This window comes from Gossypium raimondii, chromosome 7 (genome assembly GCF_025698545.1).
Source record: "Gossypium raimondii isolate GPD5lz chromosome 7, ASM2569854v1, whole genome shotgun sequence".
In the NCBI taxonomy this organism is placed as follows: Eukaryota; Viridiplantae; Streptophyta; class Magnoliopsida; order Malvales; family Malvaceae; genus Gossypium; species Gossypium raimondii.
In genome coordinates, this window is record NC_068571.1 from 33,212,698 (window position 1) to 33,284,786 (window position 72,089).

At 31.9% G+C, this 72,089-nt stretch overlaps 1 protein-coding gene across 3 annotated transcripts; it reads right to left on the minus strand.

Annotated features, from left to right (window-relative positions):
• Positions 1–24,395: 24,395 nt before the first annotated feature.
• Positions 24,396–55,153, minus strand: LOC105795133 (pleiotropic drug resistance protein 3-like). Of its 3 annotated transcripts, XM_052633120.1 has the most exons (23): positions 54,619–55,152; positions 54,338–54,464; positions 54,143–54,228; positions 53,967–54,051; positions 53,718–53,877; positions 53,549–53,625; positions 53,418–53,471; positions 53,179–53,269; positions 51,829–52,130; positions 51,461–51,742; positions 51,019–51,332; positions 50,773–50,933; positions 50,577–50,680; positions 42,524–42,677; positions 42,198–42,400; positions 41,790–42,113; positions 26,588–26,878; positions 26,316–26,399; positions 26,097–26,230; positions 25,733–25,960; positions 25,256–25,427; positions 24,924–25,178; positions 24,396–24,764 (listed from the first exon to the last, which is right to left on the minus strand). In XM_052633120.1, exons 1-23 carry the CDS (start codon positions 54,984–54,986, stop codon positions 24,498–24,500), a joined length of 4,323 nt encoding a protein of 1,440 aa, XP_052489080.1. In that variant the 5' UTR covers positions 54,987–55,152; the 3' UTR covers positions 24,396–24,497. The 3 variants fall into 3 exon arrangements, with proteins under 3 accessions (XP_052489080.1, XP_052489081.1, XP_052489082.1); XM_052633121.1 differs by lacking the exon at positions 26,588–26,878 and having other exon boundaries at positions 54,619–55,153; XM_052633122.1 differs by lacking the exons at positions 41,790–42,113; positions 42,198–42,400; positions 42,524–42,677 and having other exon boundaries at positions 54,619–55,153.
• Between the last annotated feature and the right edge of the window lie 16,936 nt (positions 55,154–72,089).

The window sequence follows — 72,089 nt, forward strand, 5'->3', positions numbered from 1 at the left end:
GAATTAAAAAAAACCAGGGGACTAGATTGGGTTTCGGCACAAAATAAAAAGGACTTGGCGTGTAAATATCCCCTCCGAGACCAAAACGCGCGGGTCTGGCCACGCGCGGGTCTGGCCACGCTCGGGTTGGGTCATCGGGTATAGGCCAATACGGTGCCGTTTTAAACCATTGAAACAAGGTTTAAACGACACCATTTCAATAATCAGTATAAGATTAAAAAAAACAAACCCTAAACACCCTATCCCCCTTTTAGCAACCAGAAAGAAAAAAAAAAAGAAAAAGACTGAAGGCCACCCCTCAGAGCGCCGTTCTGGCGATTCGTCACCTTCGAAGACCTCCGGTCATTGCTTCAACTTCGATGACTGCGGAGAGAGCAAAAATCGAGCCTCCAGGTACGCTCACTCTCTCCAATCTCTCTTTTTTTTATTAAGAATCAAACATCCAAAAGACAAAGGAAAGAAAAAGAAAATAAAAAACAGAACAAAAACCGAAGCAAAAGTTGAATCACCTTTCGTATCTTTTGAAATTTCTCTGATGATTTTCTTATTTCAATATGCGTGTCCTTTTTTTTTTTTACAAATTGAAAAATGACTTTTATATAGTCGAATCGAAAAGAAAAATAAATCAAAATACATCATTTTTCTCTACCATCCTTTTATATTTTCTGTTTTTTACTCCCTTTTGTTTTTTCTTCTCTTGGTTTTCCTGTTTGTTTGTGTGTCCTTCTTGCAGGTATGGCGTACGGGGACCTACGTGGAGGTACGGAGGTGGCTGTACGGAGGCACGCGTGGCGGTGCATGGCGACGCGCGTGGGTGAAGGCAGCACTTGTGGCTAATGCAATGCTGGATACTGTTAGGGTTTTCTGTTTCCACATTAGTTGAGCTAGGTTAATTGGGTTTTGGTTTGGGTTAGGTTAAGTTGGTATTTAGGATCTGTTTGGGTTATTGGGCTATCTGTAAATGGACTTAGCTTGTATTTTGGGTTTGCTGGATTGATGGACTTTTAATAACTTTATTTTTGTTTTATTTTTTTATTTATTATTTTTTTATATTTTGTTTATTTATTTGATTTGGGCCGGGCAAAATTAGGGTATTACAACAATATTTCAATTATAAAAAAATAATTAACATATTTTAATTATTATAAATTTAAATAATATTACTTTTCAATGTAAATAAAACTAACATTAAACAAATCATTTGTAAGGTAACTTTCGAAATTAGTCAAGGGAGGAATCATTGGAGTTGAAGAACTCAAAGCTACAATTAAAGGTAGTTTGAATAGACGGTGTGTTTACTTACAATTAATGTAAAAACAACAATAACGATAAAATTAAATACTATAACATAAACCAAAAAATAAACTAAACACGGCAACTCATCACCCATTCAAATAATATATAATTACTATATTTTTGAAAGTTGATCGATTAGTCAAAACAATCTCAGCTACGCTGCAAAGACTGTCGATGTGGCCCTTTCCATTGCATGGGCTTAAATTCTCTGATTTTTTATTGATTGATTAATTTGGAAGGAAAAAAGGCTTTTTACTTCTAGCAGCTTTGCTGCTTCTTTGGGTAATAAAATACAATATTCAAATTAATTAACCAAATGATTGCCATTACACCTGATCCATGACAACATGCTCACATGAATATTGTTGTCTTTGTTAGAATAAAAAGAAAATTTATATTTTTAATATTGTACGTCTGACAATATGAGAGTCCAGATTTGTTTTTGTTAACTTTTTATGTGCACCATAAATATTATTTAAAATTTAGTGTAGATTATTTGTCTGGAACATTATAGTGTATGAAAAACAGCAGCGCTTAATTTGTTGATGTCAATTACACACACAATGCAAATAAACTTGAAGTAATTTGCGGGTTTAAACGCGATTAGAAGTGCTTGACGAAGTAGTAATACTAATGTTTGTGTTGGGTCATCCTGTTGGCCCACTTACGCTGCACATGTCGAATCCTGAGGCTGACAAGACTTGGCCTGCAGCTCGAAGACTCAGCCACAAGACCACCTGCGGACTTCTTGACCTCCCACAAATCTCTTTCACCTTGTCGGTGGAATTCAAAGTTAATACAAGTTGGCTTCTTAATTGGTCTGGTAGGTTTGATATGTTTTACTTCCTATTCGGTTCATAAACCATACCCGACTGCTTTCTTTTTAGAAAGCGATGGTGCCTAACTACCGCATGCCAATTTTGTAAATGTCAAGGAGTTTGCCCTAAATTGGGATAACTACCGCATGCCTTCTGCCTTTTTCCGGAGCAATACAAAAAATAGATATTTATTGAAATAATATGAGTTTTTTTTTATCAAAATAATATTAGAGATGCATGAAAGTCTCAAATAAATATAGTGGCTGACGAGTTGAGGTTGAAACTGATGTATTTAGTGTGTCGGAAATGGACAGGGTACTTCAAAAATCTAAATTGGTAACCGACATACTGATTTGGGTTTTCAATGGCTTGTCATGTAGGTGCAGATGTAATAGAGATTCCCTGCTGCCTAAAAAGCCTAACACAACAGCCACCATGCCAATTTGAGCTTTCTAGGTAGTAGGAAATCTCTCCTCCCTACTCCCTACTCCCTACTCCCTACTCCCTACTCCCTACTGTCCGACATGATTAAAGGTTGAAAATTTCAAACTTACTACACACAAGGGTGTTTAAACCCCCATTCTTTTTAAAAGAATTTGCTTCAAAGTGAAAAAAAAATGATAGTTGTGGGCACAAAAAAAAAGTTAAAAAGAAAAAAAAATACAGGGAGTTAACAATGTTGAAAAAAAAATCTATTTATTTAGATATTAAATTTGTTAGAAGATAGTTCTGTTTAGAGGAGGATTAATATTTCAAGTGCCCAAAACTAGTTATTAATTATTTCATAAAGTATAATAATAATTATTATTATGATAGATTTAAATTTTATATGTTTTTTAAGTAAAAATTAATTTACATAGAAAATATAGGAAATTGTAAATGATATAAATGTTTTTTTAGCAAAAATGAAATTATTTAACTAAAAGAATGGAAAATCATAAATGTTATTTTGGCCTTTTTCCCAAATAAAAAAATTAATATACCTAAATAATTGAAAAATTGTAAATGTTATACATAATTAGCGAGTTATCATTGTATTAATTGGTGGAAGTAGTTTTTTCTCAAGATCGGAGTTAGAAGAGTTGAGCTCGAGAAAAAGAGGTAAAAACTTTATAATGTAATTATATTATGGATTTACGAAAAAAATAACATTATGTGAATTTGTTTGTGACATGAGATAGTAGGGTTTAGAAATTATGAAATATGATTAGTTTGAAATGGTTAAATGATTTAGGTTTAGGGTATATATTGTAATAAATAGTGTCTTATAAATGTTTTGTGTAGAGGAAAATGGCCAAGATTATCCAAACTGCGACAATGATAAAAACTGAACAAAAACGAGAGGTTGTTAACATTTTGGTAAAAAAAATTATACGATGGACCTAAACAACGACTACGCTGGTGCAAACATAATTGCTATGAACCTCATTATGCAAGAGTTAATTTGGTGGTGTTATACTAGTCTTAGGTTGGATAGACTGTGGTTGATGGTATCATCCAACAAGAAAAATAGAACCAAATGGTATGAGATATTAATCAAAGAATTGTGAAGGGCATTGCAAACGACAAAGAGAACTTCTCAGCTGACTATGGGAAACCATATTCGTAGGAGAAATCCAAATCCTCCTTATTTTCCATGGATAAGGAATTTGGATATAGGTGGATTTTCAAGTGACTTTATTGACTTTATTCCTAAGCTTTATAAGAGGTTAAACCAAAGAAGGATGGTGATGCATAGGGTTATGGGTTTATATAATTAGGGTTTAAAGAATTAGGATTTATGTTTGAAATGTATTATCTTGTATCAAAAAATTTGACTCTGTTATTGTACGAAGTTAGTGTTTCTATAATATGATAAGAAGATTATATTGAATTTTTGATATCATGTTTCTTTTTTTAATTATATTATATTATAAAAAAAACCCATTTGTTAATTCAACCAAACTTGAAATATAAAGGGGTTAAGGTTTAGGGTCTGTAACAACTATATTAATTTAAATTGTAGTTATATTAGAGATGAACAATCAACTCGCAACATTCATCAACTATGATGGGAAAATTACGGATTTTGATGTTGGTGTCAATTTTAATCAGACCATCATGTAGGCGTAATATTTTCAAATTTTGTACACTCAATGAAATAAAAACATAGATTGGACAGAAAATAGCTCATTGTTATTGAATAGTTATTGCGAAACTGTATTATAGAAAATAGCTCGCAACGTTTGTCTACTATGACGAGCAAATTATGGATTCCGATGTTGGTGCTATTTTTGAATCCGTCCGATCCTTGATAATGCAGTTGTGTGGCTAAGCACATCTCCCAATATAATTGTGCTAGTACAACAGATCCCCTGTTATATCTTTCTGTATCAGATAAGTTCTGTAGTAAAATTAGATAATGTCAGCTGACCTAATTGCCAAATTTATCTAGCATCAATATGGTTCCAATTGTTGGAAAAAATCCAGTTCGAAAAAGTTTTTCTTGCACAGCGAAAAAAATAAAAATTTTAAAAATCGAGCTAATTTTTAATATTTATAGCAATAATTTTTTTTCCTAAAATAGTACCTATAACACCTCGCTACTCGACCCAATCGCCGGATCCGAGTTACAAGGTGCCACATTTCTTTTCGAAGTAACTACGATCAACAAACCAATAAACATTCAAATATAACTAAAACATGTGTATAAAATGATACATAATCATTTTCGGGTCTTATACGAGCTTATGAAAGCTCTTTTTCCAACTCGAGATTGAAATTGGATTGAATTGTAAAGAATGCAAAGTTTTTTGTTGATGTCACGACTTTAGGGTTTCCTCTTTGCGGCATGACTCTTTGGATTGGCTCGTCGTGACCTTAAAGCAACATCGTCACCACTAGAATCCTTCTTTATTCTTTGTCGCGACATTGAGAGTACGTCGTCGCAACGTGGCTCACTATTTTTACAAGAATCAACTTAGTACAAGTTTGAGAGACCTGAAATCATATATATACATATTCCATACAACCATATCAACTACATACCAAAGCATTCAAGCTAAATTATGCATAATTGGTACTTCCAAATACCATCAAACTACCAATTACTAATATCAACTAATCAATCTACCTTATACCATTCATATATCCAAAACCAACCAAAGTTCATTCAAGATCATAACCATAAATCTTAAGGCTTAAAAACTAACTAGATGAACACATCCAAACACAAATTCAAAGCATTAGCATAAGATTATATCATATACAACTTGACCATTTGAGATATTTAGCCAAAAAAACCCTAGGTACATGCCACAAAATTGAAACGTATGAATTATACAAACTTTGATGAGTAAAAAATGTCGGTCTGGATACTGGCATCAATTCTCGAGGCTTCAAGAGGTACCTAAACCTACGCGGTACATTTATAATTTAAAACATAAACATAAAATCTAACATTAAGAATGAGCTTTAGCACAAATCATGCATCTATGTACTCAAAATTTAATCAAAACATATATCAAATGACCAATTATAGTACATTATCTATCTATCTATATATAAGCATACTAACATGTCATTAACCAACCTATTCAAAAATATTCATATATGTTCAATTCTAACTTGACCACTAATTATCAATCATACAATACATTTAAGAATTAAACACAAACATTTATATAACCATGCCATTTAATTCAATTTTGGAGTCTACCAACTCATCCATATTCGTTCCGGCGCCCAGGCCTCATTTCGACTAATTTGCAAGTTGGATTACTAACTTTTTCAAAATACAAGCCATATTCAATTATACCATTGATTTCATTACATTACTAATTCCATTTTCAACATTATAATCATACTTATAATTTATAACCCCTATTAACCTGACTCGAACTCAAACAGGCACTCAGATTGTCCCACCAACACACCAAACTAGCATCTAAATGCATTATCATATTAGTCAAAATAAAAGAAACTGGCACATAAAGTGCATAATGGGGCATGAAGCGCATCCTAGCAAACAAAGCGTATCCTGGTGAACAAAGCGCATTCTAGTGCGTAAGCCCATAAACCCATACATAATCTAATCCTATGACATGCCAATTATATTCGACACAACTCGAACAACTAATAGGGTACCAATGTTCAATTTCATTTCATCATCAAATACATATATTTCATATTATATAACATATTTCATTCCAATTTCAATATATTATGTCATAATTCAAGTATTTCATGCCATTTTCTATTTTATTCATTTTAATCTCCTATCTTGATAATCCATACCAAACTCAATCAAAACATATCATACTACATATACTCACATTGAAACTCCTATATATAGAAAATATGAAAATTCAATTGACAAAAATGACCTTAAATTATAAATGTACAAACCAAGATTTCGCGTGTCACTCACCAACGATTTTTGTTTTTCCTTTCCCTCTCGATGATTCGTTGCTGTCATTAGCTACAAATAATTATAAAACATATAGCACTATCAAATTCCAATCAAATCAGAATCAAACATCAAATTTCGCATATTTTGTAAATTATTTAATTTAGTCCTTAAAATTGAGACGAGCATAACTTCTAATTTAGAGCCTCGGATTAGAATCCGATTTCACCAAAAATCATTAGGGACCCTCTATTTTCTATCCTTACCAACAATTCATGAATTTGTTTTTCAATTTAGTCCCCAATGTTTGAAACTAACAATTAAGCTTTACAATTTAGTCTTTTTCATATACTGAGCTTAATTTCTAACAATTTAACACCTAAACCATTCAATTCTCAAACATAGAAACTTTCTAAAACTTTAAAATTTTTACAAATTGATACATGGGCTAGCTAAATCAAACTCTCATGATTCAATTTCCATGAAAAGTAATAAAAATTGGCTAAGGACTTACTTGGAATTGGGGCCAAAAGCTTCAAACGTAGAAAAAATGGTGTTTTCCTTTTTTGTTTCTCCTTTGGTCAGTTGAGGAAGATGTAACTCTCATCTCTTTTTCCACCAATTCCATATTATAATTATTAATCATGGTTTCTTAATAATTAAACTTTTATTATCTTAATCTAATCACTACATGCTTTACCGCCCATTAGCATATACTTAAAATGGTTTATTAGCCATTTTCACCCTTTGGATAATTACAATTCAAGTCTCCAAGCCTTATTCTAATTAAATTTCTATAGTAATTGGGCTTTTACAATTTAGTTCCTGAGCCTTAATTACTCACAAATTCGGTTAAATCACTAAACCAAATTTCAATTCATCAATATGATAACCCCATAAATATTTCTATTAAATATTTACGGACTAGATTTACAGAAATGGGATCTCGAAATCGCCTTTTCTGACAACACTAGAAACATGTGCTTTGAGCGAGACGTATCCTGGACATTCTCGATTTTCAACTGAACAACCTTCTCCACTACTCTCGTACCACGAACTAACTCAAGTGTGGGCTCAAACAATTTCGAATCAAACACAGAATCAAAAATAATTTTCTTACTTTCAGTAGGAAAGTAAATCTCTCTCTCGTATAAAAACCGGTAGAATTGTTAATCCAAAAAAATAGAATTTATACTTAGAAATAAATTTTGACTTATTTTTGGTAGAGCAACAATATCTCAAAATTGTGTGTTTTTAGCCGTACTAATGCCTTCTATTTATAGGAAGAGACAGTGAAACCCAATTTGAATTAGTAAAATACAAATAATATTTATTTAATAGAAAAACAATCCCTTAGTTTAATTAGGATAGATAAGGGCGAATAACCCTAGTTATTTTACTAGGGTTGTTTCCCCTCATACTTGTTATAAGGGTTTTTGGGCCTCTCTTGTATCAGATCCAATTATATGTGCTTTCTAGCCTTTTAATCCAACATTTTATAATTTAATCCAACCAATACATATTTTTCTATTTCCCAAAATAAATATTATTTATTAAATTAATTTTAAATAATTAATTTTAAATTAAATAATTGTCTCAACCCAATTCTAATTTCGTTAAAATCATGACAACTTTACCGTAAAAGAATATATGAGATGATATATTTAATTTCTACATTCAACGGATTCACAATGACCAATTAATTTAATTCTATTTTCAAACTTCAATTAATTAAATAATAATTCAAAAATCAAATTAATTCTCAAGTCATTTCCATACTTAGTGAGAAACCACATCCATTTCTAAATGTAGAAGTCCAATTGCTATTGAGTTTTAATTAAGGAAAGACTTGAATACTTGAATAGCAATTATCAAAGGGAAAAATGGTTTAATAACCATTTTTAAGTAAGAGTTAGTGGATGATGATGACATTTTCTTTAAATTAAAATAATAGATTGATTAACATAATTAAGCTTGATTAAGTTAAATTAAATTAGATTAATTAAACCTAATCAAAGTATAAATATAAGAGAAATGAGAAAAGATGACAACCACCATTACCTTCCTCACTTCATTGTCCCTTTGAAGAAGAAAATAACTATGATTGAGTTTTAGCATTTGACCATTAATAAGGTTAGAAAACCAAGCTCTTTTCTTGTAATTTTATAGATTTTTTAATCATGAGAGTTTGATTGAGTTATCCCATGTAACGACACTGAAAATTAATGGTATAAAAATTATGGTTTTGGGACCCTATTTTTATAAATCGAGGTTGTAAATATTTTTATTTAATATTTTGGAGTTATTTTATAAGTGATTAATTAATGTCCAGGACTAAATTATAAAACTTCAATCATTATAGATTTTAATTAGGAAATGAATTGAGGCATAATTAACAATTAATCCAAGGTCAAAATGGAAATTAAACCATTTGAATGCATAGTGGACGGTAGATGGGATATTTTCACTATAATTTGGTTATAAATTAAAAGAAAAATAAATAAATAATAATGTAAAGTAAATTAAAACAAAGTGGAATGAAATAGAAGATTGCATCTTCCCCTTTCATCGAAATTGGTTATTATTTTTGAAACCTTAGAAAAATCAGCCAAGATTCATTTCTTATGCATGTATGTTTTTCAAGTTCGTTTCTCGTAAATTTTATATTTTTGAAATTGTTGCAGCTTAATCTATCTAGCACAGAGACTATTTTGAAATACTGTCAAAGATTTGAAAACTTTCCATTGATATTCTTGAAGCTTTTTAGTTGTTCATCGTTTAGTTTGAAGTTTGATGGTGAATTTGGATTAATTTGTAAAATGATTTTGTATTGTTTTGAGTTTAGGGATTAAAATGATTAAATGTTGAAATTTGCTTGGTTTTCTTATAAAATTTTAGAATTAGAAAGATGTCTAGGGATAAGTAAGAATTTTGCAATATGGGTTAGGGATTAATTGTGAAAGTAAATTTGTTTTGATTTTAGGGCTAAATTAAATAAAATGCAAAAATTTAAGGTAATTGTGAAAAATGTTAATAAGAAGTCATATGCATAAGATGAATTGTTATAAAGTATTTTGGACTGATAATTGAAATAAAAATTACTATATAGGTCAAGAACCGATAAAAAATCGTGGAAAAGAGAAAATTGTTGACTAGTCCCTGATATTTCTATTTCTGCAGTTTGGCCTTAGTAAGTTCATATGATTTAGTTTAGTATAATTTGAAATTCTATATTGATTTGTGAGTTGTGATTTGTTGAATATACATGTATAATTGAATTGTCACTAATTGATACAAGGTGGGAAAGTGATTGAATTGTAAAGTGATATACGATTATATGTATCGAGCCTGGATGAACATAGTATAGGATACAATTGGCATGCCAATAGGTTATTTTGTGTGCTGTACGAGATTTACTTGTGATGAGATGATGATTCATGACTTGTTATTGTACATTGAATATACCAGAGTCTAACATTTGTTACAGATTATCGAGTTATATTTATAGTGATTTTGGTATGTTTCTAGGGGTGGATGTAAAGCCTACGAGCTTGGAACTTGGTGCCCAGGCATATTTTTGGAGGGAAGTTAGCCTACGGGCAAGGCACTTGGTGCCCAAGCATGTTCTTGGTTGGAATGGCTCGGCTGAGCATTCTAGCGTGTTTTGGGTGGATAACCGCTTTTCCGTATCTGTTCATGTAGCTCATCGGACTGAATTTCAATGTTTAAATGACATGATGTTAATATGTACTTGATATTTGGTTATAATGCATTTTTGATGACTTGCATATGTTTACATGATTTCTGGTATTATATCGTGACTTGATAATGAATGATATTGTACAAATGAGATGATTAAATGACTCGTGTATATAGAACTCACCTATTGAATGGTTGTGGTTGACAGGGTTAATGTTAGTTAATGATTTTTTTAATTATTAAACTAAGTTTACATAGTAAGTTATATCGTTTTAACCTATGAACTTACTAAGCTCTTTGAAGCTTACTCGTGTTGTTTTTCTTGTTGAAGATCAGATCAAGTTGAAGATCACACTATCCAACTATCTTTTGGTAGACTTTGAAAACATTTATTTTGGGATATGTGGCATGTAATAGGAGTATCTTGTATTTGTTTATATGTTTTCTTTATAAGTGGCACATTTTGTGCTTGTATATAAGTTAAGTGTTTGTGGTAAATGATATGGTAGATCATAGCTTGGTTTAGAGATTTCAATGTGATATTTGCTTGATATGTGATGGAATATGTATATGATGGAATGGAATGCATATAGATGAATTAATTGTGATAGGTAATGTTTGAATAGGAAATACTTTGGTTAGAGTTGTTTTGGATGCTATGAATTGGTATATATGTATGGTTTTCTTTTAATAGCTAATATATGGTGCATATGCTTCGAAAAGGAGTGCTAATTGGTTATTGAATTATAGCATATTGTCACCTTCTATGGCCTTATTTAAATAAGTTTAAACTTGGTAGAAATTGAAGTTGAATGTTAGACTTGAATGTTATTTGTGATGGTGTTGTATGACATATTGGTTAGAATTAGCTAAATGGTATGTTTTGGTATGTTTTTGATGTGATTTGGACAGGTTGAATGATTGACTAATGGCAAACTTGTGGTCTAAGTAAGCATGAAATGATATGACTTGCATTTGAAGGTACATTTAAGTTCACACGGTCTGCCACATGGTTTGACACACGGTCATGTGCTTCACATGGGCATGTGGCATGGTCATGTGCTTTGTAACACCCCTAACCCATCTTTGCTGCTGGATTAGGGTTACAAAGTATTACCAAGGAAAACAAAACATTTAACTTCACAACAGAACAATTATACAAATTAAATGCTAACATATAATAATTGAATCTAATCAGGGCAAAAATAAACTTATGGGCCTTAAATCGAGTCTATGGGGCCCTAAAAATAGTTTGGGAACAATCTGTGATCAAATCGAAACAAATTAGAAAATTCTGGAAAAACTTGAAAACTTTTGAAACAGGGGTCAGACAGCTGTGTGACATAACCCAGTCCGTGTGAACATTGGAAGTCTAGACACATGGCCGTGTCCCAGCTCGTGTGTCCACCCGTGTGGGTATTTGAAATAGGACCACACAGCCGTGTCGCAGGCCGTGTGCCAAACCGTGTGTATTCGATGTTGGATCACACTGCCATGTCACTAGGTTATGTAACTCTCTGTGACTGCGTGGACCAACCTGCACCTAAAAATCAATAACACACACGACCATGTGAGTAGGCTGTGTGATAGCCCATGCCCCAGGCCGTGTGCACCAAATATGCCTTCCAAAACAAACCCAAAACAATGTCATTTCATAGGTATCAAGACACAACAAAAAACGACCATTTTCATGCCTTCAAACTCAATCAAACAAACATGTAACATACCAAAAATCCAACCTAGGTGTCTAACCAATATGCCCACATTGACACCACAAATCAAATCAATCCCATACACAAAGTTTACATGACATTAATTTTAAGGCATACTAAAATCTCCATCTCAACACATCCATTTACCAAATATCTAGCTAATTACAAAAGGCATTTAGGTAATGACCAAAAGCATTTCAAGTCTCAAACATAACCCAAATATACCAAACATAGACATAAAACCAAAAAGCTTACTCAAACTAACTTATAAACAACAACATCATAAACAAATTAACTTAAAGGCTCCTAGTACATGCCACTTATAACCCGACAACAAAATAACTAAATCTTCTACCGAGATGAAGAATGGATAGTGTGAATATACTTCAACTAGATTCCAACTGGTAGAGTTTTCCGATGACCTACAAGACGAAGTAAACAACTACATAAGTAAATAGTGCATAGTAAGCTCGTATAATCTTAAACTTTAACTTACCAAAAAGAATGTAAGTTAACCATTTAACAAGATAATTCAATATCTCGATTGTAAGTTCATTAACCACCTATACATATCACAAATCTCACACGGTTAGTGAGTTCATATATAATACATGTAACTTTATTGTGTTGTCAAATATATACCCAAAAACACATTTGGTACATAACTCACCATCACATATTCACTTAACACTTAATATCTTTAGTTCAAATATTCATTTCAATTATCCTTTTCACATATTTATATTCCAACAAATACTTCATATAAACACTTCATATAACCGTTCATATATCTATTTCTATATAAACATTTTGTATAGCCATTTCATAAAACCATTTATCACATAATCATTATGTATAAATTCATTCATTAGAATATATATATATATATATATTACTATTCTATACAACACAAACCTCATAAGGTTAGTACATGTAACAATGAAATATACAATTTCCAACATATCTTAGATCTTGTAATAATAAATATGCCATGTACACATTTCATTTATCTAGTAACAAATAAGCATCACTTTTCCGTTTAAAGTGTTCATACCTTAATATTCAAACTCACATATATAAACCATATAACTTTTATACTTAATTATAAAACATACAAAGCGTGAAACTAACAATTCTTGCTAATATACCATTGTTTCAACTTTTCAAAACATTTAGACCTAGATAATTCATATCATTAAAATACCACATGATAAATCATCATAAACCAAGTCATCGTTATAATAACATCTCATTTTCGATAATCGAAAGGATAACACTCATTCGAGACAACTTTTGAAATCTAATCGACTCATGATGCTACTCATACAAGCTTTAGAGTATCCATAACACATAGTACCTACTAAATAAACACTGGCTCAAAGCCTGCTAAATAAGTACCAGCTCATAGCCTGCTAAGTAATCACCAGCTCAAAGCCTACTAAATAAACACTTGTTCAAGGCCTGCTATTTAGGTATATCACGTACTCACTATATTCATTTATTATTTATTTTCTAATCATTCACTAGATAAATAACAACATTAAATCTAATTATAAAAAAGTATGTAATAAGTAAAACTCATTATATACATAAGAATAGTAGTACGAACTTACCTCGACTACAACGGTTGTAAAAGTAAAGTTGATGATTAATGCAAAACCTTAGCTTTTCCTTGATTCAAATCCAGTTGATTCTTTTCTTGATCTAGATAATAATTTTGATTCAATTAAATAATTCAAATAACTTAGATAATTAATTTAAATCTATAACCCACATCAATTGTAAATTTACAAAATTACCCTAATATTTTAACATTTATTCAATTTAGTCCTCAATCTCGAAATATACAAATTAACCACAATTAGAAAAAATTCATGTTAGAAAAATTTTATGGAGATTCTAAGCAACCCATATTTTCCATCATTTCACAATATTTACCTTAGCTTTTATCATTTTCACAAATAAATCCTTAAACATTAAAATCATCAAAAATCACTTAACAAAATACCTATATTTAACTACCAACTTTAATAATTTATCAATTAAATTTACAAAACTTTCAATTCATTCATGGCAAGTCCCTAAAATTTTAACAATTTTACGAATTGATCCCCATATTAGCTAAATTAATCTAATATGATAAGAACATAAAAATTATTAAAAACAGACCTAAAAAACAAAAGCATGCAAAGGTAGAAGTTTGGTCGAATCTCCCTGACTCAACAATGGTGTCTTTCGGCTAGAGGAAAAAGAACATAAAAATATAATTTGTTTTGCTTTTGTTTTTATTATAACTTAAGTTAAACTTTTTTTTTCTTTTTTTATTAACTAATAAAACATATATTTTAACATAATAAAACAACATCAACCGTAACTACCTCTTCAATATGGCATATTTGCCACATAAACCCCTGTACCTATCTTAAATTGATCAATTACTTAATAGAAACTAGCTTTGACAACTTTTATGATTTAGTCATTTTAATTAATTAACTAACTAAACATTAAAATTTCTTAACTAAATTTTAATATGACCTAATAACACCACATAAATATTTAATTAAATATTTATGGGCTCGATTTATAGAAATAAGGTCCCGATACCTCATTTTCTAAAATCACTTGACTTTAGCGAGATACCATTTGAACCTAAACCTAATTATTCTTTCAATTAACACAAATCATTAAATCAAATTTCAACGTAATTCTACATTTTACTCGTAAATATTAAATAATAATATTTACAGACTCACTCGTCAGATTTGTGGTCCTGAAGCTAGTATTTCTGACATCACTGGAAAACGGGCCGTTACATGCTCAATTTGATTTAGGTGTCAATTGGTACACATGACAACAATTTGTTACACGGTCTAGAGACACAGTCGTGTGCCTCCACCTACACGGTCTTAGTCCTCTCATGCGGTTGAATAACATGGCCATGTCCCATAGCACCACATGACATTTGCTTGTCACGCGACCTAGCTACACGGCCGTGTGACCCGTGTTTTTTGTTTTTACCATACTTATCTATTTTGTTTCAAATTACTCCCTTCTTATTTCTAAACTGATTTTAAATTTTTGTAGGTTCGATTTATGCCCTATTTTTGTATGAATGATATTATTATTAAATGATTATTTACAAATGACTATTTTAAGTGAATATTGAATTGAAATTGCATATTCTTGACTTGTTAATTGCCGTAGCATCTCGTAACCCTAATACGATGACAGAGACGGGCGAGGGTGTTACATAAGTTGGCATGGGTTGGTGATTTGAAGAAATTGAGATGAACTTGTGTTTTGTGATGTTGCCATTATAGGTCCAAAAACTTACCTTATTATGTGAAAGATAGGTTCAAACCGAAAGGAATCATTGTATTCTACCTACAAAGTCGTGACACCACCTCATGGATGTCATGACATCATCTTCTAAAGTCATGAAATCGTTCCATGGTTGTCGTAACACCAACTTTTAATGTCCCAACATCCCTTATTTGAGGTCATGATGCTAATTCATTGTCTTCAATGTCGCGACGTCAACTTGGTAAAGTTTGGAAACTTTACATTTTGGTTCTTAAGTTGTGTCACCAACCTACTATTTTGAAAGTTGCGACACCACACCTCTGATGTCGCGACGCCAGCACAATATATTTTGAAACTTTAATTTTAGTCCTCAAATGGTCTTGGGTTATCAAAATAGCTTTCGTAAGCTCATGTAAACCCTGATTTAGATTATATGTTATGATATAATGATGTAATGATCAAGTTAATGTATATAAAGTATTAAATTTTTAGAAACTAAATTTTATTTGAATGTAATTGCTCCGACAACGAGTGTGGTATCTTGTAGCTCGAACCCGATGGCTAGGCCGGAAAGGGTGTTACATAACTCATTTCCCTAACTTCATCATATCTATCCAATTCTGTTCATTTGATTCAACAAGCAATTCAATTTTGCTTTCAACGAGCAAACAAAAGGACTGATTGGACATATGTGATTAGGACTCAAATGATTATAATTAAGGTCCAACATTTTACTTATTAATTATAAACTCATTTAGTCACGAAGTCATTCTACTATAGTATCGTGATTGAGCTCTCCCTAATAACATACCATTACGAAAGCTAATCGGTCAGTTCTCATCCAATAACCTTGTTATAAGTGTGTTACCATCGTAGGGCATCCTTAAATTCATTCCCCCAATATGATTCTATTTATCTCATGGTAACCATTACACCTTCCTTCATGAAAAGTCAATTAATATCAAATAGTAATTAAGTCATTCATCATAAAGACAAATGACTTGCGGTCACATCTACTTTTCATCTATCATGTAATGCTAATGAGAGGATATCATTTACGCATGTCTTGGGCTATAAATTCCACTATTGTGAATGATGTTACATACTGTAGAAGTCGTATACCCAATGCACCAGCTTTCAGTTCCTTATCTATTTGAACTCAGGCTTTTACTTACATTAAAGTATACGAGTCACGCATACATAGTCATCATCCACTCAGGATTAAGGGATGCTACATTATGAACGTCAAAAGTGAATAAATCCATAAAATGATTCAGGATATATTCTACTTAAGTTTTGTTCGATGTACTTTCAATTCAATCAGTCACATCTATGTCTCTATCTTCTGGGAGTCATCTACTTTGATACTCAAGACAAAACATCTCCCCAATTGGACTAGATAAACGGTATATTAGTCTTTCAATTGATTTGCTCATTTTTTTATTAGACTAAGGAAATGTTTAGGTTCATCTACTAATACAAGTTGTCTTTCCATATTACGATCCGACCATGCAATACTGCTAATATTTGTTTCCATTTTGCCTTGCATGCAAAAATCATTGAGGACAATATACAAATGGTATTAATGTAATTCATAAATTATTTTATTGAACCAACATGTTCAAAAAAATTACAAATATACAAATGAATATACTACATTTAGGGCACCAAATCCAACACCAATGAGCTTCAATATTAATGCTCGTGTGGCATATTTTTTTGACACCACTGACTTTTGAGTCGTTAGAATTAGATATGTGAGACAACCTTAACAATGCCATACTTAAGGCCTGTTTCGCACAAACCAAAAAATTTAAAAATAAAATTTTCAAACCCTAAACATGCATATTATAATACCAAAGTCAATAACATGCTACACACAATAATTACTTAAATATTTAAAATCAATATTTACTTAAAATACACATTTTCTATATCCCAATTATTTATTTAACATACTATTAACTTTAAAAGTTAAATATGAAAGTTTATATACCAAAAAATTACTGCAATATTTACTCACATTTTCACTGGTTGGCGGTTGCTATATACCTACAATAAATTTATAATAATACTTATTTTATAAAACATTTAAACATTTTACAATGATTTAAAAATCAAATTAGAAGTTGAATCGTTTTGATTTTTACCTTAATTAGTTGAATTATAAAATATATACAACTTTTTTTTGGACTTTTGATGATTGTATGCTTTTAAGTGTATTTTAAAAGTTTATTGATATTCAAAAGATCTTGGTTCCCAAACGACTACTTTAATAATACATTTAATGCAAATAAAAAGAATTGTGAGAGATGAAAAGATGTGAAATAGAAAGGCTGAAGGATGAAAAAGCAATCATCATTTCTATTAGTTCCCGTATCTACATTTTTAAGTTTCTTCTCCTCTCCGGTTCTCTACTTCTCTTTGGGTTTTCTATTTTCCTTCACCTTCACAGATTTGAAGGAAGTAGATGGTGGCAGAGCTGAATCTAGCAGATTCGATGACAGGAGGGCTGACGACTGACGGTTGAGGGAGGCAGCAGGTTGGCCGAGACTCACGGGTTTTGGGTGGTTTAAGTGTGCGTGTTGTGTGTGTACTATGTAGTGCAGGGGATAGGGCAGTAGCATTTTCAAGTTTCAGTTTTTGTTTTTCATTTACTTATTTGGGCCAATTTTTTTAAAATTGGGCTTTGGATTACATTGGGCTGACTTAGCCCATTTTTCGGCTTTGACCAGCCTGAAATAGCCCAGTTTTCTAAACACCGATCTGACTGATTTTTTACCGGTTTTTTCAATTCCCAGGTCGCTGTCCAATACCCCTTTTTTTTCGGTTTAACTAATTTTATAGGTGTATTCGAACCAATTTCCAGTCCGGTTTGTGATCCAACAGATCGGCCTTTCTGGTTCTGAAATCATTGCATTTTAAACATGTTCTCACATTTTTCACTAATCTCTAAACCAATAAATTTTTAACAATATTTATTTCATTTAAACACTAATTATTATACACCTATAATAATCATATTTATAAATAACATACAATTTATTCACATTTTGCAATAAAAATAAACATATAATTTAATAATAAATTTAATGCAAATAAAAAGAATTGTGAGAGATGAAAAGGAAAAATGGAATTTTTTAATGGATTTAGGGTTTGTAAAAGTGGTTTAAGTTTGGGGTTTTGGTTATTTCGTGGGAGAGTGGTTTTGATTTATTTTTCAATTTTTTGGTGGTGGTGTATTTGGGGGGTCTGGAAAAGTGGGGAAGAGATTTTGGGAGTATAGAGGTCGGGTTAGAAAATGATAGAGATGTGGTGTGGGGTTAAAGAAGCTGGGAATGGGAGGTATTTGTAGGGGTTAGGGTGGAACGTCATTTATGGGGACGGGGGGAGGTTGGCGTTAATGAGGCACCTATCTTTACGATTTGTCAAAAATCGTACGTCTCAATTTTCCCAAATTGACATGTAGGTTCTCGATTTAAACATTTTTCTTGTATTGATTTCAACCCCAAATTGTAAGTCGTCATGACGATTTGGGATTTTTATGCAACTCATCTTATCTGGATGAAAGAATCTCATATTATTCTAGTAAATAATCTATTTTTTTATTATTATGAAAAGAAAAAGCCATACCTTCACCCTTTTATTAAATACAAGCTTGCCATAGATTGAGTCAAACTTATATATATATATGGTGTTAGCATGCTTTAAATTTTGTTTCAATTTAATTGATCTTAAATATGTTGAATTTTGTTCAAATCTATTTATATTTATAAATAATTAACTCAATCATATTTTAGATTTGTCTATATTATTTTTAAAAAAATTATGTTATTTATATTTTGATAATTGATAACTTTTTTTATACTTTTCCTTTATTAAAATTTTAACTATAAACAACTTCACATTTTTTGTCATGTTTAAGTTATATTATCATATAGGCTTAATGCATCATTTAGTCTATAAAATATACTATTTTTTTCCACTTTGGTTCTTAAAGTAATTTTTTTTGTGTGTTGTTTATCAATTTTGTTGAGGTAAGCGTTTTGATGTGGCCGTCGAAGTACCAACGAAAGTGGCCACTACGACTATCACTGCGACAGATTGTTACTGACCCTATTTGAAGCTAACAATTTTTGAAATAATTTTTGGGTTTTGAATGATGTTGATATTGTAGAAATATGTAAGTTCAACTATAAAGACCAATCCATTTGAAGCAACTTATCTTGAAGATTGGATTGAATCTGGTCAAGTAATTGGATCCTTAAATTAGGATAAAATTGAAGACATATCTCCAACCAACCCATTTTATATTGGTATTTATTATTATATTGTATTTGCTATTTTTTAGCTATTGTTTAATAGGAGATTGGATTGTAATTGATCTCTAGTATGTTAGCAAGTCTTGAACCCCCTATACATTTGAGAGACTTGTATAGGTTTTTGTAATTGAGTATTGAGAGCACTTGTCTATTCATTGTGGAACGTATTTTGTGAGTGTATTTGAGCACTTGTCTGTTCATCGTGGAATGTATTTTGTGAGTGTATTTTAGTGAACAAATTTTGTTTGTTGTTTAGGTTCTCAAGGGAGAACTTAGAGGTAAGTGATCTAGGTCTTTAGATACAAAAGTTAGGTTGTTATACCTGGGTGTGATAAAACTTAAAGAACTTGTATCAAGATTAAAGATAGTGGATTTACTCATTGAGTTAAGCTTAGCAGATGTAGGAAAATCAAACTACATAAACAATCTTGTGTGTTCTATTTTTGTGGTTTTGTTAATTGTAGTGTCATTTGAAGTGGCTACTACATTCATCACTTCCACTCAAGCTCTCTATTTTAACTTAGTAATTAACAACTATCTGTTTCACCAAGTTTAATCCTTTTAATATTAAAAAAATCCGACTGAGGCTTCTAGTCACTTTTTCTCTGCTACGTGTTAGATAATGATATCATTATAATGCCTCAAAATTTTCGAACTGTTTCAGGACCTGTTACAGTGATGTTTTGAGAAAATTCAAACATGATACGAATAAAGATAAATATTTTAAAGGAATTATAGTGATTTGTGGTCAGAAATCAATAAAGAAGATTTGGATGTGAAAATGTGGAAAAAGGACTAAATTGGAAAAGTGAGAAAAGTATGAGGATTAAAATGTAAATAGGTCAATTAGAGAAATTATGGATTGATAATGGTGTGTTGATATTAAGATAACATGGAGTGTGTATTTGTATCAGAAAAATTATTTTTAAACTAAATTGAATAAAATGAAAAATACAAGGACCAAATTGCAAATTTTCTATTTATGGCCTAGATTGGTTTTGGATGCAATGTGGGCATAGTTGAATAGTATTATGGGCCTTTATGGTGTTAGGTGAAGTTTTAATGTGTTAAGTGTCATATTTGGTATTAATTAATAAAGTGACTAGAGAAAAGGACTAAAAGTGTAAATTCTCCATTAAAGAATATATTGGGACTTTTCAAGAGTATTATAATGAGAATTTTAGAATTTATTTTATATGTGTAAATATTAGAATTTTGATGGCCATAGATTTTGGGAATTGTTAATTCATGAAAAATGAGAGCCTTTCATTTAAATTATGGGTTGACTTTGATTAGATTTTTATGGTAATAAAAGAAAGAAAAGATGAAAAGTTTTCATCTTTTCCTCCCCTTGTAGCAGCCTTCTCCTTGAAGAAGAAAAAAGTTTCTCTTCTCACTTCTTAATTCTCTTTCTCAAGTCTTACAAAAAATCTTTACTTTCCAATTTATTTTCTAGCAAAAATCTTGTAGAGAACTTATTTCTAAACTTGGTTCCACCATCATCTTCATCATTGGAAATAAGAGATTTCATAAGCTAGTGAGAGAAAGCTTGATTTAGTGTGAGAAAGTGAAGAACAAAGGTAAGAAAATGCATTTTGACATCTCTAATATGACTATTTAATGTTACACGTTATGATTTCTACATTAACATGAGCATTATGTGTGTCGTGTTTATGAAGAAAAGAAAGCGTTGTTAAGTGGGTGGTGGAGCTTTGAGCAAGAGAAGTCTTAGACTTGTAAAGAAGAGAAAATTGGTGACTTTTCTCTTTCAAAATAAGGTAAGTACTCAAGGAACTATCTTTACCTTGTATGTATTAATATTGATAATCTTTATAATTTAAATGTTTAGATGCTAAAATGGGATCAAGTATTAATATTCAAAAGTGAATGAAATATGATAAATAAATAAATAAATAAATAAATAAATAAATAAATAAATAAATAAATAGAGACTAGTATAAACAAGTCGTGGTCTTGGGCTTAAAAGGTGAAAATTAAGTTGTAATGTGCTATGCTAAGTATTGAGAAAAAACTTGACTTGAACTATGATAAATATAAATTTCAATGAAGTTGATAAATTTGTGAAGAAAAGGAAAGTTATGGTCTAAAATGGGCTAATAAGTCATTTGTGAGCAAACATGAAAAAAAGGTATTACAAAAATTGAATAGTATAATGATAAGAATTTGGAAAATGGGATATTTTATGAAATATAAATGTAATCGAGAATTGAAATAAGGAAATAAAAATAGCTTTATAAGCTTTTATGAATGTGTATCATGAGATGTTGAACATATGTGAAATTATGTGTAAAAGGCACAATTATTAATATTGAGATTCATCTATAATCATAATAGTAAGAAAGTATTAACTTTAGAATTTAAATGAAAAGGTTACCTATTAAGTTCTTATCTATGAACATGATATGTGAAATCTACATTAGAAGTATCAAGTGGCAATATGCATGCATAAGTACTGTAATGAAAGTGTGAAATTGTATGAAATGGTATATGTGGGATTATGATTGTGTTATAAATGAAATTGAATTATTACTTAAACTTAGCCCTTGTAAACTTAGGGAAGTGGTTAGGATACAATAGACATGCCAATAGGGTTAGATATGTTAAGATCTAGTGCCCTAAGTGTAGTGTATTCGTCGATTTATACTTGTAATTTTTCAAACAAATTGGTTTAAATAAAATTCCATTATACATTAATATCGTTTGTATCTGTCCTCAATGGTTATCGCACGCAAAGCAAAATGTAAGCAAATATTGGCTTATTGGTTATCTAATGTTTAACTAATATTAAGTTGCATTATGTGGTCGGATCATAATGCAAGAAAATAACTTATATTAGTAGATAATCTAAACAATTCCATAATCTAATCGTAATTGAGTAAATTGATTGAAAGATTATTATGCCATCTATCAAGTCCAACTGGGGAGATACCTTGTCTTGGGCATTAAAACGGATGACTCTCAGGAGATAGAGACATGGATGAGACTGATTGGACTAAAAATACATATGACATGACCTAAGTAGAATAGATCCTAGATCTAATTATGGATTTATTCACTTGTGACATTCATCATGTGACTTACCTCAATCCTAAGTAAGTGATTGATTATGTGTGTGTGACTTGCATACGATGAAGGGAACTACTAGTAATTGTTGTTTCCATCGTCAAAAAGTTATGTTGATATTCTAAAATGCATTCTTTTAATTCAATCAAATTATGTCTGTCGTAGTCCATTTTTTTCTAACTGCTAGCTGGAAAGTGATCACCATGAGTGCAATTTCTTGATTCATATTTGTTAGGAATTTATTACCTATTTGCATGCTCTTGTGATAAACAATCAATAACAATCCCCTTGAAGCTTTAAAAAATATTTGAATAAGAGTTTTTAGCTCTTAAACCTAAATTGTTAAGTTAGAATGTAGTTGTATTCTTCTCTCGAGGAAGGGGGAATGGGTTAAGTTTCTTTTGAAAAATAACCACATATATTTTCCATTCAGGTTGGAATTTATGCTTGGAAGATTTCTTGAGGTAGCATAGGCTCTCAACCTAAAGATTACAGATGTTATATGACCACTACTCATACATCCACTTGGTACAGAAGAAAAGTAATAAGATATCACCTTCTGGGCATGTCGTAGCCAATGCCCTCTCTAATTGCAACAGAAGTTAGAAGAAAAATAACAAGTCAACCTCGAGCATTGAGATTGGTCAGGTTCATTTCTTGAAGTAACACTACAAGCTTTGTGATTAGAACTTAGCTTATAGCTATGCAACGACTAGTAGGTCATTGGTTTAATGGCCTAGAATGCTCTTGATATCAATAGTTGTAATATGTGTATGTGTTGCTTTACTATTTAAGAGGCAAACTCTGAATACTAGATATGTCCTCAAAATAACAGGGGTCACGGTCACAAAGTTCTATACATGTTTTGACCCTCTAGGTGAGAATTGTTAGATTACAAAGCAAGTTGAAGTCTAGTAACTCTCCCTAAGTATCGTTTAATAGGTGGTTATAATTGCAATCCGTTTATACTAGCCTATAAGTTGAGATTCGGTGGTATAACTTAAATGTTTGGACAGAGTTTGAGACAGAGTAATATGGTGGATATATATATGCATGTATCTATATTTATTGTATGCCTCAATCATCAATGTAATCCTTTTACATGATACATATTAGTATAGGTGTAGAATAGGTTTTGTCTAAGTCTGAGGTCCTTGACTTTGACTTGGTAGCAATAGGAGAGGTGCCCATTATAACCATTATTTTATCTTTATCATTATGATAAAGTTGTCTTGCAAAGGTTGCAACACGGAGGAATTTTTGTTGGGATGATTATGCATACTTTTTTTCTTCAAATTCTAGGTATGATTTAAATTAAATTTAAACCAAAAAAATAACCATAAGTATTGTGTTAGAGTTTGTGTGAACTGAATCCCGTCACTTGTTGAAGAATTAAATACAATGGCAAAATAAGGGGATCTGTGAGGGCGAGAGGTCGAGGGCCATACCGCACAAGTTGAATCCATATAGAACTACACTTATACTATTTGACTTTGATTAGAACATGGTTTTTCAAACCTTAAATAGATGTAGTCGAAACTCTTCTTGTACCATTCAATTTTCAACATTAGTGAGTTTCTTCTTTTTTGCCCGTGATTTTTTTCCTGAAAGAATTTCCATGTAAAATCTATGTGTTCTTATTTTTATTTTCTTATTGCTTTGCAATCATTCTACCATCATTATTGAAGTTTATTATAACATATTGTCTTTAATATAAAAATTATTTTGAGAAGAACGAAAACCCATCTTGAAGGAGAAAAAGAAAGAAACAGGATAATGTTTAATGGCTTAAAATAAGGATTTTGCTAAGTTGCGGTGAAAATCTTGATGAGTTAATTATTATACATAATAAAATTTATTTTAACCTAGTTACGATTCACCTCCTTTGAAAGTTAAGCTTAGCCGTAAAAAATGTAAAAATAGAGGCAAAGAAAATTGGGTAAGCAAGTAGTAAAATAGCTGTAAGAAGCATATCCTCATGCTTGAATCCATAATGGCTTTTTAAGAAGGCGGTGATAGTTTTACGCTTTCCAAATGCTATGATTTCTCGATTTATATCTCCATATTGGGACGTGATGAGACCTCTTAATGTCCAAGAAGTTGGAATGATCCAATAAAACCAAACCCACCATTTTGGCAACATCTGCAAGAGTCAAATGTATCATATATCAAAAGTAGACCTCTCAATTTTCAGTCTTTACTATTTTGGATTCTTATTTTCTTATTAAAGTAGACAATATATGAGATTTTATATAAAGAAAAGAATTGTAATTTTAGTTAGCAAGATACGCAGTAAGCTTACAGGTTGTGGTATGAGAAATCCAGAGAACAAATTCACCACCGTGATACAAAAACTTCCACATATTGAGGCCATTTGGTAAGTTGAAGACAAAGAAGCAATAGCCATGCCCATGTATTTGTAGTTGAGCAATGTACAAAAAATGTCATAGAAATACCAAGATACTTTGTAAGCTGATTCATACAAGTTGACTGCTGGATATGAAATGATCAAGAACAAAGTTGCTTCAAGGAAGATATATGGTATTTCAATTATAACCTGAAATTTCAAATGGGAAAGTTTATTATTCACATGTTAAGAATGCAAAGAAGTATGATGTGAGGGTAGCTCTGGACCTGTGCTAATGAATGTGCTTTGGATGGGTACATTCCAGCAAACCTTTCCCGGTACATGATAGTCCGTTGACTAGTTACGATTGGAAGAATTGAAAGCAAGTTGCTTGCTCCAATAGAAATCGTGAAAACATATACTGATCCCATTATGTTGAACAAATCCTGGTCTTTATCTCTACATGAAAGATGATCATGATTTCAACATAATTCCACACATTTAAACTTAAAAGTAATAAGTGAGCTTTTAGGCAAACTAACTTTATTTATTCTTATTTTAAACCAATTCAATGGTTAAATAAATGATAAGAACCATGGTAAAAGTGCTTTTGGTTGTAAGAATTCAAAGATAGAAAATATTGATGATTTTGTAAGGGTGAAAAAATATATTTTTGAATGTCTTTTTTGGGGAGTTTAAGTGTTTTACTAGGAAGAGATATATAAATACGATAAGGGAAAGAAAAATTTAAGGAAGAATCTTACACTTTTTGCCCTTTATTCCAAAGAAGCGCTCCATATAACAAAGATGATACCATGGCTAAAATCAAGCGCCCCAAGTTATATGTGGGGTTTCTCCAATAAGACAAATGTTGTTTCCAGAGGCATGTTTTGAATTGTTCCCATCTATTTTGTGAAAAGTGTGTAGTAAAATGTAGTTCCTCTAAACCCTGTGTTGGAACTCTTAGCTCATTGACTAATTTTTTGTTTCTCCTACATAAAAAAGTTAAATATTATGCAACAAAAACATATTATTTAAGCTAGTATGATTCAAGGTCCTGAATATATCAATTATGGTAAACTTCCAAGGTTTAAACAACTTATTTTCGACTTGTTATGGTGAACTTACTGATATAGATGAGATTCTTTGTATAGATGGGCAAAATCCACTCCAAGTTCAGCTTCAACAGAAGGATTTGTGACCTCTAACATCCATGTTGCTGGATTGTAGTTTTCTTTTATTTTCGACACCCCTGGTATTCCCTGCTTGATGTGTTTTAAAAAATTAGAAGATATTGTCTTATTCAATGGGATGGTCCATAATCTATAAGTTGTTACTTTGGATTACCTCAAAATATTCAATAAGATTACAAGAATTTTGACCTAGCTCTCCAGAATATATTATTTGCCCTCCTCTTTTCATCAAAATAATCTGCAAGATACATTTAAGATATGAGATGCAAAATAATATGGTATCTAAGAAGGATTATGTTATCAAGCCTATGCAATGAACCATGGAACTTTATAATCATGTCGTTGAATAGTAAGCATATGTTAAGAGCAATGTTTCTAATGAGAAATGAACAAAGCAAAACTTTTATGAGCACATCACTCAATTACCTCATTGAATGCTTCAAATATGTCTATACTTGGCTGATGAATGGTACATACAACAGTCCTCTTGGTACTAACTATATTCTTTACCACTCGCATGACAGCGACAGCCGCTCTAGCATCTAAACCGGTGGTTGGTTCATCCATAAATATTATGGATGGATTAGAAACAAGCTCTACTGCTATAGTAAGTCGTTTGCGTTGCTCTGTGGATATACCACTAACACCACATGTGCCAACTAAAGCATCTTTGATTTCATCAAGCTCAATAAGTTGAAGAACCTCTTTCATGAATTCCTGTTAAATTCAAGAATTAAATGAGTTTTTTTATATAAAATTTTGTTTTAACATGATATTTTATATTTTGCAATATAACTTAATGTTTGATGCTATAAATTTAAACATGAATTTATTAAGTTATTATTTATAAAAAATTATTTACTTAAATACTTATGTTTTATTTTGTTATTTTATTAATTGTTATCTAATAGGTTAAGGTTATTATTTTTAACGTAACATTTTTTTTCAATTTGGTATTTATTATTTTTTGAGCTAAATTTGGCTATTAACCTTTCAAAATGAGTCAAACTATTTTTAATTTAAATGTTAAAAAAACATTAATTTTTAACAATGTTTGTATGACAATCCCATGTGATGAGACCACTTTTACTTCACGCTAACATACACAATTTGTCTTATATCAACAAATAAATTAAAAATTATAAAATATCCAAAATTAAAAATTAAAATTTTTATTATAAAAAGTTCATAAAAATTAAAAGAAAACTGATGGAGAACATGCGGATTGTCATGTTTAAAACATTAATGTTTTAGTTAATATTTCCATTAAAAACAACAATTTGGCTCTTTTTGAAAGGTCTATGGTAAAATTTGACTTTTTTAAGGTTAAGGGTCAAATTTAGCTCAATTTTTTCCCTTAATCTTGAGTAGTACTGAGTCTTATATTATCAATGATGTTCCCAAGGAGATATAACCATACATGTATATACCATAGAGTTTATAAAACTTGCTAAGTGAAACCAATTGATGGAATAAGACAGTCAAATGACGGCTTGATATATTAACTACTTGAAGCATACAATTCAGGACAAGATCAGTGTGCCAACATTAGTAAATTTCTTTAAGGCTCAAAACATGACATTAAAGGATGAGATGATTATGGAAGTCAAAAAGGCATATTTTATTAGAAAGAATCATTATGAATTGGCACTAAGAAATATAGAGAATGACCTAGCATCTAGTGACTTGCAAAGTCAAATGGAGAAATCTAGTTATGATTACAAAGCATGGGACATAAGTTTGTGAATGGGACCAAGACACAAACACAATCATATACATGGAATAACCTATATTGTTGTGAAATATGAAACTGAAAAATTGGTGCCAAGGGAGTGCCCACTTCCTTGCCCACCAAATATGTGTTGCGACAATTTTTATATTTAGGTCTTGGCAATTTGCTGAACCTTATCTTTGGGCTATGCTGATTACATGATGAATATCTAGCCCATTATGGAAGATATTCTTGTTTGGGAATACGGATATTGGTAATTGATTTGGATCAAAATTCCTTAAAGCAATCTTTTAGTTTATGGACTTTAGATTGGATCATGATTCTTCTGATGAGCTACCATAGAGTCCATATTTACTTCATATACTATTATTATATTGTATTAATTTCATGATATTATTGTTTTATTGGGATTGTATTAGATCATCTATTGTAAGCAAGTCTTGAAATCAATATGTATATATTTGAGAGACTTGCCTAGGAAAATGTACCGAGAATTAGGCACTTAATCTGTTTTTAAGAGAATAATTTTGTAAGAGTGCTACTTTTAAAGTGAAACCTGTTGTTGTTTTTTTTACTTCTTGTGATAACAATAGGTGTTCATAGTGGTGATAGTATTGCATTTTCAAAGTACAGGGGTGAGGGAAACTATCACAATGTCTGTGAGTAAGTAGGTACATTTTGTAATTGTTGAAGAGAGTGCATATTTCTCACTAAGCTAGGTTCTGCAAACGTATGGAAATCAAACTACGTAATCATCTTCTTTTGTTCTTTGTGTTTTGTATTTTCGCATTTAACGCTTGGAGAAATTCCCACCCACTCAGGCACCAATTTGATTGTGCTACTTTTGCTCTTAACAATGTTATTTTTTATAACAATTGGTATCAAAGCCTACTACTTAAAGTAGTTAGTAGAGATTTGAGTGTTGCTAAGATCTAAATATGGAAGATTCATCCACATCAAGACCACCTAAGCTTGAAGTTGGCAATTATGCCTACTGGAAAGCACACATGACGACTTATATAAAGTTAATTGATGAGAAAGCTTAGTGTGCCGTGTTAACTGGATGAGAGGTACCAAAGATGGGTAGTGACAATGAAAGAGTTATTAAGCTTGAAATACGATGGACCACAGAGGAAAAGAACTTGGAAAATGCTAATTCAAAGGCATTATATGTAATTTTCTATAGAGCAAATATGTTGGAGTTCAAAAGAATTGCTAAATGCACTATGGCAAAAGATGCTTGAGATATCTTGGAAATAACTCACGAGGGAACTTCCACTATCAAGCAGTCAAAGATGCAAATGTTGAATTCAATATTTGAAAGTCTAAGGATGCAAGAATCAGAGAAAATTGGTGATTTCTATGCAAAATTGTGACTTATCAAACCAAGCCTTTGCATTAGATAAAGAGTATCGAATGACGAGCTTGTAAGAAACGTATTGAGATCTCTCCCTGAAAGATTTTCCATAAAGGTTATTGTCATTGAAGAGGCCAAGAACCTTGAGCAACTGGCCAAAGATTAACTCATTGGTTCTTTAAAAACCTTTGAGATGAATCTAGATGAAGCAAAACAAATCAAGAGAAAATGAGTTAAAAATACTACTTTTCATGTTAATGAGGAAATGCCCATTTCTCAAAATGCTACCTTGGAGGACTTACAAAAGAAGATGACCTTTTTTACTCAAAATTTCAATGATGCTTTCAAAAAATAATAAAGGAGATACAAGAAATTTGAAACCAATGTCAGTTTTCCCAAAAACAAGTAAAAAGGAGTTGTGGTCAGAAAAACTTGAGAAGGACAAAAAAATGTGTGCAATGCTATAAATGCCAAGGGTTTGGCCACATTCAATTTGAGTGTGCTAACATATTGAAAAAGAAGAAAAAGGCTCTCTGTGTGACAAGAAGTGATGAAGATTTTTAAATGATTTTTACTTAGAAGATGATCAACAAAACTTTATTACTAATGCTGGCAACAAGGATTCTAATATAGAGTCTTATGGTTAAGTTGATGAAGAATTTCTGAAGACTTACAAAGAGATATTGGGTAAATGGACAATTGTGTATGAGATCAACACTTAACTATCTCAAGAAAACAAACGTTTCAAATAGGAAAATGTTGTTATAACCAATCAAATGGTTGTAAAAGAAACTTTACTTGTAGAGGAATTGAGCAACATTGTGAAAATCAAGGAATAACTGGCTGATACAAAGTTGATGCTCGAAAAATTCAACAATAGTGGTAAGAAGCTTAATGAGCTATTGATTGTAGGAGAAAAAGGATCAAGGTAGAGGAGGTTTGAGATTTGTGAACAAAGGAAAGAATGTGGTAGAAAAGCCCATTGTGTTTGTGAAAGCCTTAACATTTAAAGAAATAAGTGAAAGTTCCAAACCTATGGTGGTGAAGCCTCTCAAGAAGGTTGTTCAACCTCGTAAAGTTCTTTTCCATTACTATGGTACCCTAAGCCATATATGAACTCGATGCTACAAGATGCTGTATGATTTGAGATGGAAAAATTTGGTGCTAAAAGGAGTGCCCACTACCGTGACACCACTATTGGAAGAATGCAAAAGCAAGTTTGGGTGAAGACAAAGAAAAAGTGTATGCTGGTAGCCCATTATTTCCTAAAATCTACAATTGATGGAACTTGGTATTTTGATAATGGGAGCTTATGACATATGATAGGTAACTGGTCACATATTATTGATTTTGAAACTAGTATTGTTGGAAGGGTGACTTTTGGTAATGTAAAGAAAGGCTAAATTCTTGGCAAAGGAACTCTGGATATGCTAGGAATGCCTAGATTAAAGAATGTTCTACTAGTAGATAATGTCAAGGCCAATCTTGTGAGTATAAGTCAACTCTGCGATTAAGGTATGCTTGTTAATTTCACCTAAACAAGTATATTGTGACTAATGGTAATAAAGTGATTATAGAGGGAGCTCATACTTTTGAAAATTATCTCAAAGTGATGATGAACGCCTAATGTAATAGCTTTACAGCATTAGAGTTAGAACTGTGGCATGAGAAACATGGATATGTACATTTTGAATGTCTTCACAAGTTGGTGAGGTATGAAGTTATTTGATGAATACCCTAGTTAACAAGAACTATTTCTAAGGTGTGTAGTAATTGTATGAAGGGCAAACATTATTGTGAAAATCATAATAATGTGGCTTATGTGTATACTAAAACACCTCTCGAACTTGTATATATTTACTTGTTTGGTCCAATGCAGACAAAAAGTCTCGGAGGAAAAAAGGTATGCTATAGTTTGTGTTGATAACTACTCAAGGAAAACTTGGGTAAGCTTTCTTAGGGAAAAATAAAATGATTTTGATGAATTCAAAAAATTGTGCAAAACTTTGATGAATGAGCAATGAAAAATTATTAGTGTGGTAAGGAGGGTGCGGAATGATCGTGGTCGAGAGTTGAAGAATGAAAAGTTTGATATGTTTTTGTGATGAGAGGGGATAAAACATGAGTTTTCAACCCCCAAAATACCACAATAAAATGGTTTTTTAGAGATGAAGAATAGAACAGTGCAAGAAATGGCTAGAGTCGTGCTCAACAGTAAGGAGATTCCTCATCAATTTTGGCCTAAGGCAATGAACATTGCGACACATGTAGTCAATCATGTGCTGACTAGACCAAAGATTCATGTAACTCCCTATGAGATATGTATAAAGAGAAAGTCTACTTGAAATACTTCCATGTCTTTGGAAACACATGTTACATTCTAAAAGATAAAGGAAACCAAGGTAAATTTGATTCTAAATCTGATGAGGATATTTTTCTTGGTTATACACACAATAGTAGAGCCTACAAGGTGCACAAAAAACACACCAAGAAGGTCATGGAGTCAATCAATGTGGTGGTTGATGATGCTGGAGTTCATGAAATTCACAGTGCTGATAATGAGGAGAGGACTCTAAATTTGGTGCTTAAGGAATTGCCCACTCCCCTTGGCACTACTAAGTCTGAAGAACAATTTGAAATAAAAAGTTAAGAAGTTCAAATTATTGATCAAATGCATGATCAAGCTAATTCTAGTGAGTCACTTCGGCTTTCTTTACATGTTAGAAAGAATCATTCAGCCTCTAATATCATTGGGAATGTGTATAATGGGATAAAAAAAGAGAAAAACCAAGGTAAAATTACAAGGATATGATTTTATTGGCATGTTATGCTTAACAGTTTGAGCCAAAGAAAGTAGAAGAGGCCCTCAATGATGCTGATTAGATTTAGGCAATGCAAGAAGAATTGCAACAATTAAAAATAAATAAAGTATGGGAATTGGATTTAGACCATCTCAATTCAATAATATTGGCACCAAATGGATCTTCAAAAACAAGACGAATGGGCAAGGCAACATCACTAGAAACAAGGCCAAATTGGTTGTGCAAGGATACACTTAAGTGGAAGGTATTGATTTTGAGGAAACCTTTTCCCAAATAGAAATAATTGAGGCTATTCGATTATTGATTGTTGTGAATGCACATCTTAACATCAAATTTTTCCAAATGGATGTTAAGAGTGCTTTCTTAAATAGGTTCTTGAAAGAAGATGTGTACATGGCTTAACCAAAGTGTTTTGAAGATCCTTCATATCCAGATCATGTCTACAAATTAAAAAAAGCTTCGTATGGGTTGAAGCAAGCCCTTCGTGCCTAGTATAAGAGACTACCATAGTATCTAATTGAATAGAGATTTGAAAGAGGTTTTGTGGATAAACTATTGTTCATAAAGAGGATCAAAGGAATTATGATCATTACAAAAACATATGTAGATGGCATAATATTTGGTGTTACCTCTGTTACTTCTTACTACTAATGACTCATTTCTGAAGTCAATTTAAATTAAATTCAAAATGAGCATGGTAAGTGAGTTATCCTACTTTCTTGGGTTTCAAATTAAGCAATTAGAGGAATGAACATTCTTATCACAAGAAAAGTATGCTAGGAGTCTTGTGAAGAAGTTTGATCTCGAACAATCAAATTTTGTCAGTATCCCTATGTTAGTAAATGAGAAATAGAGTTTGGATACTGAGGAAGTGCCCATTCTCCAAACCACTTACAAAAGTATGATAGGAAGTTTTCTGTATCTCACTGCAAGTCAACCTGATTTAAGTTTTAGTGTAGGTATATGTGCAAGATATCAAGTCAATCCAAAATAATTTCATGTCAAGGTTGTGAAGAGAATCATCAGGTATGTCAATAACACTCTTGAACTTGATATTTGGTTCACTAAAGACAATTCTATGTGCTTAGTTGGATACAATGATATTGAGTTGGGAACATGGATGATCGAAAATGTACATCAGGAGGGTGTTTTTAATTAGGACGTGATCTAGTCTCATGGTACAACAAGAAATAGGGATCAATCTCGTTATCCACTGTAGAGGCTGAGTACATAGCAGTAGCCAGTTGTTGTACACAACTGTTTTGGGTGGAACAAATGCTTGAAGACTTTTGGATAGCCTTGCCAACAACCACAATTTATTGTGATAATACTAGTGCCATTAGTATATCAAAGAATCTTGTTCAACATATTAGGACCAAGCATATTAATATAAGTCACCACTTTATCTCTGAATTTGTGGAAAGTCAAATTTTTGAGATGAAGTATGTGGAAACTCAGAAGCAATTAGCTGACTTATTCACCAAAGCTTTGGATGCCAAGATGTTTGAGAGCTTGAGGAGCACAGTTGGTATTTGTTGTGCATGAGTGTTCCAACTTTGTTAATTGACGGGGAATCCAAACAATCACTCAAGATACTATTTTGAAGAAAAATTGTTGCCTATTTTACAAATTATATTCTTTATTTAGGAGGGAATATATATTTTTTGTAGTTTATTTTTGGTGGGAAAAATATCAAAATTTTACTTTTTCCCTCTCTCTGTATATTTGGGAATGACACGCAATTAATGGATTGTGATATCTTCTTTCTATCTATAAAGAGTATTTCACATAAATTAAAATCTTTTAATTTTTTGTTGAAGTTATTTTTGAAGCTTCTCAAGCATTCTTGCTTCGCAAGTTAGTGTTTTCTCACAAAGGGTTTTTCAAAGCATTCAACCTCTATTCTCATGGCAAGGACTAAGATGACAACTACAAAAGAATATGATAAGCACCACCAACAACAATATACTGGTGGTGAACCAAGTGGTCATTCTTAGGCTAGTGGTGATGCAAGTTAGGGAGTGTTCACTCCCTCATTCCTTATGGTGGCACCAAAATCAAGTGCATCTCAAGACCAATCTAGAAACATACCTATCTCTGAACTATCCACCCCTCAAGAGAATCTGATACCTCAGAATTCTCCATTCGTAATTGAACCTAAGAGTCCTTCTCCTAAACCCTCAATTAGAAAGTTGTCTCCTTTATTGCCAAATATTGATCATGTTTATGAAGATACAATTGACTCTCTTATCCAAGATCTAATAAGCCAGAACGAAGAAGGTACTCCACAAAATCCTTCTTTGATTCCTTATTTCACTTCTAAACCCTCATCCAACTCCACAACCTACATGATTTCACTACCAATGATTCTGAACCTATTTTAGAAGAAGAAGGCTGGCAAAATAAGTTTCTCTTAAATGGGAAGCTACAAAAGTTCTTGAGGATAAAATCTCTTTTGATAAGGTTTTGGTGACAAAAAAAGTACCAACTGCCCAGACACTAATCAATCTAGACAAAGAATAAGGTCTATGGTGACTAGGGAAATCGAATCCCTTGTTAAAACAAGGAAAGACAAAGGCAAAAAATAAAAAAAAATAGTGCGTTGGAAAGCTCCACATAGTCTGAATCCCATACAAGCTCTAAATTGTTTTCCTCTTAAGGTAATGTGCCTCTTTGTGCAATAATGCAACGAAGGATCAAACAACCAAATGTTCCAAACTCAGCGACAAAGCACAAAAAAAGATTAAAGAATATAAGAGTCCCAAAACTATTATCTAAAGCTACTAAAGTAGTCGAAAAATAAGAAGAAAGAATTATTGCTTAAAGAAAGAAAGTGTTTCTGAATCCTGATTGTATAAGAAGGTACTACAAACTCATCCTAAAAGATTTTATTTTCGACCAAAATATCGATGACAATTCCTTTGCATATCATGGTATTGATGAAATCTTAAAGAATGCTGGATTTTTTGGTTCGATTTGTTATGTGTAGTCGTTTGTTAAAAGGGTTGGGTATGAATTATCTACAAATCTCAACCGTGACATACTAATGAGTTTACCAAGTATTACCATAAGGTTTTTATACATGGTAGATGGTTAAAAAATTTGGACCTAATTAAATTTGAAAGTTGTATTATTCCTTCACCAAAAATCTCAAGCTTGATGAATCAATAATTGTTACTACTACTACTCTAACCAACTATCTCACCCAACTTTTCCTGACAAAGGCAATCTTCAATCCTCTTAACTTGATCCTATATATGCTGCTCTACATGCTATTGCTACTGGGAACTGTCTCCTTAATAGCCAAAGAGACTATTACAAAATGAGTGGTTGCTTTTCTCAGGAAAGTGGTAGAAATGGTAGAATTTGATTTAGGCCAGTTGATTTTTGATGAAATTACTAAATTTTCTAGTGTCTATATGAGAATCTTTTGCTGCCTTTTGCATATCTCATCTTTTTAATCTTCTTTTTAAGATTTCGAATTTGTTAGATCCAAATAAACTTATGAGAAAACTGTGCCTGAACTAAAATTTTCTCATAAGTGGTTGGAAGGGAAATGTGAGTTGAATAAGCTAGGCAAAGTTCAAGCTTTAGAGTATGAATCTGCTGGGTAAGAAAAAGAAATTCATGAAGTGCCCATTCCTTCTAGCACCATTCCCATCTCGAAAGGCATACATGCTAGGAATGTTGTAGATCTCTAAGCCTATGTCGATTTTCTTCAAAAGCACTATGATAAATTAAAAGCAAAGGCAAAGGCTATTAAGAAGATTATCGATAAATAGAAAGCCTTAATAGTAGATATTTAAGCCTCGAAAGAGGTGCCTAGCTTGGCAAGTATGTATAACAAAAAAGGGGGAGAGAGAAGATGTGATGAGGAGAAAAAAAGGTGTAGGTTTGGTGATGAACTTGTTTTGAATGCTCATTTTAAAGGGAATTTTTATTTTTATTTTATGAACTTCTTTTATGATTTACAATTTTTTGGATAAGTACTGTAACGTGTTTTTTTTTGTTGCTATTTTTCTGTTAGAGATAAATTTGGATTTCTTTTTGCTATGATATGGTTTTTAGTATCATTGGGCATTTCTTTCTCATACTTTCTTAGTTATAGTTGTTGTTGGTAGTTATTAATGCAAACTTATCTTGACATTGATGATTGATTGCGTAATTATTTTCTAAGGTAAGTTAGATTAAGTTAATGTGTATGTGCTGAGGAGGAGCTTATGTTGATCGATAATTCATACTTTTTACCTTATGATTTTTGTTCAACAAATTGCCAAAAGGGGGGAGATTTTTGAGAAATATGAAACTAACAATTTGGTGCCAAAGGGAGTGCCCACTTTTCTACCCACCAAATCTGTGTTGGTAGTTTCCCTATTTAGGTATTAGCAATTTATTGAACCTTATTTTTGGGCTATGCTGATTACATGATGAATATCTAGCCCATTCTATAAGATCTTTCTTCTTGGGAATACGAATATTAGTAATTGATTTGGATCGAAATTCCTCAAAGCAATCCTTTGGTTTATAGACTTTGGATTGAATCGTGATTCTTCTGATGAACTGCGATAGAGTCCATATTTACTTCATATGCTATCATTATATTGTATTACTTTACAATATTACTGTTTTAGTGGGATTGTATTAGATTTCTATTGTAAGCAAGTCTCAAAATTAATATCTATATGTTTGAGAGACTTGCCTAGGAAAATGTACCGAGAATTAGGCATTTAACCTATTCTTAAGAGAATACTTTTGTAAGAGTGCTATTTTTAAAGTAAAACCTATTGTTGTGGTTTTACTTGCTGTGATCACAAGGGGTGTTCATAGTGGTGAGAGTATTATATCTTCAAAGTACAAGGGTGAGGGAAACGATCACGGTGCGTGTGATTGAATAGGTTCACTTTGTAAGTGTAACAGCCCGATTCTGGGCCTAGTCGGAATAGTGGTTTCGGGACCACAAATCCGACGAGGGAAAATATAGTTATTATTATATTTTTATGGTCTACAATTTCACGGAAAATTTTCGTAAAAATTTCGTTCGAAAATTTCGACGTTTGGGCACTCAATTTAGTCAAAAGGACTAAATTGTAAATAGTGCAAAAGTTGAGTTCTACATCTTAGAGGTGTCTAATTGTTATGAAATTTTAAATTGGAGGTCTTTATGTGGTAATTAGACCATTAGTTAGTTGATGGACAAAAATAGACATAAGAAATGGGTGAAATAGATTTTTTTTAAATGGGGGCATTTTAGTCATTTGGTTATTAAATAGAATTAAATGGGAAAAAGATGGCAAAATATGCTCATCTTCTTCATGGTGAACGAAATCAGCAAGGGAAGCCATATTTAGGGTTTTAAGCTTTCAAGCTCCATAGTAAGTGATTCTAAGCCCGCTTTTAATGTTCTTCGTATTTTGGAGTCCAGTAACTTGGTTTAGCTTATTCTACCATTAATTAGTGTTAGGGTTCATATTTGGAAAAATATCCATAGGTGAAATGTGTTTATTTTGCTGTTTTATGGTGGAATATCAAGCTAGAGATTATGTTAAACAACTTTTGCTAAGCAATTTTAAGCGAAAGCAGGTAAATAGACATAATCGGTAAAAATAATTAATATTCAAAAGTATGTGTTGGAGTGAGAATTTGATGTTGCCATAGAAGGGAAAAATGTTCAGCATGTTATAAAACTTAAGAATAAGTGATGAAGTTTAATTTCGAGCTTAGGGACAAAAGTGTAATTATGCAAAAGTTTGGGGCAAAATTGTAATTTTCAAAAAGTTGGGTGGTGGATTATTTTAATAAATGTGAATATTAAGCGAGTTAAATTTGCTATTATAGATCAAGAAAGACGTGAAGAGTATATCAAGCGGGAAAAGAAAAGATAGTGGAGTAAAGTGCAAAATTACGATATTTTGCACCGAGGTAAGTAAACACGTGACTTAATGTATTATTTTGATATTATTTGATATATGTTGAGATTTATTTGGAATTAAAATAAATGTTTGGCAATATCCTAAAATGTTGTTAAATCGGGAAAGGTGATAAAGGGTTGCAATATATGGGTTATGGGTTGAACACTGGAATAAGCCGTAGGATGTTGTATATAAAAGGGTTCTTGTGTCTGATTCCCGATTTATGGGTGGTGCTATGTGCGTGATCCACCATATCTTTGAAATGTGAAAGGGGTTGCTATGTCTGATTCCCAGGGGTTGCTAAGTCTTGATTCCCGATTTCATTGGTGGTGCTAAGTCGATATCCACCATATCTTTGAAATGAAAAGGGGGTTGCTATGTCTGATTCCCGGGGTTGCTAAGTGCTGATTCCCGATTCATTGGTGGTGCTAAGTGCGATATCCACCATATCTTTGAAATAAAAGGGGTTGCTATGTCTTTGATTCCCAGGGGTTGCTAAGTCTTGATTCCCGATTCGGTGGTGGTGCTAAGTCGGGATCCACCAATAACGGCTAACATTCAGTGTTCAACGAAAAGTGTGGAAGATGAATATTGCCATATGGTGGAAAATTTTATGGGGTAAATATTGAGTTGAATACTAAATCGACCCATGTATGAGATGGGAGAAAATATCAAAAGCATAAAAGGAACGATTTAATTATAAACTGTGTTGAACAACAGCAATTGGGTAACTTTGAAAAATCACCATAAATGGTGGAAAATGAATGGGAAGCTGAATAATATATGAAATTGAAGTTGAATGTATCTATTCTCATATGAAAGAAATAGAATAAGCAAAGGAGTTGTATTTTGGAGATATCTGAATTTTACTGAAACAGGGCTGGATTGATTTTGAGATCCCTGTTCTAACTTTGGAAAATTACCAAAATTTTAAAAAATAATTATGGCATGAAATTTATATCCCTGGAATCCTTATTGAGTCTATTTTATTAGAAACAAGCGAAACCATTTTTCAAATTTTGTACAGAGAGTTAAGTGAATTTTAGTGAGGAAGGGTCAGAACCGTTGGGCAGTGAAACAGGGAAGGTTTAATGAATAAAATGTACTAATTGGCTGGGTTAAAATTCTGAAATTTTTATGGTGAAATGGTATATGAGTCTAGTTTCAGGAAAATTTACGGAACTCAATTTGGAGCCCTGTAGCTCCAGATAAAAATAAATTAGCGACTATGACGCAGAAAAACAGCTTGCTGGAAATTGCCTAAACAATAAAGTTATTCATGAATAAGTTTATATTTTGGTGTAGTTATGGGAGTAATTACTTATTTATCATGTGTTTACTTACTAAGCTATATGCTTACTCGATTTTATTTTTCTCTTGGTTATAGTGACTTCCAACAACTCGGAAATTGGAGCGAAGTCGGACAATCATCTACACTATCCTTCACATTTGGGGTATTTTACTACTAGTGTTCCGAAATTTTATGGCATGTATAGACACTTTATGTAATGTGGGATCATCATGTAAATATATGTTATGGTTCCCTTTTAAATGTAGTGTTTATTAATAGTTAAACTATATGTGTGTTTATACAAATGAAATTGGTTGGTATATTGGAATGTGTTCTAAATTTGCAGGAGGTTTAAGCAAAAATAAGTAGGAATGCTGTCGAAATTTTTTAAAAATTTAGTAATACCTCATACTCTGTTCCGGTAAGGAATACGGGTAAGGGGTGTTACAGTAAGTGTTGAAGAGAGTGCATATTTCTCACTAAACTAGGCTCTACATACGTAGGGAAATCGAACTGAGTAATCATCTTCTTGTGTTATTTGTGTTTTCTGTTTTCTTATTTAGTGCTTGGAGAAGTGACCACCAACTTAGCAACGTTCTTTTTTCTAACATATATGATAAGCTAATTCCTACAAATTGCTATCAGTGCAAATAAGAATGGGCATCACTTTAATGATTGACAAAGAAGAAGAGGTATCAACATTGTAAAGTATGGTGATTATGTTAAAGAACTTGAGGAAGGAGATGAGGTAATATATGGCTTTGACGGTGATAATGATAGAGAAGATTTAAAAGATGGGAAAATCTTTCTGTTATAGAAGATGATGCTGGCCCTAAAAAAAAAAGATACTTCTTGCCATCAACAATTTTGAACTAGGTGCCATAATGATAGTAACATTTGCAACTTTGTAGTTGGTAATGGAAAAAATATTATACCTAAGGAATTACATTAAAATTACTACTTTTGACTAGACAAGTTTCTTGAACATATCACATTATCGAGTAAGTCTAAAGGAGAAGGAAATTTTATTAGAGAAAGTTGAGGAATTATTGCATAATAGACATATTCGGAGGATGAAACTAACTCGAGCATGATTTTTTCTAAAAAGGGAGAATGGATATCATTTATCAGTTATCCCAAAAGTCATTATTTACTTAAATGATTTATCTACTTATTGTTATTTTATTAGTTATCTAATATATATTTATTACATATAGCAAGGTACTTAAATCAATCTTTTAAGCATCATATATTAATTTAAATTTTAAAATATGTAAATGATATAATTTAAAATAGATTCATAAAATTAAACTTTAAAAGATTAAAAAAATAAAAAACGCTTTTTAAAAATTATTATAAATAAATTTCATAAATAAAAATTAATAGATTTCATAAACACTTTTTACATATGTTTAATTTAAGAAGTTGTATATATCATACTTTATTTTATCAAATAAAATATTGAATTCAAAATATATAAAAAGTATAAGATAATTTAAACTTATTTATAATATGGATTATAAAATTTGTACAAAATTATTAAATAATTTTAACATATTTTAATTGATACAATAAAATCTATGTAAGGGTAAAAACTAGTTATATAATAGATAAAGGTTATTAGTTTTTTTTTAAATAATGCCCTTAGATAAGGTTTATTATTATTATTATTATTTATCTACTAGATTAGCTTATCAATTTATTTTAGGGTAAATTATAAAAATAGTCACTTTTGTTTGCCTCAGATTACATTTCAGTCATTTATGTTTGAAATGTTACATTTTAGTCACTTATACTAATGTTTTGTTACGAAGTGGTCACTCTGCTGTTAAGTTCCGTTACCTCCCTGACGACAATCCTATGTGACAGTTCAAATGAGTTTTAAATGCCAACTTTGGTGTCTAGCTGGGATGAGAATAGATTTTTAATTAAATAAATTTAATTAATTGAAAATTTTAAATTAATTACACCTTGAACTGTAAAAAAAAACCATTTGTCTCCTTTTTCTTTTAGTTTTATTTTCCATTTTGACTGAAATAACTAATCTCATTCTAGTTGGACATCCAAGTTGGCATTTAAAACGCATTTGAACTTGCCACGTAGGATTGCCGTTCGGGAGGTAATGGAGCTTAACGGTAAAGTGACTATTTCGTAACAAAACGATAACGTAAGTGACTAAAACATAACATTTCAAATATAAATGACTAAAATGTAATTTAAGGCAAACAAAAGTGACTAATTTTATAGTTTACCCTTTATTTTACTAATAGTAGAAGTTATGCTTTCAGCCTATAAATAGGCTAGCTTGTAAGTTTTGTTACTAATTTAAAAAACAAATAGTTATTTACTTTTCTCCCTTAACAAGAAAATTTCTCTTTTTTTAGTTAAATTGTATACTTGTTAAAATTTCTTTTTCAAGACAATTCGTGAAATAGCTTTCGTTGCTCATCCTATGTTGAGTCGCATCAAATATCAAATTGACTTATGAGGATTCGCATAAAGTTTAAACACTCGTACCAATCTTATATGCTTAGGAATCTCTGCTGGAAGGCGTAACCAAGCTGAGTACATCACCGATTCCTTTACTGTTATTTGTGGAGAGTGTACGTCAGTTTGCTCGCAGTACCCAAAGACTCTAGCATATGCCTCTCGGACTTTGGGGTATCCTCCAACTCTTATATCCCCTTCAATATAACCTCCAGTTTTTCTTCCAGATAGAACATCCATCAATGTCGTCTTGCCAGCTCCACTGGAACCCATCAATGCTGTAAGAACTCCAGGTCTAAATGCACCAGAAATATCTTGAAGAAGATGGAGCTTCTTATTTGGGACTTGAAATTTCTAGAAAAGGGACAAAATAACTTGAAAATATTTCTAATCACCTTCAAAAAAAAAAAAAAAAAAAAGGATAAATCAAATTGTTACCTTGGGAGTATCCACAAAGTAATGCACATTATCAAATGAGAGTGTAACGGGCACAAAAGGTAAAACCATCCTTGTAACTTCTGTTGTTGTATGAGCTCCTTGTAATTGGTCATCTTGCATGGAATTGCTTAAATCTTCTTTTCTTTTCAGATAAGAGAACCTTTTATGAGAAACAATAGCTCGAGATCTCCCAGTCCCTGGAGCTGTACAAATTTTCATTTTTCAAACACATCTTAGAACTAGTAATGTTTAAATTCATCAGTTGGGTTTCTTATTCTTTTATCACTTTTCTTCTTGTAGTTGTATATACATAGAGTAAAACTTACGCTTTGAATAACTAAGGGCTAAGGTGAATCCAATGTTAGCAAGAACCCACATTCCTATCAAAGTTGAAACTGATATCCAGTAGGAGGATTTATTGAAGTTTAGTCCACGTTTTAGTAGAGCTCGATGCCCCAAAGTCTCATTTAAAGATGAAACCTGAAAGGCCGCAACACAACCAAAAAAACAAGGGATAAGTGTTGATTTTTTTTTATCCTTAATTCATGAGTGAAAATCCCCTACCCCTAGTTCCCAGATCCCGTCGGTGACCCCTCTCAAAATGATGTCACTTTTTTTTTTCTATTAAATTTTAATTCAACTTATAACAAATTTTATATTAATTGTAGCTAAAATAAAAAATAACAATAAATAAATATAAATATAAAAAACTAATAAAATAATTTAAATTCATTATCATGCTTTTTTTTATTTATAAAACCAAAAAATAAAAATAATTGAAAGTTATCTTCTAATAAGTAAAGTTTTGATGGGTTGAATATTAAACTTAATCTATCAGAGTAAATCAAACAACTAATTTTCTTTCCAAACTTGAAAAGATATATTAAGTTCCAAAATAAATTAAAAAGAATGAAATTTGTATATAAATGGATTAGAATTTGCTCCATATCTAATTCTTTTCCGATTAAATAAAATTTATTCTATGAAACTTATATATACAAAAATCGATACGAGAAGAGAAAATTAATGATATTTTCAATCTTCTCAGTATTATACCAGTTGTATCTTTTTCTTTTGATATTGATACGTATCACTATTGGTGTATTTTAGTCAAATAATTCAAATTTATCAATATCTTTAAAATATTTTTTCATATATATATATACACATGAATATATATCTCAATTATAATATAAATATTGTTAGCCCTAGTTTTTAAATGTTTTGATATAACAAAGTCAAATTATAAATTCCTTTTAGTCAAATTTGCAATCAATTAATATAAAGCTCTTAATATTATTTTCAAAGTGTTTAGAAACTTAAAATTACAAAATACCTTTCAATAACCTTGATTCAGAACAAATTTTACAACTTTAGGAGACTTCTACTGATACAAGTGCATAGAAGAATCGGTAGAACTAAGTTAGAGAGCAACTCAAGAATTCTTCCAGACTTCTATCGATACTTGGGAGCCATTCTACCAATACAACCTCAGTTGAATCGATACTTGGGTTGAGTTTTATCAATAGAAGTAAGTTAGAGACCATTCTAAGCCAAACAACAGACTTCTATCGATACTCAGGGGGACTTCTACCGATAAAAGTCAATGAACAATTTTTGGTCTCCCCTGTACCTTATACTAATACAACTATTAGTACAAGTTTGAACCTTTGAAACCCTCAGGCTTCTATCGGTACAAGTGGAATTCTACCGATATATCGAGCTCCAACAGTTATAAATTTCAAGAGTTCTACCGGCATAAGTCCACTTGTGGTCTGCAGTTTGCAATTAATGCACATATTAATTGCAACAATGGCTCTAATTGACTCCCAACGTTGCCAAATGGCTCCAAGCTTGTTAGATGGCATAAATACAAGTCAGTAACTCCACATTGAAGATAAGAAACAAGTTTGTAAAGTCAATTGCACAAAAATCCAATCTTTTCATTGATATTCTCTTTATTCTTCATATACACAATTGAGTAACCATCTTTTTTATTCTTTTCAAGTGTTGTTGTATTGTTATTGAGTGAGCTTTATCATTTTAATATCTTCCTTTAAGAGGAGTCTTTTATCCCTATTACTATTTCTCATCTTTGTAAGGGTTTGCGTGGAAGTATGCCTCGCATTTCGATCAAATAGTGTGTGACGTCGAAACGAGGAGAAGATCATTATCCCGACAAGCAACCAAAGCCCTGACGAGAAGAAAGCCCTTGTCCTAACGACGCAATCTGTTTTTGTCCTGACGACCAAATGCCACGTCACGACATAACAACGTGGTCCTTAAGTTTTTTAGTTTTCTTCTCTCAGTTAAACTCTATTTTTAGTTTCTCACTTAAACTCTAGTTAGCCTAGGGATATTCTAGTCATATATGCTGTGAATTTTAACCTATAAATAGGCCTTAGTTACTCTAGGTTTTACAAAACAAAAATATTTAGATTGAGAGAATTTTATTCTTTGTTTTGAAGGGTTTTTTTTGAGGTTTCAGGTTTTTGTTTTAATTTTCTCTTTCTCTTATACTCCTTTATTATTATAGTGAAATCTCCTTTTTCCCATGGTTTTTTTATCCTTTTTTGAGAAGTTTTTCCACGTTAAATTTGTGTATTGATCTTTTCAATCTCTTAGTTATTTTTCTTGTTCGTTCCATACACGGGTTAATTCCCTACAAACTAGTATCAAAGCTAGTTTGATTTTTGTATTTAACCCGTTTAGAGATGGCAACATCAAGACTTGATATTGATAAGTTCGATGGTATTGCAAATTTAAGTCTGTGGCAAGTTCGAATGTCAGCAATACTAATTTAGAGTGATCTTGAGAGGATCATTAAAGAGAAGAAGCCTGCGGACATAGATCAATCAGAATGGGATAGGTTAGATAAAAAAGCTCTATCCAAAATTCAATTATGTTTAACAAATAATGTGTTACATGAGGTTTTGAAGGAGAAAACAACATATACATTATGGACGAAACTAGAAGCCTATATGCAGAAATCCTGAGTCAACAGGTTAGTGTTAAAGCAACATCTCTACACATTTAGAATGACCGAATGTGAGTCTATTAGAGCTCATATTAAATGACCTGAAGAATCTTGAAGAATAGATTAGCAACAAGAATCATGCCATGTTATTGTTATGTTCTTTATCCTATTCTTATAAAACTTTCAAGGAAACTTTGATTTATGGGAGAGATCATCTCATTTGAGGACGTGAAGGGGAATCTGCTGACTAAGGATAAACTTGACAAGGAGTTAAGCCTAAAAAAGGTGAGGCGGGCAAGCCTTAGTTTTAGTTGCAAGGGGCAAACAACACTCTAAAAGGCCAGACTGAAGCAGGTCTAGGGTGATATCTAAAGCTAGAAACCGAGACAAAGAATGTGGCTACTGCAAGAAGAAGGGCCACATTAAGTTGAAACGCTGTAAACTTCAAAATAAGATTAAAAGGGATGTCGAAAACGACGAGAATGATAATCAGAAAGATGAAGTTGTTGTTGCTAGTGTAGCCAAAGATAGAGGTGATGATTTTTTGTTAGTGTCCACGAGCGAAAGTTTCAAGCTTACTTCCGAATAGATTTTAGATTCAGGGTGCTCCTATCACATGTATCCCAATAGGGACTGGTTCTCTACATACAATTCAGTTGAAGGTGGAGTAGTGTTGATGGAGAATAATTCTCTATGTAAGATAACCGAAATAAGAATAGTACAAATTAAGATGCATGATGAAATAATTCAGACACTGTCAGATGTCAGGTATGTAATCGACTTAAAGAAAAATCTCATCTCATTGAGAATTTTGGATTTTAATGGTTGCAGGATAGTCAATGAGTCAAATGACTTAAAATTTTCTCGTAGAGCTCTCATTGTAATGGAAAGACAGAAAAATGGTAGCCTATACGTTCTACAAGGGTTAATGGTTACTGGTGCAACTACAATTATCGAAGAAGAGCTGAAATCTTCGTCACGTCTCGACAAGAACCAGCTTGACATCACAACGACGCGAAGTGATTCTTTCTTTATAGATTTTCATTCAACCAAACTTTGGCACACGCGGCTCGATCATATAAGTGAGAAAGGTATGACAACATTGTGTAAACAAGGTCTTCTTGAAGACACTGAAATTGGTAAGTTAGATTTCTACGAACATTGCACTTACGGGAAGCAGACGCAAGTAAGTTTTGATTCAGCTGTGCACAGAATAAAAGGGACTCTTAATTACCTCAATTTTAATTTATGGGGTCCGACTCCTGACATCACAAAAGGAGGTAATAAATATCTCCTAACTTTTATTGTTGATCATTCCAAAAAAGTTTTGGTTTATTTTCTAAAGTAGAAAAACAAAGTTTTTAGAATCTTCAAGTATTGGAAAAAGCTATTAGAAAAAATAGACCGGGAAGTCCGTGAAGCGATTGAGAATGGACAATGGACTTGAGTTCTGTTCATCCAAGTTTAATGAAAACTGCAAATGGGAAAGGATAGAGAGACATTGCACCTTTTTAGCTACTCCGTAACAGAATAAAATTGCAGAAAGAATGGATAAAACCTTGTTGGAAAAGGCCCTATGCATGCTTTCAAATGCAAGTCTAGGGAAGGAGTTTTGGGCTGAAGTTGTAAATTTGGAAAGTTATTTGGTAAACCAATCTGCACATCGAACATTTCATGGTAAAGTTCTAGAAGAGATATAGTCTGATAATCCTCCCAATTATTCTAATCTTAGAATTTTCGGTTGTCCTACTTATGCTAAAATTAACTAGGGAAAGTTCGATCCAAGGGCAGTAAAGTGCATTTATCTGGGTTACTTTGCTGGTACGAAAGATTTCAAATAGTGGTGTCTGAAAACCAATAAAACTATTGTTAGCAGAAATGTTAAGCTCTATGAATCAACCATGATTTGTACGATAAAGGGGTTACTTATTTTGAAAGACACAACAAATTAGAGTGTTTCAAGCAATGTGGAGTCAAAAGAAGAAACAAGGGGTGACGTCGCAATGACACGAAAAGGCACATTGCAACATAACAATGAGCAGGGTCATCGTCTCAATGAAGAAATACACGACTTCACGATGATACGACAAAATTTTTGTTCTTGTGAAGCTAACACTGCTTCGGATCAGTTTGGGACTTCATCTGGCTCTCAATTACCCTCACCATATCAATTAACTAACTATAAGTTGGCTCATGAGAGGAAAATACGATAAATCCAACCGCCATAGAGGTACTGTGAAGGAAACCTACTGGAATACGCTTTAAATGCTATAGAGAGCATTGTTTCAACCGACCCTTCATGATATTTTGAGGCATTTCAGACCTCCGATTGTAGTAAATGTCTCATTGTTATGGAAGAAAAGATGGAATCACTTCAAAAGAACGAGGCTTGACGGCTAGTTAAACTACCCATCAGTAAGAAAATAGTTGGTTGCAAATGGGTGTTTAAGAAGAATGAAGGTTTGGGTTCAAATGAAGCTAGTTACAAGGAAATATTGGTCATAAAGGGCTATAATCAAGTGGAGGGAGTTGATTTTCATGATGTTTTCTCTCTCGTTGTGAAACATATGTCCATTCGGGCACTTTTGGCTCTTGTTGCATCAAATAATCTCGAGTCAGAGTAGTTAGATGTGAAGATTGCTTTCCTTCATCGTGACCTTGAAGAGGAGATATACATGCAACAATTTCAGAACTAAAGGTAAAGAAGGTCATATTTGCCTTCTTAGAAAACCATTATACGGTTTGAAGCAGTCTCTCGGTAGTGGTACACAAAGTTCGACTCCTTAATGTTAAGTATTGATTTTTAACGACGTAAGTATGATAGCTGTGTATATTTACAATGTCTTGATGATGGTTCATTCATATAGTTTTTGATTTATGTTGATGATATGTTGATTGCGGCTAGGACCATTCAAAATTGAAAGACTTAAAACCATGCTTAACTCTAAGTTTGAGATGAATGATTTAGGTGCAGTAAAGAAAATTTTAGGGATGAAAATTTCAAGGGATAGATGTTCCAAAAAAAATGTTTTTATTGCAACAAAGGTACATCAAGAAGATCCTTCAGTGATTTGACATGTAAGACTCAAAACCGATAAGTACTCCCTTAGTTGCACATTTTAAGTTGTCAATTTCAGATTCTCCCCAAAATGAAGAAGAAGAAAGGTACATGTCAAAAGTACCTTATTCAAGCTTAGTTGGAAGTCTAATGTATGCAATGGTATGTACTCGTCCCGATATTTCATATGCTGTTAGTGTTGTTAGTAGATACATGGCCAAACTGGGTAAGTTACACTAGCATGCAGTTAAGTGGATATTCAGATATTTTGGAGGTACTTCTAACATATGCTTAAAGTTCGGAATAAGCCAAAATGGCTTAGTCGGATATGTTGATTCAGATTATATAGGAGACTTAGGTCAAATGAGGTCTCTCATAGGTTACCTATTTGCCTTCGAAAATTGTGCCATTACTTGGAAAGCTACACTTCAAGCTATAGTGGCCTTATCGACTACTAAAGCAGAATACATGACAATTACTGAAGCAGTAAAAGAAGCAATTTTGTTAAGGGGTCTATTTAGCGAACTGGTTAATGAAAATTGGGCAATTGTTGTATATTGTGATAGTCAAAGTGCCATACATCTCACCAAAGATCAGATGCATCATGAAAGGAAAAAGCACATAGACATTCATTATCATTTTTTTCGAGAGGTGATCATTCAAGGGCATGTTCAAATTCATAAAATTGGCACAAAACATAATATAGCTGACATGTTGATAAAGAGTCTTCTAGTTTCAAAGTTAAAGAACTGTTTTGACTTGGTGAGTATCCAACGAATATCCAATTAGGCCCGTTACAGGGCTTGCAAAAGAGTTAAGTGAAATACGAGTCAAGGTGGACATTTCTGAAAATATGCCTCGTATTTCGATCAAACAGTGTGTGACGTCACAACGAGGATGAGCTATTTGTCTCGACGAGCAGCTAACATCACAACGAGAAGAAAGCCCTCGTCCCAACGATGCGGTCCTTCTTTGTCCCGACGACCAGACGCCACATTATGACGTGGTGATGTGTTCATCAAGTTTCTCGATTTTCTTCTCTCAATCAAACTCTGTTTTTAGTTTCCTACTTAAACTCTGATTAACCTAGGGATATTTTAGTCATATATGCTATGAATTTCAACCTATAAATAGGCCTTAGTTACTCTAGGTTTTACACAATAAAAATATTTAGATTGAGAAAATTCTGTTCTTTGTTTTGAAGGATTTTTCTTTCGGAGTTTCGAGTTTTTATTTTGATTCTCTCCTTCTCTTGTACTCTTCTATATTATAGTAAAATATCCTTTTTCCCCGTGGTCTTTTATCCTCTTTTGAGGAGTTTTTCCACGTTAAATTTGTATGTTGATCTTTTCAATCTCTTAGTTATTTTTCTTGTTTGTTGCATACATGGGTTAATTCCCTATAGTTTGCTTAAGGTTTTTGGGTAGAAAATCTTAAGGGAAGTGATTCTATCTTGTCTAGTGAAAATATAGTGTTTTGTAAAGGTTAAACATTGTCTTTGAAATGTTCAAATATAGTGAATTTGGGAAATTCCTAGTTGTGGTAAGCTAAGGTAGTGGAGGTAGGTAATTGGGCCGAACCACTATAAATTATTGAGTCTCCTTTGTTTGTCATATATTTTTAAAGTTTTTAAAACACCAATTCACCTCCTCTTGATGATTATCGAGCTTAACAAATATATTTATATGAAAATAAAAAATTTAAATTATTAATTATGTTTCAAAAACATAATTTATTGATTATATTTTATTTTAATGTAATTAGAAAGTAAAATGGTTAGAAAACAAATTATTAGAAATTGATTTAAAATATAAAAAAACATGTATAAACAAGTATGAAACTATACACACCGATGCAATTTGATGCTAGTTAAAATGGGTTGAAACAAATTGATATTTGGCAACATTGTCTATTCAATTCCTAATTTTATATATTTTAATATTATAATATTTGTATATATAAATTTTATTGTATGAATACTATTTAATTAAAAAAAGATTTTGAGCAAATCTCACTCCACTTTTAAAATAAGTTCCTTTATTAAATTTATTTTTATTTTAATATATTTTTAAGTTTGTAAATAAAATTTAATGAATAAAAGCCAGTCAGTTCTTTAGTTTAATATTTATATATTTATCATATATTAGACCAACATGCGAGAAATGTTGGCTATTTTTATTTTCGGTTTGTTAAATTAAGAAAATCATGATAATGAATTTAAAATCTTTTATTTCTTATTTCTTATTGGTTTTATTAATTTTAATTTGTCTACTATTAATATTAAATTTATAAAATTAGTTAGAACTTTAAATAGGGGTAGGGATTTTTTTTTTGTTTTTTTTACCTTTTGCCACCTTGGAGACAGAAATTCGTTCACTGAGATTCCTATATCCGTATGGGAGAGAGGAGAAATCCAAAAGCACCACTTTATCCAAGAAGGCATTGATGCTGCATTGAGGCAATGTCTGTTATAATTACATGAATATACTTTGAACAAATCCAACTTTAGAATTTCTTCATGCTAAAAAGGTTGGTCTTACGTAAGGGTACTATGAAGCCACTGGATAATAATGTTGCCATCACTGTAAACTGACAAAAAATTGCAGCTACAGGAGGTGTTTGAATTACAACAGCAATCAAACGGAAAATTGAGGTTCCCACTTGATGGAGAAGGAACTGGATGAAAAGCTGACGGAAGAACCTAAAAGTAACACTTGGGACTTAGAGAACATATTAAAATCTATATATATAGCATAATAATAGAATATTGTCCTTAAAATGCTAACCTTTCTGGTTCTGGACTGTAGCCAACCCCAAAATATATAAGAGATGTCCAAATAAAAGTATCCAAAAATGAAAATGGAATCCTTAAAATAGCTGAAGGAATTGAATAAGCCCATGCAGGATAGAAATATAAATCTCTTTGCTTATAGAATATGCCAAGCCTAGAACTAGTAAGTGCCAGCTCTGGAACTCCACTTGTCAAAATTCTCAAAAGACCAAAAAATAAGCAAGCCATGTACTTTCTTGCATGGAACTCATCGATCTTCATTTGAGTGCGTATAAAAAGTGTCACAACTATCAATGACAAGGAAACAAGCTGCAAGCAAAAAAAAAAACATCCATGGCGTGTTGATTCATATTTGCCATCTCCATATTGATTCATAAATTAATAATATCATGTTAATTAATTGTTATTATGCTTCTACAAAAAAAAAAAAAAGTTACCTGTGCTGATCTGAACATATACAGAAACGAGTTACGCTTGGTAAGAAGCCATTCCCTAGTCAAGCATGCTTTGAATAATTCCCATTTTTCAAAAGAATAGATATTAAATGACAAAGCATTCTTGTGATCCTCGGTTATTTTGAAGGGTGCATAGAGTTCTTCATTTAGTCTCTGTCCAGCAAGGAACTCCTTGAATGCAGCTATGAATTTGTCAGTAGAAACATAACTATGAGGTTGGTCCCTGTGAAACCAGTATTGTGCTTGATCTTTTTGGGAGAGTACCTGTTGTTTGATGAATAAACTTCAAAACAATATTTCAAGAATTCAATGCAAGTATATGTTCTGGCACTTTGAGTGGGGATACATACTTCTAGTAGGAAGTCGGCGAGGCCTTTCCGTGGTGGGCACTTGAAGCCACAATATTCAAAGAACTCTTGAACATCACTCTTAGGTCCGTTGTATACAATCTTCCCTTCGTCCATTAGAATAATGTCATCAAAGAGATCAACGGTCTCCGGAGTTGGTTGAAGAAGTGAAATTAAAATCGTGGCCCCTATTACATGGGCCAATTGTTGTAAGCATGTTACAATTTGAAAGGTGGTGGAGCTATCTAAGCCGGTTGATATTTCATCCATAAAAAATGCTATGGTTGGACCAACCATCATTTCTCCTATTAAATGGAAACGTAAAGCAATTAATACAATAATTTAATTTTCTAACTCAAGAATTTTTTTCAACCACAAATCTCATGCGTTTTCTTTTGACTACATAATTTCACTTTATAGATCATGCTAATAAATTAACTAAAAGCCAATTTTTTAAGATATATATAGTAATATTAATATCTTCACTCAATACATTGGAAATCATGGACTACTATATTTAATTTAATAACATTTAAACTTAAAATATAATTCGAGTTGGTATCATACCAATTTAATTTAAAATTATTAAAATATGTTATATATATAGAGTAAATTATATTATTATGGAAGTATATTTGTCTTTCGATATTTTATATAAACTCAATAAAATTTAATGATAGTAGAATTTGAAACCGTGTCATTATATATTTTAAACATTTTAACTTTATCATTTAAACAAAGGATTCATTTAATTTTTATGTAAACTTTCAATAAATATGTTTATTGCATAACTTTTCACCCCATTATGAGTATGCTATAACTAGTATTATTAATATGGGTCCGCTTAACAAAACCTAAAGGTATCTGTAAGAGATTATCTATTTACCATTTTAAAAGGGTAAATGTCAAATTCACACATGAACATTGATCTAATTTTTATTTCATATATGAGTTTTGATTTGATGTAATTATACATATAAAACTTTAATTATAGGTCATGTGTACACATAAAACTTTAATTTTGCTTCAATTGTACACCTTTAAAAACTAAATATGTTTATTTATTTTCTTATTTGATTAATATAATCATTTGTATATGCAACGGATGAATGTAAGTTGGTGTTGTGTCAATAATATTGTCAGTTATTTGTGAAAATTAAATTAAAATTATATATAATTATAAATAAATAAAGTTCAAATATGACATATAGTTTTGATGTTCAATAGTTTTAGAAAATTTCCTTTTTACTCAATTAATACATTATATTGACTAAATTCCAGATATATATCATTATTTCATGTAAGAGAAGTAATAAATTTATGAGCAAGTGGTATAGATTACGGGCACAAAACCTATCGTAAGCCTTTTCTTTTCACCGCCAGAGATTCCACGGCTCATTGCATCTCCCACAATTGTATCACCACAAATATCCAGTCCTAAGATCTAAACATCATAAATGTCAGCAAAATCTTTAGGGAAAAGCCTATTAATTAACGACAAGACTTGGAGATTATGATGAAAGTCAAAATGAAGTGGATCCAAATATACTACTACACTTCTTTTGTTTCTTCCCTTTAATTAAGCGAATCACCTTTAATATATAATCTGTCTGGAGTGTTCTTTTTAATCCTTCTACTGAAATTGCCTGCCACCATAGATTATTGTCAAAGACAGCAGCCATGGTAACATGTCAGATAACCATATTCTTGCATAACTGGTTACCTTCATATAGGTGTCTAAATCCGGTTCAGGGATGATCCCAAGGAACTTCTCCCGTCTACTGAGTTCTTTCAAAATATCTGCCAATCATAAACAAATTTAAATGATGAATATAATGGTAAGAAGGGTTGATTGTTAATGTAAGATGGAGAACAAAACAATATACATGTACCTGCTCTGCTCCCAATGCCCTGACAACGTGCTGAGAAATCAATTGTCTCTCTTACAGTCATGTCAGAAATATGCAAGTCATATTGATTTATATAAGCCGACGTTTTCTGAGGAACAAACTCACTGAGCTTGTAACCATTATAAGAGATTTCCCCTGAGACCTGAACTTGAATATACAGTTGTTGAGTCAAAACTAGTTTAGCGCAGCCAGTATATTTCCAATAACTGGTTAGATAAGTAAGAAACGAACCTTGAGAGACGGGTCATGCTTCCCTGCAAGTGTCTGCAAAAAAGTTGTTTTTCCACAGCCAGGAAGGCCAAGCAACAGCGTCATCCTGCATTAAAATTAAGGTGCATGCCTGATTTCAAATGAAACAAAATAAAAACGTATAGCTTAATCTTGAAAGGCACATCCTTCGCATTTACCTGGAAGGCTTGACGATGCCGCTCACATCGTTCAGAATTTTAATCTTGTTTGGTTGAGACATACATCTATTAACGTTTGTAATAGCCTGCTCACCATAAGGTATCTCATCCATTACTCACTGTATGCTATCATGTATGTTTTTTTACAAGTAAATCTAAAAGGTCACACTATAATATGCAACGTTAAACACTTACAGAGAATATGTTTGTGATGGTGTTCCAAAGAGTAGGGATATGGGGCTTTCCATGAACCACTTTACACTCTGCTTCCACATTCAGATTCTTAAATCTCACGTCGGTTGTTGGCAATTCCAAACCCACCCTGATAACTCCAAAATATCAATTTCAGTCTGAGACCTCCAAACCCCAATATTATAATTATTATAGAATTTGCAATGACAATAATGTTATATATTACAAAAAGAAAAGAAAAAGACGAGTTTCAAAAGGTTGCTTGGCTTGTTTTAATTTCTTGCCTGGCCATTCTTTCCTTTAGTTTCTTTAACAGCTTGAGATTGTCCTTATCGATTATGGTGATCAGATGGTCAATAAAAACGCGGCGTTCCAATGCTCCAAGCCGAGTAACATTTATCACCTTCTTCCCTAATACCTCATCTTTGCCAGCGTTTAACAACTTTTGATCAAACAAAGATGTTCTAATCCGCTTGAAAGTGGGTAATCTTTCGATTGCAGCCCACTGCAACTCCACTTCATCATGACCAACATCATCATCCTCATCGTCGTCATAATCATCTGAACGTTTCCTCAAGTCTTGAAAAGACGTCGACGACCCCATGGCCGTGCTTCTCTCAAGTTCAGTTGCTTCCACGCCGTTTTTTTCCATTGCCAATTTTTAGTATGGATAAGTAATCTAACAAATTGTGTTCCTTTTCAGGTTTGGTAGTGAATGGACAATATCTTGCTTTGGTTTGATCAAAACAACAGCAGGTATTATCCTAGATTTGTTTTGTTTTGTTGCACATATTACTCCTATCGTGCCATAATTATGCTGTTTTCCTTTAATATATGCACATTAAAGAGAGACATCACGTTTTACCAGTTCACTCCATTTTTGTGGGTCTTTTTCACAATAATTATATATTGCCCTGGGCAAGTGGTTACTCCTCTAAGGATGCCCACTTGATAGTACGGTCCTTGGCTAATTTGTGGACTAATTGCATTACACCAGAGAAAACACGATTATAATTTATGTATTGATAGCTTATACTGTACAGTTTCTCTTTTTTTTTTTAAAGACCCTAACCCAGAGGCGATTCTTAAGGGGCCCGCATGGCCCCGGCCCCCCTAAAATAAAAAATTGTCATTTAGGCCTTCTAATTTTTTTTTTAAAATTTTAAATTAGTAAATATAAAATTGTACTTTGCCCCCCTAAAATTATAAAAATTCAATTTAATATTTTAAAAATTATAAAGATATTGACTATTAAAAATTAAAATTTCATTCGGCCCCACTAAAAAGTTGTTCTGACTTCGCCCCTACCTCTCGGTGAAGTGAGAAAGACATATAAAAGTTGTTAAACTAAGCTTTGTTTGATAATATGTTTTGATATAACAAATTAAAGTGTTTTTTAATAAAAGTTAAAGTTGAACAAAATTAACAAAGTGATTCCTCAAATAAAGTCTAACAAATAAAAATTTTGAATTTTTTACTTTGAACTCTTAGAAATTTTTTATCAACTTTAAAATCAAGTCAAAATAATTTTAATAAGTTAGAATTCTTTCAATTAGTCAAACTGTTTTTAAAACAAGTCTATATAGCTCTAGAACAAAAAGTATCGATAGTTCTCAAAATATCGATACATCTCTTAAAACTAATACCAAATTGACATTCCGTTTCTCAACTCTTTCAGCTAGGTATCGATCCAGTATCGATACTTTTTATATGGTATCAATAGAATTTATCCGGTATCGATATTTTTAGCTCCAATGGTTACTGAATTATGCATTTAATGCAAAAATTATTGATACCTTTTTAGCTAGTATCGATACTCGCTGTTGCAGGTGAATTAAATGTATTGGTTTTCACATTGCTAATGGCTCTATTCATATCTCCAATAACCACAACGGTTGGAAATCAATTAGAGGGTATAAATACCAGCTTTAAAAGATCCTACAATAAGAAGAGAAATAATACAAGCCTAAAAGATCTATCAATCAACCCTTGTGCTCAATTTTCATACTTTTCTTGTATACATTTGTGAGCTTTCATTGTTATTCTTTTAGCTCAAGTGTATTCTTGTTTATTAGTGTTTAATTGCCAAACAATTCAATCTTATAAGCATTTCTTCTTAGTTTGCTATTTGTGTTTACTCTTTGAGATCAAGGTTTGTGTCTTAAGGTTTGGGTAGAAACCTTAAGGGAGTTTGTAAGGTTAAACCTTATCCTTAAAGGTTATCAAATTAGTGAATTCGAGAAAATCCTTAGTTGTAGAAAGCTAAGGTAGTGGAGTAGGTAATTGGGGCCAAACCTCTACAAATTGAAGTGTTCATTGTCTCTATCTTTTCCTTAGCAACCGTAAATTTTTTAAGAGGCCAATTCACCCCTCCTTTTGGTGATTTCGAGTTGAAGTATCAAGCTAACAAAGTGGTAAGAGAGAAGGTTAAGTGATCTCAAGGAAAATTTGAATTAAGAAGTAGGTTGTAGAATATTGATTTAAAATAAGGACTAAATCGTAAGGATGTGAAAAGTTGTGGCTCAAGTATAATTATTTAAAATTTGAGGGTTGAAGTATAAATGTGAGAATTTTGAAGGACCAAAAGTGAACATAAACCATTTCTTATGACACGAAATTGGTGTGTAGGGACCAAATTGAATAAGTGGAAAAATATGAAGGACTAAATCTTAATTTTACCAATTTAAGTGATGATTCAGGGTCAAAATTTTGAAGGATAATGATGTGCATAGTGGTCATTTAGCAAGAAGATAATTTTGCAGCGTAATGATGATGTTGGTGATATTTTTAAATAAATAAATTAGTTAAATATTATTTTATTAATATTTTAATTAGATATTTATTAATATTTTATTTAATTAAAACTAGTAAAAAAGAAAGAAAGATGAAGAAAGTTCTTCACCTTTTCATGTTTCTAACGAGAAGAAAGAAATTTTTGTTTTCTTTACAATTTAGTCTTTTCACAAAAAAAATTCACCATTTTCACCTAGAAATTCAAGGAATTTCCATAACTATCAAAAGACAGAAATGATAAGGAGTTTATGGAAAGCAAGAATATCAATTTAGATTCAACAAAATATAAGTTGAAGGAGAGAAAATCAAGCTAAATCTTGATTTAAAGAGAACAAGAAAAAAAAATTGAGAAAGTGAATCAAGTGATAAGGAGAAGAGAAAAGCAAGTGATTTTGGATAGGAAAAAGGTAAGTACCCATGAATTTTCTTGTTATTTCAGGATTAAAATGTGAACTTTGTGAAATATGTAGTAGGTTAGTAAAATAAGGTGTGAAATAATTTAACATGTGAAGTAGGAAATTATGATAAAAGTATAATATGTGTGTTATGAGATGATGAAAATGCTTAAAGAGTTGAATAAGTGAAATTGTGGAAAAGTATGGAATTTTATAATGACAATGACTAAATTATAGAACTTGAGAAATGTGTGGTTGAAAATATGTGAAGTGAAATGCATAATTTTTTTATGTGAAATAGAGTATTGAAATAAATCATGTGAATAAAGTGTTACATGAAAATAATTTTATCTAATGAAATTAATTAGTGATTATTGAATTTTTATGACAAAAGGGCTAAAATAAATATTGTGAACGTCTTACATGTAAATATTTGATAAGTGAAAAAAGAAAATAGAGAATGTAAAAATTCATTGTTATTGTAATTAAAATTACAATTGTTCTTTAAATAATGAAGAAAAGAGTAAGACGAAATTGAAAAGTGTAAAAGTTATAGTTGAATTGAGAAATGTATGAAATTTGACATGTGAAAATAGTGCATTAATAAATAGAATGAGAATGAAGTATGATGACTTAGTGCACGTGCTGAAAGTGAAAGTGTGACTGAATTACAAATAATAGTAAATTTTATGATATAGTGATTAAATTTCAAAAAGTGTAAATATGGATTGTTCAAAATTAATTAATTGAATATATAATGAAGAGAACAATTCAAAAAGCCCATGTAGACAAATTTAGAACTATTATGATATAAATGAAATGCCATTAGGAAAATTGAATAAGCGTGCTAGTGACTAGTGACAGTGACACTTCGGTGCATACTAGTGACTAGGGCTCTTCGGAGCACCTAAGTGACTCTGCACTTCGGTGCATTTTAGTGTTCTTTTCACATATCCCATGTGTTCGACTATGTTTGCAAATGGGCTGTACAAATATCCAAGTAAGTGAATTTAAAAATAAGATTTAGAACTATGAAGTAGAAGTAAGTAAAATTCAATAACAACTTTGTTGAATTGTGAAGCGAAAATATGATGAACCAAAAGTGCAAGTGAAGTGAAATGTAGCAAATAAATTAGAAGTATGAATAAGTGTAAATATAAATGATAGTAATCATAAGTGAATAAGAAGTGAAAATTTAGTAACTAAGTGAATTTGGAAATGAATATGAAAATGTTAAGAATTTAGTGAAATTAGAGGATAGAATCATAATAATAGGATTTCAGATAAATATAATATATAGAGTTAAAATTTTTGAGTTCATTGGGTATTTACTAAGTTTTTATGGGCTTAATGCATGTTTTAAATGTGTAGGTAGGAAATTGAATTGAAGGTTTAAAATCAAGCCATTCGAAAAGGCAATTTTGATACATCTCATTACATCAATAAGGATTGAAAGGGAAACAACATGTTTTGAATTTATGGATAAGTATATGGCATGAACGTAGCATATGTCAAAGCATAAATATAGCATTTTAGTAAGAATGTATGATGCTAAAAGTTGAGATTAGGTTATATGAATGAATAATATAGTGAATAAAGTGAAAAGTGTAATAAGAAGTGGTACTAGATTGTAAAGAATTGAAAACATGAAAAAATTGAGAATATAGAGTTCATGTTGAGACGAGTCCATCCAACGTTGTGACGCCCCAAGTCAGATGACCACATCGTGACGTGAAGATCTTGGCATCCCGACATCGTCCCTAGAAATATGAAAATTTTGCAAATAGGTTCTAAATGGCCTATAAACTGTTGAAAGAGCTAACGAGAGCTCGATTGAACCTCAGAATGAAATCAAAATTTTATATTGACTGTAAATTTTTTTGTTAACTTGATTAGGAAGTGTATCTGAACATAATTTCTCTAAAGTTGTTTCAACAACGAATGTAACATTCCGGTGCTCGAGCTTGGCTAGCTGGTCGAGTATGGGGGGTGTTACATTTGTATATAATATCAACCAATCAAATAATATATTATCAAGGATGTGCTTGGTTGGGTAGAAAAGTGAAAAACAAATAAATTTTGAATGTGCTTCGTTGGGAAGAAAAGTGAGAGGAAAGAAAATAGAAGGGATGATATATTTCATCCTAATGCATAAAAATCAATCTTTCCAAGTTACAATGATGAGAAGAGAGAAAATGAGAGAGAATTACATTTTAATTCAAAATTATGTATTTTTCGAATGTTTTATTTTCTTTGCTTCCATTTTTCAGTTCTACCAAGCAATGGATGAAAAGAAAAAGTAATTTTCTTCCCATTTTTCCATCTCTCTTACCAAACACACCTATGGAAAGAAAAATGATATTTTCTATCATTTTAGTTTTCCTTTTAATTTTCTTTCCACTCTATCAAGTAAAGTCTAAAAGTTTTTTAAAATGAATACAAATGATCTTGCTTTTAAATAAACATATTCATTGGTTGAGCCAGGCTACAACCAAATTCCAAAAAATTTAAGTCTAAGTTCGTTTTCTACTCGACCTATCTCGACTTGTTAACTTGTTTTACCATTCAATTATTAATAAAATATTTAAAAATTATTTTTTATTAATATTTTTAATTAAAATTAATTTTAAAATATTATTTTTTATTATTTAAATTGAACTCAAATTTAATCGAGACATATAAATCCCTTCTATATCCCGGATCAAGCCTATAAGCTAAGTGGGTCACTCAACCTAAGAACAACTTGATTTTTAAATGAAATAATATAATCTTTACTGATAAGCTATATAGATCTATTATTAATGCATCAAACATTATATATAAAGACTTGTATTTAGAGGCGAATACAAAGAGGCAAGCATGATTGTATACGGAAAAATTGTGTACAACATACAAAAAGCATCAAGTGTCAAGTCAAAATTATTGTGGGTGAAAATGATAAATTCATATATTGTGCAAAAATTATTGTTCTCTAACCAATTGAATTAATTAAGAGATAAATAATAAAAGATTTATATTATCACTAATTAAATTAAAATAATTAAGTGATAATATTAAATGATTATTTTATCTCTAATTAATTAAATTAATAAGAGATAAATAATAAATAAACTAATTTAATCTTTGTGGATCACTTTAAATGAATAGTTTACATTCTAGAAGAAATCTTTTTTTACTTGATTAACATTATAAAAAGAGGTCACCTCCAAGGCATTCGACATACATTCACAAGTTTAAGCAGTCAAAAATTTCTCTGTAGAAATATTTGAAACTGAAGAACTTGAAGAAATTCTAGTGAATGTCACATCAATTCTAAAGAAAAGTCCTCTTCCAATCTAGTTCAACTGTGGAAAAGGAGTCAAAAGTCATTTATGAAGAAAGTCGTTTTTCAACTGGTTCAGCTAAAGAAAGGAGGTCCAAAACCATTTCAAGAGCAAGTCATTACGACACTTGAAGCAAACTGCATCCTTCCAAGATCAAGTCTAGAGGACCCTTGCATCAATGCCAAACCAAAGGAAAGAATCAAGAGAGTTTTCTTTGTAAAGAAATATCCATATATTGTAACTTCTTTTCAAGTTGTAAATAAAATTTGATTCCAAATTTTCCATAGTCAATTTATGACTCGAAATTTATGTGTACAAAAAAAACCTTCTCTCCTTTAGATGAAATGATTTATTACAATTTTAGAGCCTTTTAAAATTAACAATTTAATTTAACTCTTTTAGAATAAAAAATAGGTTTGCTCTCCTCAATAATTTATTTATTTTATCCTGTCCCAAAAACCAAAATTTAGTACTTCATTTTTGCTTGTATGTGATGTATGACATTATTGGACCATACAATGACTTCTCAATAACCGAATGAGTAAATGTAAAAGTAATTAAAAGTAAATTAGATTATGCCACACTCACGATTGTGGATTGAAACTATTATGTAAATATATATTTTAAAAGTTTATATAAAAATCAAATAAATCTTAATTAAAATAGTAAAATGGAAAATTTAAAACTAAGGGCGAAGCCAATTTTTTTTGGGAGGTCAAATTTTAGTTGTATATTTTATGAGAGCTAAATGCAATTTCAATATTTCAATAGTTTATAACTTTATAATTTTTTAAAAGACTAACAAAAAAAATTATCATTTTGAGGGGTTAAAATGCAACTTAATCTTGTACTAATTTAAAGTTTTATAAAATTTAAAGGGTCAAAACTAAAATTTTTCATTTTAGGGGTGTCGAGGCACTTGTTAACCCCCAATGTCGCCCTTGTTTAAAACTATGGTGTTTTAAGTTTAAATTACACTATGCGTAAGATTTTGTTGATTTTTTTAGAAAAAAAAGGAAATCCATTAATGAGAAAAAAAATTAAGACAACAAGTAGACTGAGGATATAGAAAAACTAAAGCCTAACCTAGCAAGCTCACCTTATACACCCGAACCTATCATCCACACTCCCCAACCACACTATCTTCAATTATAGACGAAATGTTCTCATTAAAAGAAATGATGGGAAAGCCATTCCATTTCATGTGGTTTGCATATAATAAAGCACTCGAGCTAAGGAATGAGACTTCTTGTTGGCACACCGACAAGTCCAACAAAAGGAAAGATGGTGAAATTGATTCATCAGTAAAAAATCGTGTAACATCACATTTAGTTTTGAAAAATTAGATGATGGGCGTGACGATGCTGAAATTACAAGCAGGCAATCCGACTAAACTATACCATTATTGAATGGAAAAGATTTTAACCTTGACAAGGCCTCCCTAATGGCAAAAGCTTTAGAGATGGAATGACTAAAATGAACATTAAAAAAACCTAAAAAACTTTTATACACACAACTTGTAGAGTCCTGAACTATGGCCACAAACCCTATAGCCCCCTCTTGCTCGAAACAAGCAGAATCTACATTACATCTTAGAGGCCACCTTCCAAAAGTGCCTAACCAACCCGTCCTTGACCACGAGTCACTCCGTCTAGGTCACCACTAACATCAACCGCACCAAACACCCTATTGGCTACTGCCAATGACCCGAATGACTAATGGTGCAACCACAAATTCCTCTTTCCAAACAAAATAATTGCAATTAGACCACATCCAACATAACACCAATACACACTGTAGATGCTCAAAAGTTGCCAAGTCAAGAAGCTTGCAAAATATGTCAGTCATTGTTGACTGATCGAATGAAAAACCAATAGCACTCCAAATAGCCTGCACAAATGGATAAAAAAAATGTAATCTATACTCTCATTCTCACCACATTAGCTACATGAGGGAGATTGTAACGCCCCTCCCCCGAACCGATTGTTGGGTTTGAGCTACAAGATGCCACATTCATTGCCGGAGCAAATATAGTAAAAAATGCATTAAATAATCATTCAAACATGCAATTAAGTGTCAAACACGTTCAAATCATGTTAAATAATCAAATTTGAGTCTTAATCGAGCTTACAAAAGCTTTTTTGTTAATCCGAACAAGAAATAGGACCAAATTGAAAAGTTATAAAAGTTTAGGGCCGATGTCGTGAAACCATCTCTTCCACATTGTGACATCGCCAAAATAATATGTCACATCGTGACCTCAGGCCACTCGATATTGTGATGTGACTCACTGTTGGTAGACGTTGTGATGAGGTAGGTTAGTCGTCGAGACCTGGACTTTATTTTTGGTATAAGTTAATCAATTGGTATCTATTTCGAAGTTTCCAACCAAACCTATCAACATCATCAAATAGCAATTTCAATTGAATCAAAACCTACCAAAAAAATTCTAAGCAAGGTCAACATCTATATTTATCATCTATTCAAGACAATTACTATCTATACAAAAAATAACTTAACATTTCATGTCATGAATCAATCATCAAACAAGTCATTCAATTACCAATTTTACCTATGTTAAGAATCCTTAAAACTTACCAATCCACTTCCATTTCAAACACTTGTGTGCACATATACACATCTAGAACTTATAAAAATTAAGCATGACCATCAACTATTAAGATTAGACCATATTTTACAAGCATGTTTTATGTTACAATTGTTCAAATGCATTTCCTCTTTATTTATCAATCAAACAAGCTACCATTTCTACTTTATCTCATGCCATTCCACATGTCACACACTTAGCTATAAATCATCATATCATTAAACATGAAATACATATATGTTCATTTCCATAAATGAATCCAAACACCAAGTCATCACAAGTTACCAAACTTGTAACACCCCAAACTCATATCTTTTGTTGAAATAGGGTTTCAGAGCATTACCGAGTAATTGTAATCTAAACCATTCATTTCCAAACATTTTAAAAATTATAATATAACTCATCATGAACATGCATAGAGTCCCTCATTAAAGCCTTTTAAGGGCTTAAAATCACTTTAGAAATGATTTGGGACTAAATCTGGAACTTTGAAAATTTTAGGAAAAAGTTAGAAGAATTTTAACCGCAGGGTTCACACAGCTGTGTGGCCAGGCCGTGTGACTCACATGACCAAGTCACATGCCCGTATGGGCATTCGAAATAGGGACACACGGCCGTGTCTGTACCCATGTAACTCACTGACTTGGTTCACTCGGCCAAGCCACACGTCCGTATGCTAGGCCGTGTGCCCTTTGAAATAGCCTCACACGGCCATGTCCAAGCCATGTGTTTCACATGGCCAAGTCACATGCCCATGTGTCCGGCCGTATGGACCTAAAATGTACCTTCAAACACAAGTTTACCATTTCCTACTTGCTTGGGCATTAAACAACTCAAAAACCATTCGTTTAACCTATCCAAAACACGATCAAACACCCCAAAAACATGCCAAAACAATTATCCTAGGTGCCTAACCAATGTATCCTCATTAGTACGACATTTATATCATCAAATCATATCATCAAAGCATTATTCAAAACAAAATCATAAACATACAAAAATCACTCCATTTTTGCCTAGTTCATAACCACATAAACATCAACTAAAATTCACAAACATCTAACCTATTTTAGTTAAATACAACATGCCCAAATTAAGGCTCCAAACAAACATGTGCTTATATACATACCAAACAACATTATACTCAAATTCAAATACATAACATATACCAAATTCATTAAGACTCAAACATATCCTAAGTACAAGCCACTACAAAAGTTAACATCACCACATTTGAGATCAGGATCGTTTTTGGATGTTGAATCGACGATCAAAGAGGAGTACCTAACCTCCGCACAGAAAACAAAATCATACACTAAGTAAAACTCAGTGATATTTCTATAATCTGAACATTTAAAGACAAGATAATATAAAATGCACAATTGAATTTTAAACAATATTATTGTCTAAGATCACAAATATCGTATGCCAACCTTTTGAATTCATACATATTAGTATATCATTTCATACTATATTCAATTTATACATGCTATCATATTTCATTTGTTTAACAATGTCCCAATTCACACAATTGCTATATAAATATCTATTCACATATCAAACCATATTTATTTATACAACGACATTAGCCATTCAATACTCAATTCATGACTACATGATTTCATACCATACTCAATTCTCATCACTTGCTAAATAAATAACTCATATCCAATTCATGAGTACATAACTCATATATTTCATTTAAAAATGGCATTATCCATTCCATATCCAATTCATGAGTACATAACTCATATATTTCATTTAGTCATAACATATCTCATTTTCATGTTACAAATCACTATCCCATTTTCAATTTTCATACAATATCATCCAATATCAATCATAGAACCATTTTATTTAATTAACCCTATTAACACGACTCGGACTCAGACTCGGACGGATACACGGATCCAACCAACACACCAGTTTGGCACCCAATGCCTCATCGGATAAATACGAAGTAATAACTGCGTCCAACGCTATATAAATTGACATCCAGTGTCTTAAATCGAAGTAAATTTGCACCTAGTGCCTCATCGACTCGAAGTTGAAGAAATCCCTGAACTCTTCCTATCCTATGGCATGCCATCTATATCTGACTCAGCCCGATACAATTAATAGGGTTTAATTTCACATTTCAAATACAACCAATACCCAATATCAAGTTTTCATAAAATCACTTATACATATGAATTCACTTCAATATATAATAACCAATAACCAACTTTCACATTAGCACAAATATTCATTTCAGTTCAATAATCAATACATTCATAATGTATATACCAATGCAATCCATTTCAATAAATTAACAAAATGTCAAATACTCACCTCAACACTTACCATATGCATTAAATCGAATTATAACAATTAACAACTATGTTCGGATTATAGAAATACAAACCGTGGATTCTGAGCTATTCGACATCAATTTTTTTCTTCCCCTTTTTAGTCAAAGATTTCGGTACGACATTAGCTACGGACTTAAAAAAATTAAAATTCATCAATACAACAAAATTTAATTTCATATTGAATATTTCAATTTTTACTCAATATTTGCCTAAATTCCAATTCAGTCCTTAAACCGAGACTAATTTTTATCCTTTACAATTATTTTTATATTTTTATACAAATTTAACTTTAAACTAAATTTAACTCTTTATTTTCAATTAAACCTCTAAATATTGAATTTTTCACAATTTAGTCCCTATTACTCAAATTTTACAATTTGTTCTGCAATTTAATCCTTTTCCATTTCTAGTTTAAAAATCTACCAATTTAATCCCTAATACTAAAACTATTTAACATTTACAACATTTAAAATCTTAATAAATTTTAAAATTACAACATGGGTCAGGTAACCCCAGGTATCGGGATTCCAAAAACATAAAAATCACAAGAAAAAAGGACTAAATTGACTAACCAATTGAATTTTGAAAGCATGTGAACCCTAGGCTGTGCGTGACTTCTTCTTTCTTTGTCTTTCTTCTTTTTACTTTAATTTTGCATGCCACTTTCTTTTAATCTCATTTTCTTTTCTATTTCCTTTTATTATACTAATTATTATATAATACATATATACATTTAACTTAATAATTAAAATTTCTTAATATTATAACATATATTTATAACATATGCCGTCCACTATACATATATATAGGTATAATTACTACATTGGCCCTTTAATTAATTTTTAATCTATAATTCAACTTTTAACTCAAATGCGATTTAGTCCTTATACCTAATTAGTTTTAATTCAAGTAAATTCGCTTAACTGAAGCCTAATTAACTACACAACTAACTTAGTAAATATTTATTAAAAATATTTACGATTCCGATGTACGAAAACGGAGTCCCGAGAATATACTTTTTGACACCCCTGATTATCGCGTCATTACAATTCTCCCTCTAATTAAATTTCGTCCTCGAAATTTACCTGAAAAGAGGTGGGGGTAATGAGATCTCATTATCTCTTCTGCTTCCCAAGTCGCTTCCTCGACACTATGACTGCGCCATAGTACTTTCACTAATGGAACTCGTTTCTTACGTAACCTTTTCACCTCAACGCTGAAATCTCAACTGGTTCTTCTTCGTACAACAAATCGGGTTGAATCTTAATATCTTCCATTAAAATAAAGTGAGATAAATCCGATCAATATCTTCTAAGCATTGAAACATTAAAAACATCATGCTTTTTTTTGTAATTTTGCAGGTAAAGATAAACGATACGCAACTTGTCTCATTCTTTTATGATCTCATATGGTTCGATAAAACAAGGACTCAGTTTCCCTTTTCGACCAAATCTCAAAATTTTCTTCCAAGGCGAAACTTTAAGAAATAATTTATCATCAACAGAATATTCAATATCTCGACGTTTTAAATCTTCATATGATTTCTGTCTATCGAAAGCTGTCTTCAATCTATCTCGAATTTTCTTAACAATTTCTTCATTTTCTTGAATTAATTCTGGCCCGATTATTCTCTTTTCACCCAATTCCATCCAGCAAACAGGTGGTCGATACTTACAACCGTATAAGGCTTCATACGGAGCCATCTGAATACTCGATTGAAAGCTATTATTGTATAGGAATTCGGCCAAAGGTAAGTAACGCTTTAAACCCAATTTAAAATCAATAACACAAGTACGAAACATGTCTTCCAAAATCTGAATAACATGTTTAGATTGTCCATCAGTCTATGGGTGAAAAGCTGTGCTAAAATTAAGTCGCGTACCGAGAGATTCGTGCAACTGTTTCCAAAATCTCAAAGTGACCCTCGGATCTCGATCAGAGATTATTAACATAGGGACAGCGTGCAATCTCACGATTTCTTGAATATAAACTTCAGCAAGCTGTTGAAGTGACCAATTAGTCCTAACCGCAATGATATGAGCCAATTTTGTAAGTCGATCAACAATTACCCATACATCATTTTTCTTACTTGCTGATAAAGGTAACCCCGTTACAAAATCCATAGTGATACGATTCCATTTCCATTCAGGAATAGAAATAAGTTGAAATAATACGGTGGGAACCTGATGTTTTGCCTTAACTCGCTGACAAGTTAAACATTTAGCCACATACTTGACCATGTCTCTTTTCATTCCTAGCCACCAATAAGATTCTAGCAGATCGCGATACATTTTTGTTCCTTTAGGATGTAAAGCAAAAGGACTATCATGAGTTTCACGAAGTATCAACTCTTTCAATTTTAAAACAATCGAAACACAAATTTTGTTATGAAATCTCAAGCAACAACAATCATCAATGCTAAAATTTTCTAATATGCCATTTTGAATCATTCATCTTTTCTTCGCCAACTTATCATCATCTAAATGCACTAACTTAATCTGATCGAACATCACTAGTTTGATCTTTAGTTCAGTCAACAAACTTCCATCATCTTTGATACTGAGCTAAGCAAACATTGCTCGCAATTCAACATTTGATTTTCTACTCAACGCATCAGCTACAGCTTTAGCTTTACCAGGGTGGTAATCAATAACGCAATCAAAATCTTTCAGAAGTTCTACCCAACGACGCTGTCTCAAATTCAACTCCTTTTGTGATAGGAGGTATTTGAGACTCTTATCAATGGTATAGATATGACACTTTTCGCTATACAAGTAGTGTCTCCAAATATTTAGAGTAAAAACCATAACATCTATCTCTAAATCATGCTTCGAATAATTGCATTCATGCATCTTTAGCTGATGAGACACATAAGCGATCACATACCCGTCTTGCATCAAAAAACAACCGAGACCGCTCAAGGAAGCATCACTATAAACTACAAAATCCTTTATCGATTCTGTTAGAGTCAAAACTAGCGCTTCAATCAACATCGACTTTAATTTCTCAAAACTGTCTTGGCACTGATCATCCCAGACGAATTGAATATTCTTATGCAACAAATTTGTCATTAGCAAAGCTATCTTCGAAAATCCATTTACAAATATTCAGTAATAACCAGCTATTCCAAGAAAACTGTGAACCTCTGACACATTCCTTGGTGCTTTCCACTGAACAATTGCCTCTATCTTTTTCGAATATACTCTAATCTCGTCTACCGAGATGATAACCAGAATTCACACTTACTAAACTTTCTATATAATCGTTTCTCTCGTAACACTTCTAAAAAAATTCTGAGGTGTTGCTCATACTTAGATTCAGATTTCGAATAGATCAAAATGTCGTTAATAAAAACTACCACAAATTGATCCAAATACGGTTGGAAAATACGATTCATGAGATCCATAAATGCTACTGGAGCATTCGTCAATCCAAAAGGCATTATTAAGAATTCATAGTGGCCATAACGCGTTGGTGGAATGTCACTCTGCCCACCAAATTAAATCCACTACTCGACCAATATTAACTAGTAATATAGGGAAAAAAAGGTATCAATCCCACGAGGAAACTTGTGTTAAATCTACTTGAAAGAAAGTTTGAAATAAAATTAAATGCAAATCACACACACGCACACGTAAGGGGGGTTTGTTTGAATGTTGTTTGCTAAAAAAATGATGAATGAAAGTAGTTTAAATCGAAAATGCTTGAATTCGAGAATCAAATGGATAAAAATATGCTTAGTTATCGACTCCTTAATCCACCAGACACAAGTAATTGTGACTCAAAATTATTCTAGAAAATCAACTCAATAGCGAGGCTGTAAAATCACTTACGAAGTGACTCCCTACCTCTACCGGTTTTAATCCAATTATGAAACGTTCTTAATTGAAAACTACCCTTAATCAGCCCTATGTTTTATCGATTAAAGATGCATTAGGTACTTGAGAGGCCTCGCCTAGCATTAACCATAGAAAATCCTCCAGCGGCTTCTATGTAATTAAATCCGTAGTTTTTCTAATTAGTGGCTAGCTAGTTAGTTCCCACCGATTCTAAGTCTAATTAAGAAATACGATTCCTAAAATTTAAGTTAGATGATGATAAGGAAATTCCTAAATTAACTAGGTGATCAATCTAATTTATTTAGAGGAAAAACCGTTGAAAAATAACCAACTAAAGGTTACCAAATTTAAATTCTGAATAAAATGAGTCATTGAATCAACTTGTATTTGGCTTCGTAAGTGTCTAACTAAGCATACAAAGTTCAGCCTCTCATATCCAACAAAACAAAATAGGAATAAATTGAAAACATTGTGAATTTTGGATCAATCTTGCTTAGAATTACTGCTCTAGTCGTCGAGCCTTCCTCCTCTCAAAGTCGCTGAATTCTTAGACTGATTTCCAGCTCCTTGATCGGCACTTTCTAGGTTGATTGGAGGTGCTATGCTTGCTGAATTCTTCGAACCTTTCTCTCCAATTTTTTCTCTAATCTCCTCCCTTTTCCTGCTGGTTCTTCTCCTTTTTAATGGAATAAAATCAGCCTTAAGCCAGAATCCAAAAATCTGATCTCCTCCTTGATTTTTGCTTATCCTATCTCAATAAATTAGCTCAAACCAATTAGTCTTTCACTCCAATTCAACTTCTCAAGTCTAAGTTGGTTTGTCTATTGTACACTAGGATCGGTCATAGCTGGAAAGAGAGAAATTCGAATCAGAATTAAATCTGATTCCTTTGCTGGCTCGTCACACCATTTCGGCCTAATGCACCTCCAAATTGGACCGAATCTTGCCCTTGTTTTCAAGGTCTTTTGTGGTTGATTTGGTTACTTTGAATTTGCATTTTGACTACGTCAATTTTAATTTCAAAAATCAATATACGCCCAGCCCTATCCATCAACTCCATCCGTGGGAATTGGATTCCAATTGAGTCCATTCGAACCATTTAAATGTACCTGTCTTGCACCATGACTTAAAACAACATTAAATCATCAATTTGGGACGAAAATAAATTAGCAAGGCATAGGATTCACTTAATGTAAATTGAGCTAAGTAGAAACCAATTGATTACAAAGTCATCAATAATTAAAGTAATTAGTTGAATAAGTTAAGCTCAAAATTGAACTTAACACGCGTACGAAATGTCGTCTTTGGTACGTCACTATCTTTCACTTTCAATTGATAGTAACTTAATCTTAAATCTATCTTTGAAAGGATAGAATCTCCTTAAATTGATTGAATAAGTCATCAATTCGGGGTAGAGGGTATCGATTCTTAATCGTCAACTTATTAAATTGTCGATAGTTAATACAAAGTTGCATCGAGCCATTTTTCTTTTTGACGAAAAGCACAGGAGCTCCCTAAGGCGATATACTAGAGAATATAAAGCCGCAATCCAGCAAATCTTGCAATTGCACTTTTAATTCTTTCAACTCCATAGGTGCCATACGATAGGGGACATTGACACCGAAGCCGTACCAGGAAACACTTCAATTTCGAACTCAACCTCTCGATCTGGCGATAATCCTGGTAATTCCTAGGGAAACACATCAGGGAATTCTCAAACAGTTTGGATTTTACTGTAGTGACTATCACTAGAATTCGAATTGATAACATAGGATAAAAAAGCTTCACAACCTTGATTGAGAAGTTTATCAACTCAAATTGCTGAAATGATATGAGTTGAACCACTCGTTCAAACACCATTTACTTCAATTATATCATTTTCCTCACTCTGAACAACAAACTTATTTTTACAGCAATCCAGAATCACTCAGTGCTCCGTAAGCCAATCCATCCCCAAAATCATATCAAAATCGCCAAACGACAATATCAACTAATCAACAGGGAATGTTATATTCTGTATCACTAACGAGCATCTCCTACACACCTAATCTACTGACACAGGTTGTCCCAACGAACTAGACACCACTATTGATACTCTAGACGTCTTAGATTTTAAACTTCCTGACTTAACCAATGCAGTATTAACTTACGAATGCGAAAATCCCGGATCTATAAAATCATAGACATGTTCTAAATGTAATAGAAAGATATCTGTCACAACGTCATTAGCATCGCCATCTTCACGTGTCTATACAACCTAAGTTCGAGCTAGCGCTCTGGCCTCCAATTGACGAGTAACTGCATCATTCCCCTTTGTAGCACCACCTCTAAAAAATAAACCACCTTGACTTGACCTGCGACCCCTTAGAGCAGACATAGATCTCTGAGAAGTAACATGTGTAGCATTCTCATTCTTCGGACAATCTCTAGCAAAATGTTCCATGGA

What these genes read in the sequence shown, in the direction of transcription:
- LOC105795133 (XM_052633120.1), bottom strand. Translation starts at nt 54,986, where the DNA reads ATGGAAAAAAACGGCGTGGAAGCAACTGAACTTGAGAGAAGCACGGCC. An exon ending in GGGCATTGGGAGCAGAGCAG is followed by an intron (nt 53,626 to 53,717) that starts GTACATGTATAT and finishes TATGATTGGCAG; the next exon opens with ATATTTTGAAAGAACTCAGT. An exon ending in TGGCTTCATAGTACCCTTAC is followed by an intron (nt 50,681 to 50,772) that starts GTAAGACCAACC and finishes GCCTCAATGCAG; the next exon opens with CATCAATGCCTTCTTGGATA.